This window comes from Lycium barbarum, chromosome 3 (assembly GCF_019175385.1).
Source record: "Lycium barbarum isolate Lr01 chromosome 3, ASM1917538v2, whole genome shotgun sequence".
Taxonomy (NCBI): Eukaryota; Viridiplantae; Streptophyta; class Magnoliopsida; order Solanales; family Solanaceae; genus Lycium; species Lycium barbarum.
Window position 1 is genome coordinate 50,430,494 of NC_083339.1, and position 72,089 is coordinate 50,502,582.

At 38.6% G+C, this 72,089-nt stretch overlaps 2 protein-coding genes across 2 annotated transcripts; both read right to left on the reverse strand.

Moving 5' to 3' along the window:
• Window positions 1-29,968: 29,968 nt before the first annotated feature.
• On the reverse strand, window positions 29,969-33,576 carry LOC132630809 (uncharacterized). Its single transcript, XM_060346407.1, has 8 exons — window positions 32,934-33,576; window positions 32,738-32,872; window positions 32,607-32,641; window positions 32,324-32,527; window positions 32,130-32,222; window positions 31,921-32,025; window positions 31,427-31,765; window positions 29,969-30,010 (listed from the first exon to the last, which is right to left on the reverse strand). Exons 1-8 carry the CDS (start codon window positions 33,574-33,576, stop codon window positions 29,969-29,971), a joined length of 1,596 nt encoding a protein of 531 aa, XP_060202390.1.
• A 4,074-nt stretch (window positions 33,577-37,650) lies between these two features.
• Window positions 37,651-38,790, reverse strand: LOC132630811 (uncharacterized). The gene has a single exon (XM_060346409.1). The coding sequence runs from the start codon at window positions 38,788-38,790 to the stop codon at window positions 37,651-37,653; it is 1,140 nt and encodes a 379-aa protein (XP_060202392.1).
• Between the last annotated feature and the right edge of the window lie 33,299 nt (window positions 38,791-72,089).

The following is a 72,089-nucleotide window of genomic DNA, read 5'->3' on the forward strand; positions in this document are numbered from 1 at the left end:
TCCTCCTTTTCAACAAATGGCTGATTTCTTTCGTCACATGGCTAGAAGAATGCCCGAACCTAATGAAATGAACTTTTAGAAAATGAGAAAAATGGGTGGAGTTGAGTTTGAAGGCACTGTTGATCCTACGGATGCCGAGCAGTGGTTGGAGCGCATGGAAAGAGTATTTCAGCAATTAGAGTGTTCAGACGCTGTCAAATTTAAGTATGTTGTCTCACTATTACGAAAAGATGCTTATGACTGGTGGGTAGTGTACCGAATGCCAAGGAAACACCTCCTGTTCTTGCTTGGAATGATTTTGTGAAAGAATTTCATATGAAGTATGTCCCACCTGCTTATAATGATGCAAAGAAAAAAGAGTTCTTGAATCTAGAGCAAGGGAGTATGTCTATTGCTGAATATCAACAAAAGTTTCTCAGGCTTTCTTGTTATGATGGTGGTATTATTAATAACGAAAACGATAAGTGCAGGTGATTCGAAGACGGTTTGAATAATTCCATCAGAAAATCTGTGGCGGTCCTATAACATGAAAACTTTTGTAAATTAGTTTCAGCTGCTCTTACTTGGGAAAGGATCGACAAGGAACAAGCTAGTAGAAACGAAAACAAGTTCAGAAAAGCTGATGCAGATTTAGGAGGTCCATCTAAAAGAGGAGGGTTTGACAATTCCAAAGCCGGTGGTGTTCACAAGTCAGCCCGGCATAAGCAAAATAGATCAAATTTCTCTACTGCTAGCACTCTAAGCAATGGCCAAGGCAAGACTCGTATACCCACTTATGCACAATGTGGAAATAATCACTCTGGTACTTGTTGAAGAGCTTCTAGTGCTTGTTTTAATTGTGGGAGCCTAGATCATAAAGTGAAGGATTGTCCTAATCCTAACCTTACTTCTTCTCCGCGTACGGAAGGCTCAGTTCAGAAACCTATTACCACTCCTTCTCAAGGGAATAGAGGTGTAAGATCTAGAAACACACAAGCAACAGGTGTAGGTGCAACCAATCAAGCTAGTGGGTCAAGAGCTATAGTACGAGTTTATGCTATGAGACAGAGGGATGACCAAGATGGAGCAGACGTGGTTGTTGGTAAATTTCACTTATTTGTCTTATGTGTTGGTACATTATTTGATCCTGGTTCTACTCATTCCTATGTTAGCTCATCTTTGGTTTTTCCTAAAAATGTGAAATCTGTGAGACTTGATTATGGTGTGCTTGTCCAAAGTCCTTTGGATCAACAAGTTGTTTGTAATCAAATCTATCAAGGTTGTCCCTTGGTGATTCAAAATCTAGTCTTCCTTGCAGATTTGATTGAAATGCCTTTCCAAGACTATGATGTTATCATCGGTATGGATTGGCTTCATAGAAACCATGCAGTAGTGGATTGTAGGTCAAAGCGTATGACCTTTAGAGCTCCTTCATTTTCACACATCATTGTTCAAGGTGAAAGATTATTGACATCTAATATTATCTTCGCGGTTGTGGCAAGAAAGATGGTTAGTCAGGGTTGTGAAGCTTATCTTGCTCATATATTTGATACACACCTGCAAAGTCCAAGCCTTAAGGATATACCAGTTGTGTGTGAATTTCCTGATGTTTTCCCTGAAAATATTCCTGGATTACCCTCGGAAAGGGAAGTTGAATTTCCTATATAGGTTATTCCTGGAACTACTCCTATTTCTATAACTCCTTATCGAATGGCTCGAGCAGAATTGAAGAAGTTGAAAATTCAATTGCAAGAACTTCTTGAGAAAGGTTTTATTCGTCCAAGTGTTTCTCCCTGGGGAGCACCTGTTTTATTTGTGAAAAATAAAGATGGAACTCTTAGGCTTTGTATTGATTACCGCCAATTGAACAAGGTAACAATTAAGAATAGATATCCACTGCCTATGATTGATGACTTATTTGACCAGCCAAAGGGTGCTAGGTTGTTCTCAAAAATTGACTTGAGGCTTGGGTATTACCAACTGCGAGTAAGTGAACAAGATGTCCCTGAAACTGCTTTAGGACTCGATATGGTCATTATTCATTTTTGTTGATGCCATTCGGGTTGACGAATGCTCCTGCAACATTCATAGATCTGATGAATTGCGTGTTTAAGCCTTATCTTGATCAATATGTGGTGGTCTTTATAGATGATATTTTAATATATTCCAAGAATAGGGAAGATCATGAAAAGCATCTCCGGATTGTTTTTCAAATTTTGGAAGAGAAAAGGCTTTATGCTAAGCTTTCCAAATGTGAATTTTGGCTTAGTGAAGTGGCTTTTCTGGGACATGTTGTGTCAGCTGGAGGTGTGAAGGTGGATCCTAGCAAGATTCAAGCTATTGTTTAATGGAAACCGCCTAAAAGTCCAAATGAAGTAAGAAGTTTTTGGGCTTAGCGGGATACTATAGAAGGTTTGTCAAAGGCTTCTCCATTATAGCCTCTCCTTTGACTAAACTCTTGAGGAAGGATGTCAAGTTCTTATGGGATGACAAATGCCAAGAGATCTTTGAAAAGATCAAATCCTTATTGACACAAGCTCCTATACTTACTCTACCAACTGAAGGGAAAGAGTATGTGATATATAGTGATGCTTCTCATCATGGTTTGGGTTGTGTCCTGATGCAGGAAGGGAAAGTGGTTGCGTATGCCTCTCGAAAATTGAAACCATATGAATTGAACTATCCTACTCATGACCTTGAGCTCGCTGCCATAGTTTTTGCTTTAAAAATTTTGAGGCATTACTTATATGGCGAAAAGTGTCACATATTTACTGATCACAAGAGTTTGAAGTACTTGGGTACACAGAAAGAGTTGAATTTGAGACAACGTAGATGGCTTGAACTCATTAAAGATTATGATTGTATCATTGACGATCATCCGGGTAAAGCCAATGTGGTTGCAGATGCTCTAAGTCGCAAAGACTTTGCTAGTTTGTCTCTAAGTCCTTTGGCTGTAATTCTTGAATTGAGAGCCATGAATGCTTGTCCTGCATTTAATTCTGATGGCTCTATTGTTGCTAGTTTGTAAGTCAAGCCAGTTCTACTTGAACAGGTGAAAGAAGCACAGAAGTTAGATGCAAAGCTTGTGAAATTGATCAAAGAAGTTCAAACTAGAGGAAAGCTTGATTTTAAGTTAAGGGAGGATGGTGTTCTATTTTATCGAAATAGGTTATGCGTTCCTAAAGATGACAACTTGAGGAAAGAAATTTTGAATGAAGCACATACTTCACCATATGCAATGCATCCTGGAGCTACTAAAATGTACCAAACTATCGAAGAACACTACTGGTGGAATGGTATGAAGAAGGACATTGCATAATTTATTTCTAAATGCTTAGTTTGTCAACAAATAAAGGTCGAGCATCAAGTCCCAACTAGTTTGTTACAACCCTTATCGATACCTGAGTGGAAATGGGAAAGAATAACTATGGACTTTGTTTCTGGGCTTCCACACACTCAAAGAAATCATGATGCAATTTGGATTATAGTTGATAGGCTAACCAAAAGTGCTTATTTCTTTTCTATCAGAATGGACTACCCACTTGAACGTTTAGTAGAATTGTACGTTAATGAGATTGTGCGGCTGCATGGAGTTCTTATTTCTATTGTATCTGACCGAGACCCAAGGTTTACATCCATATTCCAGACTAGCTTGCAAGAAGCTTTGGGCACTAGGTTGAACTTTAGTACTTCTTTCCATCCTCAAACAGATGGCTAGTCCGAGAGGGTGATTCAAATCTTGGAAGATGTGCTTCGAGCTTGCATTATGGAATTTGATGGTAGTTAGGACAGACACCTAGCCTTGATAGAATTTTCTTAGAATAATAGCTACCAATCAAGTATTGGCATGCCTCCCTACGAAGCATTATATGGGAGAAAGTGTAGAACTCCTCTTTGTTGGAGTGAAGTTGGTGAAAGAAAATTGGTTGGTCCTGCGATTGTGCAACAAAATAAAGATAAGGTAAAAATCATCAAGGACCGTTTATAAATTGCCTCGGATAGATAAAAGTCTTATGCTAATCTTAAGAGGCGTGAAATTGAACATCTAGTGGGAGATAAGGTAGTTTTAAAGGTTTCTCCATGGAAGAAGATTATGAGATTTGGCCAAAAAGGAAAACTTAGTCCTCGATTTATTGGACCATATGAAGTACTTGAGAGAGTTGATCCAGTTGCATATAAACTAGCTCTTCCACCGGAGTTAGATAAGATCCACAATGTCTTCCATGTTTCTATGCTTAGAAGTATCACTCAGATCCATCTCATGTTCTTCCTGTTGAATCCATTGATGTCAGCCCTGACTTGACATATGAAGAGGAACCTATCCAAATCTTGGCGCATGAGACAAAAGATCTTAGAAACAAGAAAATTCCTTTAGTAAAAGTCCTTTGGAGAAATCATTCTGGCAAAGAAGCTACCTGGGAGCGAGAAGATGATATGCGAATTCAATATCCACAACTGTTTTGAGCCTAGGATAAGGTAAATTTCGGGACGAAATTTCTTAAGAGAGGATATTTGTAACACCCCGAATATTTTTTAAGCTAACTCTTGAATTTTTGATTGACTGTATCTTGATAGTAAGGGTATATTTTACTTCGCACTTTCTGAATGTGAACTTGACGATATTTGAAACTTGTTTGAAGTGTTATGGTGTAGTTATATAAACTACTCCTACTATGATTATCTTAGTAAATTATTAAATGGATTAGATATTTATAAAAGTTGGTAGCCCCTTTTTAGTTTATTTTATTATTTTTCATCCTTATCCCAAGTAAGACATATGCCCCTTTTGGCTCTTATCCTTTCCACCACCCCCCAATTTCGTTTTTCTCCAAGGAAATAAAACACCAAAACCTCTCTTCTCTCATAATATTCATCAACTAAATCATTCATCAACACTTGCTTTGGTTGAGCCCCAAACAACTCCACACAATTGAGGTAAGTTACAAACCCGTTTTTGGACTGGACTGCTTTTAGTGTTTCCAGCATAACTCCTTGTAATATTGTTAGTTTTAAGTGCTTCAAGATGCTCTCAAAAGATATTTCCTATCCCTACAACTTTCGTTCAGGCGCCAAAACCCAGTTTTGCTTGTATTTACTCGAAAAGGGGTGATAAAATACAGGGCAGGTGCTGCCCAGATTTCTGTTTTGCAAACCCTACATGTACTACTGTTAGTATTTTGAGCATATCTTGTAGTACAAAACTGTTATAGGAGTAATTTAAATTTCTCTGAAACCCCAAGACATATATCTACAACTTTAATTAAGGCCACAAAGTCTATTTTTTCCGTTTACCCCTTTGAAGCTGAGCGACAATACAAGACAGTAGTATTGTCCAGAATTCTTGTTTTTATAGTTTAGGGTGATCACTGATTTCATGTTTTAGTTTTGATGTGCTAAAACCATTGAACTTAAGTAGATATTTTATTGTGTATTTAAGGTATATATGCTCTTGTACAAGCTAAGAGGAATTGTTTGACGAAGTGGACTTTGGTTGGTCTATGGCGTAGATGATTTGAACTCCTCGAGTTGTGGTAGAACTTGTTGTGTGGTAAAACGCCAAGGTTTACGTATAAACTTGAACTTGGAATATCTTTATTTTCTGGAAGTTTTGAAGTATCTTGATGGGTTGTCTCCATACTCTTCATCTTATATCATTGTATGGTTATTATCTCAAGTATTGCAAAACTTTCGCTAAATTGTCCGCTTGTACGAATTGCTTGATCATTTTTCATTCTTGTTGGGACTTTGTCCTTCTTGTTACGGTGACTTTGTCACCGATATCGGCATGCCTCTTGATTCAGATCTTGCCCGTCTTGACTTTGGATTTACATTTTGTCTTGATGATGGATTTTCGTCCATTTTCGAGTACGAGTGGAAGGCCACTTTCAACATGGCTCTTGATTCTCTTGATTATTGGGTGACGACCCTTCTTCATTTGGGGCTTCGGTCCATCTTGATATTGATTGTGCTTGGTGTGATGGCATGCCGTACATATTGGGCGAAATTGGTTATTTGACAAACTCTCTTGAATTGAATTATAAGCTTTCTTGACACTTGAGCCTTCAAATATTGATATGGATAGTTTGAAACTCTTCAAGATTTGGTATTTGATACTTTCGATATACTTGGTTACTTGATTTATTTTTATGTCATTGAGCTACCTACGACGGATAAGGGAATTGGAGAATCTAATGGCTCCAAGCCCAACGTTTATACACCACTAAGCTTTATACTTAGCGATAGTTGTTTTCTATCGTAGGTAATGTACGGGAAGAGATTTGAAGATGGCCATTTGGAGTAGTCTTTTTGGGAGCCTTAGTGAAGTATCAGATTTGCATATGCATCTAGGTCTTATAAAATTTTAGGGACTTGTACATGATCCATATGTAACACTTATGTATGAAATTTTGGAAGCTCGTTGGACACAAGACCATATGCTTGTAGCTTGAAATTGGTGACTTGTTTTGCTATTTTAGGGTGTGATTTCAACCCAAGTCATGCCATGTACTGGGTTTACAGTTTTCCTTGTAATTATGTACAAAGGAAGATACTAGTTTCTATGATGATCGCAAGTTTGAGTTCCGAGTATCTTATGGACCTGCAGTGGTGTTGATTTGAAAATATAATTTCAAAACAAAGTTTCTTAAAAGTTTACTATTTGAGAAGGACATTACCATTTTAAATTGATACTCTGATATTGTATTTCATCTGAGAAATTTTTCAGAGCGTATAATGGAAAAAATAAATGTTGCACTTTCAACCCTTTTATACATGGGCCTATTTCCACAATTAAATATTTTGTGAATATCTTTTGGCATAAATTTCTTCTAAATATTGTAAGTATTAATTTAGCCTTTGTTTCGTAAGTGGTATCCTCCCAAAGGGGATGCTACAATTATTCCTTGAACTTGACCCAGATTCCTAACGTTGGACCTGAGCTGCTACTAGTTGTGTGAGCATGTTGATAGCACTCCTAACATCCCCATCCGAATCACTAGGAGGTGTAACTGTAGGAACGGTTGCGGCTGCTGTCTGAGTCGAAACAGTCTCTTCGCAAGCTGCTTCCGCAGTAGCCCCCTGGCAGGTGGTTGTGGCCTTTCTGGGGTATTTTCTTTTCACATGCGTTTTCTGAAAATACGTACACACACGAATTAGAAAGGCATCCTGAAAGCACTGCTCTGACTGCGCGATCTAGAGTATGAAGGAAGTGAGACAATCCTAAATATCTTGGTGGTCAACTGTTTGTATGTATGGGGCCCTCACACATATAAAAGTGACCCCACTAGACACGATTCTATAGACTCCCTAAAGACACTTGAACCTAGGCTCTGATACCAAGCTTTGTCACGCCTCGAATCATGGCCTGGGCGTAACACGACACTCGGTGCTTGGTTGCATGTGAATGAGCGAACCACATGGCTTGCTGAACCAACATGGGCATCACAAGGCATACATAAACTGAATACTAAAACATGAAGTCTTATTTATAAAGCGGAAGTACGTCTGAAATAACCATAATAATAGTATTGAGCCAAAACAGTTACAAACTGAGAAATATCTGACATGACATAACTGTTGTGATAGTATATGAAACCTCTGACATGACAACTGAGTACTGAATTGATTACCAGGAAAAAGCCCCTGGTATACCCTAAACTGAACTAACTAGACATGACATGAAATAAATAAGACTAACTTAGCCCCGAATGAAAAGGGGCTCACCAAAATGGGTTGATATGAGTGATCTTAGCGAGCAGCTGCGTCGTCCTGCAAGACTATATCTGTATCATGAAATGCAGGCCCCCAAGGCAAGATACAGAGACGTCAGTACTTTGAATGTACTGCTATGTAAACACATGAGAGAATAACTAGGCACATAATACATAGACATGAAATTGAAACTTAAACTGAATATTAAAACTGAACAAGAACATCAGTACTGTAAACATGAAATAATTTGTAACTAAGAGCCCGTTTGGATTGGCTTATAAGTTGCTTATAAGCTGTTTTCAGCTTTTTTGAGTGTTTGGCTGGCCAGCTTAAAGTTATTTTGTGCTTAAAATAAGCTCAAAAAAATAATTGAGCCCATTTGACTTAGCTTATCTACAGCAGCTTATAAGCTGAAAACAGCTTATAAGCCAAAATAAAATAAAATTAGCCTACCCCAACTTATTTTTTTAGCTTATAAGCTGTTTGCAGCTTATAGGCATAAGCCCATCCAAACAGGCTCTAAGATGAAAACATGATTGTAATTGTAATACCGACATGAACCACCACGGGGAGAAATGTCGAGTCTGATCTCGGCCCGATCAGCTAAGCCATCTCGTATCTTGCCAGGGTGCGAGACATACATGATATGAATGGATCCAAAATCCCTCAATGGGGAAAACATGAAGGAAACGTCCTAACTGGGCTGAGCGATCCTTATCCTACGTTAGCATACGTAGTTTCAGGCTATCTGAGCCTTCTCGGTATTAATACAACTCCCGAAAATGAAAGCTAACTGAAAGCATGATTTCTGATCCTTAACATGAATATGGATACATGAAGACATGACAATAAATACATTTATACAAGCTCTTCATGGAAATAAGCATAGTATCTCATATCTTGTGCTAAAGAACCCGTAGGATGCAAATTATGGGTTTCTCATAGATTACGGACTGAGTCTCCATCACCAAAATAGTACATTAAGACTAATCAGACGAAATTGTACTGACAATATAATATATCATGGTTCAAGCGTCTAGGGTTTATCATGAATATACCTAGACCCTAAACCTAGTGTGTGTAAACATGGAATACTGAAGCATGGGGAAGAGCAAGGATGTTCCCACATGTGGATAGTGTCTACATAACTTAATTGCTCCAAGAGTTGAATTAAAGACTTGAACTTTGAAGAAGATTTCCAAAATCGTGAATCTTGAATCTTGAGATGGGTTTTCTTGAAAATCCTAGGTTAGGAGCAATGATTTCTTGTTTAGATTACAAGGAAATATATTAGAATTTACTTGGAATGATTAGAGTAGGCTAACCTTGGTGTTCTTGATGATGGGAGAGGGTAGGAGGTCGTTCTAAGGCTTAAAGGAATGAAACTTGTGAAATCAAACTGAAACTTTTGTCTTTTAATTATCTCAGTCGCGGCACCGTTACAGACCGTGTTACGGTCCGTAACATAGGTTACGGTCCGTAACACCTGACGGTAATATGGCCCAAAATTCTAGTGAGGGTCTAGTTTTTGTGGTTGGGTTATGGTGACACGTCACGAGCCGTAACACGAGTTACAGTCCGTAACGATGAACCGTCCTTTGGTCCAAAAGTTACGAGATGGTGATCTTCCAAGCCTACCCGTTACGGTATGAATGACTGACCGTAACACATGTTACGGACCATCCCTTGGAGCGTAACACTAGGTTTCCTAAACTAAAACATATTTTCAATTCCAATGCTCTCCTTCTTGGGTTTCTAACCTCCTGAATCATGAATATGGTTTAGTACGGATTTTACGAGGTGTTACATTTGGGTATATACCCTAACTTCTAATCCCATAAATTAGCCACAAATTTGGAAGAATCATGCAACCATAGGTTCTAGTCATCAATTACATGCTTAAATAAGCTAACTCAATCAATGAATCAAGATTTAGGAGCCTAGAAAGAAAAACGCATTGAACCCTCTTTTAATCATCAAACCTTTAAGGAACTATCATGATAATAGACCCTAAGGTGATCAAGGAAAATGGAATAGCAAATAAAAATAGAAGAACTTACCACCAAGGAATTCTCCTAAGAATCACCATGAAAAGTTCTCAATAACTCCAAAGTCGAAATAATAAAGAATGAGGGACTTAGGGCTTTTAATACTCATTTAATGAAATACTCTGCCTGATACCGCTTCCGCGACAACGGGGCGTTGCTGTGGTCCTGCCTTGAAGGCCACTCAGACCATCATGACAGTCAGCCAACAATTGTACTTAGCCATTTCTGCGGCCTGGCAACCACTATAGCGGTGCCACTGCTGCAGTTTTGGTGCCGCCATAGCGGACACCAGACACCAGAATTCCCAAAATCACAATCTCAACCCGAAATCCCAACTATCACCCGAGGCCATCTGCTCACATACCACATATGCAGGCACATATAAAAACACACTACAAATGCACCCGTGGCCTCAAAATTCCCAACGGAGGTCTCGTTGACCAAGTCAACCCCCGATACCTTAAATTCAACTTCCCAACACTAGTCCCAAAATGCGCCCCTTTGCATTGGGAACCAAACCAAATATTCACACAAGTTCTAGAAGACCATTCGGACCTCTCGAAATTGACGGGTTCTCGAAAAAGGTCCGTTTACCTAAAAGTCAACTTTGAGTCAATTCTTTTTGCTTTTTAAGCCCACATTCCCTAAAAAGTCGCCCGAATCATAGCTAAATATCTCAGAAAATGTGTCAATGTTCCTCTCGGGTCAAAAGTGAGCTAACAAGCTTAGGGAAAGGTCAAAAAGTACCAAAAAGACTATAACGACCAAGCGGGTCGTTACAGCAGTCATACATAAAAATATGCTACAGACTCATTTGTGGTCTCAGAATTCCCAACGGAGGTCTATTAGAACGGGTCAACACCCAATGGCCAAAGACCAACTTTCCAATCAATAACCTAAAACACTCTCGAGTGCCTCGAGAACAGAACTGAACATCCCACCAAGTGACAATCGACCATCCGGAGCTCTTAGAATGGACAAATTTTTGAAAAAGGTCCGTTTACCCAAAAGTCAACTATCGATCAAATGTTTTTTACTTTAAGGCTCTATTTCGTAAAAGTCATCATAAATCTCACCTGACCACCTCGAGAATCGTGCCACCCATTCCTGCTGGTCAAAATCATAATAATAGGGCTAGGGGAAAGGTCAGCAAGAGTAAATGGGTCAAAAGCACTATAACAACCAAACGGGTTGTTACATCAGATACCAATTAAACAATCGCTTGTCCTCGAGTGACAAAGAAAGAAATGTGGGAAAACGTACCTGAGTTAGCAAACAACTGGGATATCTGGAACGCATAACGGACTCGATCTCCTAGGTGGCTGTTGTATCCCATATTTTTGAACGTTAGATTGTTTGCTGAGATGGGACCCACACATCGAGATTTTTTTGGGACATCTGAAAACTCATATGAATCACATATGAAAAGTTAAACACAACTCAAGAAGGACCCTTGGGCCAAATCAAAGTGGAAGTCCTCCAAACGAATATTTTAAGAAAACGTTTTTGGGTGATCTGACTTCAAGGGGAAAAGACGGTATTATAAGTTTGGAATTTGGAAAAGTCCCAAGAACTAGAAGTTGTAGATAATTGAATTAGCTTTCCAACCATAGGTCGTGGGTACCCAGGTGACGTCGGTACTAGGAGATATGAACGTTTTAAGGTCGAAAGGTCAGTGGGCTAGGCCCAACTCGGGACCAAACCGAGTTGGCCCAAACAAATCAAAAAAATAATAAGGCCCAAATTTGTGAGGCCAGACCGGCCATGGTTATGGCCCAAGCCCATATTAAATAAAATTTTGTCAATAAATAAGATGACTAAGTCATCTTATTCCACATAATGTTCTAGAAATTTCAAGAAAAGCAAGAACAAGAGAGAGAGGAGAAAAACTTAAGGCCATTTCGGCCAAGAGCAATTTTCACAAGTAAAATTTGCAAAAATTCTCCAAAAATCATTTTCTACCAAGTAAAGGGTGATTAACAAGGTGGAGTTGTTGTTGGAGCAAGAAAAATTCAAAATCATACAAGTTGTCAAGTTGTAGTCAAGTGAGAAGTTGAAGAAGAAAGGTGAGTTTTGATCTTGTTTTATGTGTTATATATGGTTTATATGTGTTGTAGTATGCTAAAATGGATGAAATTCATGAAGGAGAGAAATATAGTATATGGCCGTGTATATATATATGTGTGTGGGAGTCATGCTTCAATTATTTTAATTAGTGTTTAGTTGTTATTGTTGTGAATGATATGTGGAAAATGGAAGTTGAATGAGTTTGGAGAGATTGTAGTGGTGTATACATGTTGGAGCCGTGTGAGTGTGCATGGTATATGTGGCCGTGTATACTTGATGTATAGTCGTGTATATTGGTGAGTTGTGAAAGAATAATGAGCGAGTTGTAATTAATATCTTAATCGTTGTGTTGTAGATGTTATATCGCAAATAAAGACTTGACAAGTTTGGTGAAGTATTGGCAATTGGAAGTTTGTGTAAATTGAAAATAATGTTTTTGTATGGAAGACATGTAATGGTATTACTATGATGTTGTTGGAATATATGTATTATAAGGTTATTGTTGTTTCATTGGAATTGGAGAGTATTGAAGGAGGTAGAATGTTAATTGAAGTGTTGGAATGCACCTTGAATGGAATATGTGAATTTTTAGTGTGATTGTTGAATTATGTTAATAGTTTGGCCGGGTTTGAATTCCCGGATTGTGATTGATGAGAATTTGGCTATGTTGAATGTTGAGGATGGTATATTTACAGAGGAAGTGCTGCCGAAATTTCGGTAGCCAAGTGGTTCCTTAAGATTCTAACTCTAAGTACCCTAATGAAAGTTTGGGTAAATGTGACCAATTTGCAGATTTTGACGAGATTGCAACGTGAATTCGGAATAGCAAAAGAAGCGGAAAGAGGTATGTAAGGCTTCACCCTTCTTTCTATGGCATGTCTTAGTTGAAATAAGTTGGGTACGAGCCTCGGGGACAACTCGGTTCCCCGGAATCCGCACCTAAAGTTTTCCACTTTTTGTTCAATAGAATTGAACTAGAAAGTGTGTCAATTGTTGGAAAAACCTCTTACACCCTTAGAACTTGTTTAAATGGGACCCGATTACCCTAAGACCCTCACAAGTAACGCTATGACACGTAACATACGTAAATCGTATACGCTACCTCATCCGGCCCGAGGTGGGCCCGCTACTCTCGGATTTTTCCTTACAGTCTTGCTTGACTTACTTGAAGTGAATCCAAAGGGAACCTTTGATCCCGATTTCAATACCAAATGATAAATACTATGACTCCTCTAACGAGGGCACTTCCATGACGATAATGATAACAATGACGTTAGATAAGAGAATATGCCTATGATACGTACTACCGGAACGACTCTATGACTAAGATGACTAAGCTAAGTATCTTATGTAAACATGAAAATGATAAACTAATTTTTGAATCTTATTTATATTTCCTAGCTATGACTTTATTTTCTAAAAGATTTCAAAGTCTATGAACCGTCATCTATGATGCCCCGATTTCATTCTACGTTTACTTTAATATTATTCCCCGTTGGTAGTCTCACCTTAAAATACTCGTTCCTTCAAGGTGAGACAAAGCGATCACGAGTATTCTATAATATAATTGGAGGTCACCGACCTTACGTCACTCCGATGACTACATGATTCTTCTTTGGGCTTTCCTGCGTGCCTATGAGACATATGTATATAGGATACGTAAATGCATATAAGACATGTAAATGTATGTAAGATATGTGTATATATTTTTTTAAAACATGCACATGACGAAAGAGCTAGAGCGCTATAGACGCTGATGTACCTACACGACACACGTATATGTATATGATAAAAGAGCTAAAGCGCTATAGACGCTGATATATGTACATGATATATGCATGTGTATACGGGGAAAATGGAGGTAAGGGCAGAGCGTTATGAATGCATATCCACCTGATCAGTTGGCATTACATGATATGATATCGTCCCGGACGCGGGATGCCCGGACGCGGGATGTGTATATTTATGGTTAAATGGATCGGCTGCCGACGCCTCGGCAATATGAGATGTCCTATTTTATATGTATATGTATATGAACAAGGAAATATTCTTACAGGAAAGCTAAGTACGCATAGCACCTGCCAAGGGTATATATATATACAGGTTATGTTTCTATCCCAGGACATGTGTTGTAACTCTCTTATGTCATTATACATGATTCATATTTTCTGTATATTACTATTCATGCCTTACATACTCGGTACACTATTCGTACTGACGTCCCTTCTTGTGGACGTTGCGTTTCATGCCGCGCAGGTCAGCAGACAGGCGGATTTGATCCTTAGAAGCTCTACCAGCAGTGTTGACAGTGCTCCAGTTATTCCGGAGCCTCACTTCCTTGGTACTATTTTGTGTATATATATTCGGGCATGGCAGTACTCAGCCCTTTCTATGTATAAGTGTACTACGTCTAGAGGCTCGTAGACAGATATGTACAGTCAGTTAAGTATAGTTAGGTATATGGTGTTTTGGCATGCTAATGTTGATGTATAAGTGATAACGAAGTTTATTAGTCTATGTTCAGAATGACGCCGCTAATGTTAATGTTAAAAAAAAATGGCTCTGTTTACATGGCTTGCTAAGAGGTAAAGGTAAAACGATAGACAAGGGGTGCTCGGTACAAGTATCGGGTACTCGTCACGGCCCCTAGACGGGTCGTGACAGTGGCCTCCTCAACTGCATGATGCTTTCATTGAACCTTAACAGAAGCTTTCTCCTTAGACCTCAACTTTCTAACCTGTCTATCTAAAATCGCGATAGGCTCCTCCTAGTAGGACAGATTCTCATCAAGCAACACAGAATTGCAACGAATGATATAAGACCCGTTTGGATGATACCTCTTCAGCACAGAAACATGGAATACCAGATGAACACCTAACAAGCCTGGTGGCAAGGCTAACTCATAAGCAATATCACCAATACGATGGAGAATCTCAAATGGACCAACGTATCTCGGGCTCAACTTGCCCTTCTTTCCAAATCGCATAACACTCTTCATGCGTGAAGTCTTCAGAAGAACCTGTTCACTCTCCATAAACTCTAGATCTCGGACCTTTCTGTCCACAAACATCTTTTGCCGACTCTAAGCTGCTAGAAGCTTTTACTAAATAAGCTTCACTTTGTCTGAAGACTCCCTCAGCAAATCTATACCCCAAGGTTGAACCTCAAAAGCATCAAACCACCCAATAAGATAACACCTCCTATCATATAAATCCATGAATGGCGCCATATCAACACTCGAGTGGTAAGAACTAGTCTCAATGACCACCAAAATCAATAACATATGCTCTCAGCATATCCTCAAGCACTAGAATAGTCCACTCCAACTGAACATCAGTCTTGGGATGAATTGCAGTTCTAAGGTCTAACTATACCCAACTCTACCTGCAACGTCCTCCAGAAACTAAAGGTAAACTGAGTACCTCGGTTGAAACTGATGGAAATCGAAACCCTATGCAATCGTACTATCTCTTGGATATAAATCCTTGGCAACTTCTCTGCCTTGCAAGTAATCTAAACTTGTATGAAATTAGCAGACTTAGTCAACCGATCAACAATAACTGAAACTGAATCGAACTTTCCTAGGGTCTTCGGAAGACCCATAACAAAATCCATGAAAATCCTCTCCCACTTCCCGTCGGGAATGGGCATCCTCTGAAGCACACCCCATGTCTCTGGTGCTCATACTTGACTTGCTGGAAATTCCCAAACTGAGCAACGAAATCTGCAATCACGACCCAAATTCACTAAGTCATACGGGCACCTACCTTTCCCACCTCGGTAGGTGGACTCTTAACTCAACATTCACAATTTATGGAAAATAGTGGAAGGAAGAAAAATAACGATGTCTCACAAATATAATATAAATAAGTGCAGAAGTAAAAGAAATCCACCTATTATTTGATCTGGTCTGGTCATACAAGAGCATCTAACTAAATACTCCAAGTCTGGATAATAATAATACATTAATAGTCTCAAAATCATGTCTTAGAACGAAAAGTGAGACATAATAATAGAAAAAGTCTTCGGGCAGCGAACGTCCTCATGCACACCCTGAAGAGACTCGAATCAACAATACTCAAATATCATTCACGAGGGGTAGAAATAGATCTATCCAGGTACTCTGCATTCATAAAAGAATGCAGCAAGTGCAGGTCAGTACAAACAACTAATACCGGTAGGTATCATAGTCCATCCTCAGTTAGCTAACATATATATAGAAAGTAAATGAAAGATAGGCATGCTCACAACCAAGTGCGAGTATAATTTAGTCCCATCAATACCTATCAAGTCCTCAAGTATCAACAATTCACATAAGTATTCAAACCATCAGCTACTGGCAAGGTTCCATAACCGATCAAGTCTATAGTGAAGTACCTAAACTCGAGTGTCCCAGTTTCAACATATCTAATCAAGCCTATTGTTAAGCATATAATCTCAAGTGTTCCAGGTACTCGTCATAACCGGTTAAATATTAAATCACGTATCCGATCAAGTACCCACAACACAATAACAATCCAATCACAATGATGATAACAAATGCAATGATATGGATGACGTTAATGCAATGGCCATTTATCAATACCATGTACATACATGCCCTAAACGGAATAAATCCATATATCAGCGGTCATGACCCATGGGGGACCCGCGAAGTTCATGAACTAAGTCGCTCCATAACACACAACCTAGAGACGACCTTCCCAGCCTTCACGCCTGCCGACCACCCCGTATCACACAGTATGGAATGGTCGAGCAATTAATATAAAACCTCCCAAGTATTTTCAAAAATAACATAGGCCACATCGTCAAACCCGATCAAATGTGCCTTATATATATGTACAAAATGAGTGTTTAATGTATGATTCAAGTATGTAGATCACAACAACAGGATATCTAATCAACACTCATTCAGCTCCAGTAAATGACTTCGGATCACGGACTCTCAACTCTCTTTCACGCTCTCCGATAAAGACCTCGGAGGCTACACTCTCTCACTTATCAACATCAGTAGCATAACCATGCAGTATCAATGTGTCATGGAAATGAGTATGAATACAATGCAATGTAATATCAACAACTAATTCAATCCCAAACAGTACCACACAGGGCACACAAGTAATATCAATAATAAGGCTACACATTAAACCACAATAGAATCCCTAGTCTCAATCAAGTATAGTACCACAATATTATAGTCATGATATATCACTAGTAACAAATACCCAATGTCTCAACGTGGCAACGAGCCAGTAAGTAAACAAATCAAGGTAAATCAATAACACAACGAGGTGGCTAGCCCCCAAATCATACAACAAGGCCCAACCTAAGTCAATATCCAACCCAACTTCATGCCCGAAGTTTTACATGTTTTCTCCAACACATACTAACAATACATATGTTTCGCTAACCGAAGTCTAGCCAGAAGGTATGCCATAACCTACCTGGAACGCCGAACAACAAACTAGAAGTGTCAATCGTGCGCCTTGCCCTTTTGTTGCGCCTCAAGGTAATGAAAGTCTAGCCATATCCGAATATGGAATTAGAATCAAGATAAAACATCATTCAAACCTTACTTCTATTCAAGTCCCAAATCCTAACCCATAAAATGGGGTTTATGAACTAGAAAGGAGAAATTAGATATTATAAGCTTAAACATGAAATTCATACTCTAGGTGATCAATTCCCGTCAATTAGAAGCTATATTAACTCATGAAATACTCAAACTCGAATTCTAGGTGATACCCCCAATTTTGGGTATGACCCGAACTTTAAATCTCAGAAATTGCCACTAATAATGAAGGAATCATGTTTATATAGTTAAAATTCCATGCTTAATCAAGATTAATCCACCAACAAATTAAGGTTTTATGATTAACAATTTATTCTAGAAAGCTAGCAAAACACTCTCTTATTCTCCAAAATCTATGGGGTTACTAGCATGGATTCTTACTTAGGAAAGGTAATGGAACATATTGAGATTAGAGAACTTACCCTCAAGATAAATCTAACCAAACCCTCCTCAAATCTTCTCCAAGCTGCTAAGGAAATATAATATAAGGAATTGGAGGAAATAAGGGTTTCCAAAGGCATTGAAATCAGAAAACTGCCCGTCGACCGCTTTTGCGGTCAATTGGTCGCTACTGCCATGGCGCTCACCAGCTACTAGAAAATTTTGGTGTCTTCCAAAATCGAAATTGACACCCGAAACCACCCCAAGACCTTCCGAACACAAACCAAACATGCAGATAAACATAAAAATATGCTACGAACGCACTTGTGACCTCGGAATTTGCAGCAGAGGTCTCGTTGTCAAAGTCAACTCCCCAATGGTCTAAAATCAACTTTCCAACACAAGTCCCAAAACACACCGGAGTGCATTGGGAGCCGAACCGAGCCCACCAATCAGTCACAAATGATCACCCAGACCTCTCAAAATTGATGGATTTTTTAAAAAGGTCCGATTACCCAAAATTCAACTGTGAGTCAAACAGTTTTCACTTAAAAGCCAAATTTTCCAAAATCTACATCAAAGCCTAGGGAATCGTGCCACCTGTCCCCTTGGGTAAAAATAGTACTAATAAGGCTCAAGTACATGTCAACACGGGCAAAATGATCGAAAATGCAATAACGACCGAACGGGTCGTTACATCAGATACCAATTAAACAATCGCTCGTCCTCTAGCAAAGAAAGAGAGTATGAAGACTTACGACCATCAAGGAATTATTATCAAAATCAACATGAAGCCTTCATGGCACGAAGCATACCACAATCGCAGCTCGCCCACCTTATCAATCAAGGACCCTATTTTTCATGTAACCATACTCAACATGCTCTCACAACTGATTCCTGAGTAACATAGTCACTTTTACTGAAACTCTCTGATTCGACATAGCCATGCCTTTGAAGCGATCAATAGGTGTTACACCTCGAAAACATTTCATGTCGTCACATGGTAGATAGACTAAACATAGGGTAAGAAGTATATGATGTTCCTACGAGTAAGAAGTAGTAATTAAGGGTTCTAATTGAGATTCCAAAGACGTTTGAGGCAAGAGAAGAAAGTTCATTGAAGAATGTCAAGCTTAAGTCGTGTTTTGGAAAAGGGTTTGCAAAGTACCGAGCTAATGTTGATTTAATAATGTCTTGAGGAAAAGTTATAACGCTCCTTAGATTGTTGATGAAGTGTTAAACAAGTGATAAGAAGGTTCCATAAGAATCAGAGATCAAGCGGAACGACAAGAGTAACTTCGGAAAACTGGGAGTTATACGGACAACTTATGCGGCCCGTATAATATATACGGTCCGTATAAGGGACCGTATAACCTGTCCAGAGAAGGTTTCTCCACTGGAAGCATTATGCGGTCACATATACGGACCGTATATGTGTCCATATAATACCGTCGGGATAGATTTTTTTAATTTTATATATAGAGACCCCCAAGTCCTCATTTTTCATTTCATCCTTTCTCCACACCTCAAGAAAGCTCTAGCATATTCTCCATACCATTTTAACATATACCTAAGAGAAATCAAGAGTTGATGGAATCAAGAACATGAATGCTCATTAGGGTTACACAAGTCAAGAACTTCTCTAGTGGTGAAGTTGGGGTTTTCTCAAGTGAAGTATTTTCATCCAAAGACCATTCCCACATTATCAAAGGTAAGCTTTATGTTAATTTCATGTTATTAGGAGTATTGAGAGGTTAAAAGACTTAGATTATGGAAGGGAGGAGGAAGTGGAGTGTAAATATGAAAATAGTAATATTCTTGAATAGTGACTTGATTTGGACTATAGTTCTTGACATGTTATGAATATAATCTTGTTGTAAATGATATTGAGAGTGTTGAAGAAGCATTGTGTGTTGACGAATACGATGTAGTGTGGTAATTGTAGTTATGGATGATTTGAAATGGAATTGGGAGAATTGAATAATGTATGGTTGATGAAGATTGTTAGTTATGATATTATGAATGTTGTTATTGATGTTTGGGAGTTGTTATATCACATGGAGGAAGTTGTAGAAACAAAGGGAATGCTGCCCAATTTTTGTTAGCTTTAGCTTAAGCTTAAGTATGTTTCCGATCATCTAATTCTAGTACGAATTCTCTTGAATGTAGAATCGTGAACATTGGAGGAAAGCGCTTAAATTGATAAAGTTAGAGCGATATCAAGGTATGTAAGGCTAGTCCCTTCTTTTCTAAGGCATGATTCCTATGACATGACTTCCTTTGTCTTTCCATGACCTTCTTACATTCTGGAAACTATGAGTCAATGTTCATAAAGAGCTTCTCATGAGATAAATATAAGAGATATGTTACGAACATGATAATGACGAGGATGAGTATAAGTCTAGAGATTCTAAAGCTCATGATATGATATTCCTATGAAACTAATGATCCTTATATGATTCTTTGATGTTATCCATTGTTGCTACACTCACCTTAAAATGCTAGTTCCTTCAAGGTGAGGCATGATGATTATGATTACTCCATAATGGAATCGGGGGTTCTCGACCTTACGTCACCCCGATAGAGTTATAATTTGTACTTGAGTTCTAATGCATGCTTATGATAAGTATATGATAATGAGGTTACACCATACCTATATAGCCGGGCAGACACCGCTAAGGCCGGCGGCATATAAACCATGTCTAGAGGGCATGGGCAGACACCACTAGTGGGCGGCATGAGATGTTTACCCCGGACGCGGGAGGCCTGGACGCGGGCTAACGATGATCACACCGTACCTATAAGGTCGGGCAGCTTATTTGTGTACGTACTTGATATGATGTTATTTATGATGTAAGTCAACATGCATTATTCTGTCCTAAGTGACATCCAGCTACAGGTTGTTTCCTTACTTGATGTCTCCTTATATCTTCAATATGTTATTAGTGTTCATTCCTTACATACTCAGTATAATATTCGTACTGACTTTCTTTCTTTTGGATGCTATGTTCATGCCCACAGGTAGACAGGGAGGTGGCCCAGATTCCTAGGAGCTACTCAGCAGATTTACAGGAGCACTCCATTATTCTGAAGGTGCCATTTTTAAGATATCATTTTGTGTATATATATTTGGGCACGACGGGGTCCTATCCCGTCCTTATGTCTGGAACTCTAGTAGAAGCTCGTAGATACGTATGTGTAGGTAGTAGATGTCCCATGATGACTACATTGTATATTCTTGTATATCATTTTCACAGTCGTGAGGGCCTATGTATATTTGTATATTGCTTTGAAGAGTATATGTGTTCAGGTGGAGTATGATGATTAACATAATGAGTGGTGCTCAGTAGTCAGCTCCGGGTACCCATCATGGCCCCCTAGTCGGGTCGTGACAATAGGTCTCACATACATCCCTCGAAATAGCACAAACCTTTAATCATAAACACAATCATATCCCACTCTGAACCACTAGAATATTCTAATTCCGCGAAGCTTTTCTTCACTCTTCTAAGTCGTTCATCAAACCAAGATTTTTTAGAAACACATAAATACCCACCACAAGCCCAAAACCAGGACTTACTCTTACCAGAAATGAACCCTTGCTCCATCTGAGAATTCTAAGCAATCCTATCAAAACTGATCTTACTCACATCCAACATGGTTAGTTCCAAGTCTTTTTAACCCTCAAATCACAATACAGTAACATATCACTGAATACCTTACCAAACCAAGTCTATAGGAAACCATCGGATCTTTCTAAAAACATATAACAACCATTTCACCTCCTCAATCATTACCAAGCCCATTGTAACCATACTACTCGAATAACTGTTCTCAGTAACAAAATCATCGAATTCACTTGCAAGCCCTGATAAAACTCGGTAAACCTTTCATACGTCACATTTGAGTCGTAACTCAACGAATCCTTACAGGTGATTTACTGGAAACTCATAGATCCTCTTGGGAAGATAACATAGTCCAACAAGCTTAACTCGAACAATTTCGACCCTGAATGAATGCACCACTCTTGTATACCACCAATAGTCACTTGAACTGACTCCAAATTTTCGACACGATCACAGTCCTATGTGGCGGCCAATTCTAATCTATTACTCACTCATAACAAATCCTATTTGTCACCCTCGACTCCACAAATTGAGTCCTACCTAAGCTGCCACTTCGTACCGAAGAACTATACTTGATGATTTAAGTCTCCATGTTTCTCAACCTTTACCGAATATGCAAATCCAATACCACCCCAAACCTCTCGAAGCAAAACCTGAAGCCTCATATAATAATTATATAACTATCAAACCTCTCATTGTATCACCTCGAGTAGAGTCTCACCTCGAAAATATAACTCTAGTCCTCCCATGATAGGGATTTCACAATCGTTTCTCTTAAAGCATGCTAACTTATCCATTGTACAATGTTACGACACTTGTCCAATGGTGTACCACCAAGCCTCAACATGTCGGTTCACTGAACTATGCTTATCACGAGTTGACGATCACGAAGCTCAAAAAATTTTCCTCATAACACTTAATCTATTTACGTTGACTTACTTCCTTAAGCTAACGCAACAATCACACCTCATCTGAATATGCAAGAAAATGATGCCACAATTTAAATAGACTCAAGTAATCCCCAGACATACCTTTTTCTTATCGATTCAGAATCAGCTATGCCTTTTCTTGATTCTTCAATTCCTCAATTTCTATGAATTCACACACACCGACCCTGTCTGACCATTGCTCGAACCCACTCAGTAGTCTATCACATAACCATAAGTCTCGTACACTAGCTGAATCATACCTAAAGGTAATAGTAGGCCACTCACTCTATTCATTAGAGTTTTCCCTTACTGAAAACTCTCTAAATCCAGCGTATCACATAATCCCAAGTCCGACGTATCACATGGCCAGTCTTACTATTATCCCTATGTATCTCACTGAAGCGTCCTTGCCCGAATTGTCTTAGTCAATTTTTGAAATATCATCCCAAACTTAACTCAGTCAACCCATCATTGATCTACCATTTCAAGTATCCATCTTTACTAATCTCTTACTCAAATCCTTAACCTTACTAGTCCTCGAAGAATAACCTCTAACCACTCGCACGACAATCCCTTTTGATTCAATCACACAAGACGAGTAATAACACCACTAGCAGTGAGCTCTAGTCAATTTTACACAATGAATACAGGGTTCCCAACATTAGTCCTCCAATTACCTTTATTAGTTTTTGACATAACCGAATCTACCAACTCATCTATAAACCCTCAAGCCTGCTCTATACTGTACAATCTCCACCAAGCTTTCACATTACTAAATCTTGCTTAAACGATTTCCTTTCTGCCCTTAGCCTTGAAGACACCAATCAACCTCATCGGTCACACCCCTTACCGTACGTCATGATATAACATCCCCACAATCCAAACATGACTCAAGTACCCATAATATCTCACCTCAAGTCTTACGAACCTTAATCCCCTGAACCTGATAGCAAGATGTCTCATTTTAATCCTTTCCCATAATATACTTAGATTCAATCCATTCCCACTTTCTTTTAATAAATTCTTGATATCTCGGTACATTTCGAACTTTGGCTCCTTCACGCCAATACATTTTCCTCTTTTGAATTTGGAAATATTGCAATTCATCTCAGTACTGAATCTGTTCTTCCCCCCTTTTAAAGATGTTCTCATATACCAGTAACATTCGAATGTTAACCGTCTTTGGTAGTCATTTGGCTGACTTTAGTGGTCCTTCAACTCCTCTATTCTATATAATGTCGGAGTTCCTTTCATCGCAAGATTTAACTTATTTAATTTTTTATTCTTTTGCTAACTGAATTCTTGTTCTAAGTCAAATATTTACACATATCGGATACAATTCAGATGCTTTCTTTATTGATCACCTCTTCCTTTCATAACTAACAATCCCCTAGGCTAATGAATCGATGATGACATTGGAACTCGTTAGACTCTTTATGGAGTGTCTGACTATACAACGCTCCTCCAGCCCTAATATCCCTTCATACTATCTTTTTACTAATATCCTTGAGATTCTTCTTGCTATTAGTCACCAATTCCAGTTTATATCTATACTAATCGTTATTATACTTCAATCCTGTTTATCAAGATTCATTTCCGGGATCTTCACATTTGTCGTGTATCACATGTTTCCATAATTTATCCTTCCTGCTTACTTACTTTAAAAATTTATCCGAATGGCTCTTCGCCTCTACCGCCACCTTAACCCTTTTCTCGGAAACTTTACTCGACCCTTACTAGCAACATACTTCCCTTGCTTACACTTCTCTTCTTCCCATGGCATTATAATCTTCTTACTCTTATGTACACATATTCTTCTTCCCCTGGTACTGTTGCATCATGATTATCCAACTTTAACAATCGGAGAAAACAATATCAATCTGCCCTATAGCACTTGCTACCTTAACTTCAATACCCAGCTCAATCAACACCTTTAGCATATCGTAAGATCGATCGTAAGGGCATACATAATATTTAATGTGGCCACACATGAGTTATTGTTTACATCGCTTATTAGTACCTCAGCTACGAAATATCCCAATGCTATTTAAAGTTGTCCTGAATCTGTGGCGTTAATACATCTCCCCTCTTTTTGCCTAGCTAGCATGACTCATACCTCACGATCATTTAAAGTTCTAATCATTAGTCGCATATGCTCCTAATATCCCTCAGCCTATTCGAGTTTCTTGTCACGGCCCAATTTAGGCTCGTGCGGGCACCTACCTTCCCATCTTGGTAGGCGAACCCTCCCATTTATACAATATTTCAATCACATAACATTCCTTTCAAAAGCATTTGGAAATTAAGAAAAATAGTGGAATTTCATTTATAAATACTAACTCGAATTTTACATAATTTGACAATACATATTTACAGACTCGACACAATTTTCCCATGACCTGGTCTAGATACAAGAGCGACTAAGTAAACTTCAGAATGACATCATAGTCTAAGACTCAACCTCCAATCCCGGAATGAAATGGGAGGAGGCCTTCCAGACAAGCACCGCATAACTTCCGCATATACTTCAATCAATCACCTGAAATAATCTACACCCAAAAGGGTGTAGCAAGTGCAATATCAGTATAACCACACGTACTGAGTAAGTATCATAGGCCGACAACAGTTAGTTGTACATATTGGTAAAAAATTTCACGAATAATGATGATAATCACTAAATCAAATCACATATTCCAATGCAGTAGATCACAACTTCAATATAACTTAAGTCACAACTAATCTTCAGAAAATTATAAGTTGGACCAAACACCTATACAGATTCGCAACATCTTTACGTCCACCTTGCTTGACACAATACACTACGAGTTTTAGACTAATTTAACTGGCACAAGTCAACAGTATAAGTCACAGGAATCGAGTCCAAATGTTCATTATTGCCCATGTACAGCATCTAAAATCCCATATGATAAGTTTGAGTATATCCGATACAACCAATCATACGCTATAGTCATCACAATACGATCATCGTAACCGAATCATAATCAAATCAATCACAATAGAATCATCCCAATATAATCGTCTCATACATCTCGACCAATCATAATGCAATGCTATGTGATAATAGTATGAATGTGATGCCATGCCATGACAATGAGGTCTACACATGTACTCCGGATGGAAATATCAACGTCTCGGTAGCATAACCTAGCGTGACTAGCGAAGTCTAAGTGCCATCCGTCCCGGATCTTTGCCCAATAAACAGACGGGTGCCTGGCACCACCCTGGGGGACCCGCAGAGTCCATACACTAACAACGATTTCGGGATAACATCAGAATCGACCAGGCAACAACAATGCCGGCATAGATAATTGGTCATCGGCCTCTTACAATCACTCAAGTAAAGAATCACTCAATCAACGATACCGGATAATTACCGGCTATCGACCATGCATCATGAATATGAGGGAATGTATACAATGTACATCTCAACGATTCTGGAATTGAACCTCGGGCATCGTCCTTCTCACAATCACTCAAGTAAAAGAGTTTATCAAATATCAGTTTCATACAATCAACGATTCCAGAATGGATCTTCGGACATCGGCCTTTTACAATCACTCAAGTAAGGAATTTATCAAATATCAATCAACTCAATCAACGATACCGAATATTCACCGGGTATCGGCCATGCATCATAAATGTGTGAGAATGCGTGCCATGCATACATCAAGTATCAACAACCAAGTTCAATATCATGAATACCATGAGGGGGTATGCCAACAATGTATCATAACACAATACCAACTATGGTATGCCAACAATAAATTAGTCATGACAGTAACACAGATTCAGATATCTATCGCTACTCATAGTGTCAAATCCTCAACTAGAATAATAAGCACACATAACGGGTGGCTAGCTCAGCACACATCAAGTCAATCATTTTAATGTATGGCATTACCACTTCCCTAATCAGTATTTTATTCAGGGCAAGAATCTCCCCCTGTTCTCGGGTTACTCGTTACCATTTAACTTGGACATCGTTCACTACCATTGTACAATTTATATTCTCAACTAGCTTTTACAGTTATTACAAATAACTTCCTCGAAGGGCATAATTAAATTATGCCCGCTACTCCCAAGTTACATAAATCCACCGGTAATCAACAAAGCCACATCAATACCTAAGGGGTCTACATGCCACGAGCCTGAACAAACAAGTCACACATAACAATACCATCCTAAGGTTTCATCCCATATCTCCAAATTCCTACACATGCATTCTCTGTTTCTTCTACACAACAATACGAAAAACTAACCGGAGTCTATCGAGAGGAAATTCGTAACCTACCTCATGGCCGAGCAGGTGCCATGAACATCCAACGATGCCTTAATTAATCACCACCGCGTAATCCATATGAAAAGCTCAGAGACAACCATGAGGCCCAAGAGTAGAATTCACCTTTAGGGTCCTTTTTAAGGACTTCGAAATTGCTAAGGTAGATATCGAATTTCATCCTACCTAAAATTTCACTATCACAATGCTAGTTGGTCAATCAACCCTTATTTAGGACATTCATGACCATATCCAAGTCACTAGTTTGGTCAAATTACCATTTTAGGCTCTTTTCAAGAAACCTATTTCCAAGATCGAAAATCGAGACCCCTAACTGTTTTAATGGGGTAGGTGAAGGATTAGGTTAGGGGATCATGTGAGAATGATGAGGATAGGAAAATATTCCAAGGACTTTATATCAAAAAGGACAAGGGTTAATCATTGTGGAACTTAAGAGATTTGAGATTCCCATTTGTGACTCTAGACAAGGATCCTTAATGAGAATCAATGTTGGGAGAATGGATGGAAGAGGTTAGGGGGATAACCTTTCCCAAGGAAGTATCATTTTTGGCTCCAAAATTACTCCAAAGGCGACTAGACTCTCTAGGGGTTTGAGAAATGAAGTCAATTTCCAAAATGTCACTTACATAGGCCGCTACAGCATTACTGTCGGGGCATCCAATATGTAGCTATGGCAGTTGAGCAGTAACATGCGGTTACCGCTACAGCAGTTGGTATATCGTCACAGCGTCACTGTTGTAGCGTCCACGCGACCACTATAGTGGTCTGGCTCTATTTGTTTACTCACACTTCTATTGCATACATGATGCGCACGTCGATCTTGGTTTGGCCTGAAAGGTTTCCAAGATGCGAAAAGATGGAGACATCGTTAAGTCCCACAGTTGACGCCTTCCTTGGAATTTCACAGTAACGATGAAACGGGTCATTACATTTCTCATATTTTTTGTATATCTGAATCTGTAGGACTTCTTGGCATATTTTCTAAGTCCTGATTATAAGCCTCTGGCAATATAGACTTAATGAATGATCTTCACTCGAACACCTACTCTTCTTTCCTTTTTATTCATAAGCCGGCATCGCTCTTATTTTTTCTGTCGTCAAGTGACCTTCACCACATCTGTCTGAAAATCAAGGTAAACCTTCTTATAAGGATCACATCCACCCTTTTTATTGTTGCATGATATTTTATCACATATCTCTAGAAACCAATTTGAAGTTCTAATGGAAAATCCACATAAGGCCCTGTAATGCATTTCCCCCAAGGTTGGGAAAAGTCCTTTATTTTCCTGGTTGAATAAATACTATCGTAACCTTTGAAATTTCCAATATCTAGAAATTTTCATAACCACAAGTCAACACACGCAACTGCTTTTCATTCCTAGTCCCGGGGTTCGTAGTGGTATCAGAAATGTCTTAGTCACAATTACCCATAAATATTTCAGCTATCAGTTTTTTAAAAATCCCTATTCATCAACCATTAGATGATATCCCATAAAAATCACACATAACATAAGGAGTTTCAATAAGAAGAACCATATACCTGTAACCAGCATGTCTTGGTCCTGGTCTTGGAAACAGTGAAGTGAAATATCCCTCTCATCATCCTCCCAACTTCTACTTCTCTGACAATCCTTATCTCTCCCATCATAATCCGAAGGATACGAATACTCTGGCAGCTCCTAGTTGACTGATGGCAAAGACAGAGGGCTAGATACCTCCGTAACACTTACGCCCGTGGCTGCTCTGACAAAATGCTCAATCATAGGAGAAACAAGAGGGACCAAATCTGGTGCAGCCTTAGGAGCCTCCTACTCTATTAGTGTCTTATACGAAACCTCAGACAAGTCTGTGTCATAGCTATCCTCTGACAGATCCTCCTCCATAGAAGTCACAAGCTTGGGGGGAGTCGTATCAATCATCTCCTCAGAAGGATCTGAATCAATGGAGAAACTAAGACTTTTCCTAATCTATCCTGGTTCCCATAGTCTAGAGTCCACCCTGGAGGTCTTCCTTGCACCCCTACTATCAGAACCCGTCCTCTTCATCTGTATCAATCTGCCCTTATCTACCAGGAAAGGTGTTACATCCCGTGTTCTCATGCGTTGGAAAGTGTGCGAGTTAAATGATATTAGTAATGGACACGAGGTTATCCCCCAAGCTTATAGGTGGATAATGTGATGGTACACATGTATCGTAAGGATTTGAAGTTAAACCAAACGAAGAAAATAAATTTTGTCGAGTTTCAACATTTATTTGAGTGAAATACGGTCTAAGCTATAATACCCCGTATTTTTGGACTAGTAAATTGAACCGTCCAACATGAGTAAATTTACTCGAGCCCTGAGAATTTTATCATATCCAAGCATGAAATTCAAGAACTCAGTGTATACAAGGAATGAAGTTCCAAAATGGTTTAGGACTTAAAAGTGGTTCATGTTTAGGTGAATTGAGAGTAAGAAATTAATTATTTTGATAATTGGTTATAGTAGGAGACTAAATAATTTATTAAGTGATAACTGGGATAAGTATTTGGGTGGACGTCCATGTGGCATCATATGGGATAAGAATCAAACACTACAACAAATTTGGTCTTCAAGCACCCCGAAAAAGTGTGGCCTAAACTGTCAAAAAGTGTGGCCTTTTATCAAAGGCCACACGTTTTGACTTTTGGCAACGCTTTTGAGAGGGTGGCCATAACAACCGTATCCTTTGACATATGGCCACGCTTTTCAGACGTGGCCTTACTAGCGACGCTTAAAAGTGTGGCCTATTCCATGGCAAAGACCACACTTGTTATACCTCCGTATGGCAACACTTTCCATTCTACAGAAACACTTTGAAAGTGTGGCCTTTGTTATTTTATAGGCCACACTTTCTAAACGTGGCTTCTAACAGAACACCTATAAAACGTAGCCTTTGCCTATATACATAACAAACGTACAATTCCTATATTCACACTTTTAAAGCGTGGTAATTTTGGCTGGGTTATAAAATACTTTTTTAATAGTTTTGCTAACAAAAAGTTTTTGATTAAAAGATCACATTTTGAATATATCATGTAACCGATATTAGTCAAAAAATATGCATTACTAGTACTATCACATATTTTGATGATATCAAGAATTAAATTAGATAATAAATAACAAACCGTAATTCAAATCCATATAATACTTGCAATGGACTTCAACTTAGTCATGTAATACACATGATAATAAAATTTATGTATCAAAATGCTCATTAGCAAAACACTTTACAAAACTGAATGTATTCATATAGTATCATGAATGATAGACATCCTAATAGTTATCCAAAATTCTTCATCCATTCACATCAATAGATCAAATTGACTTTCTACCACCAATTGCATCACACACCTTCTCCTACACATAAAAAGAAATTAATAATTAGATGGAAATCAAATTTTGATCATTTGTGAAAGCAAGGTAAAAGTATGTTCCTATTTCACGGAAATTAACATCCCATCAAAATAAATGAGGATAACCAAGTAGAGGAATCTTAAGCAGCATATCCACCAAATCGGTGCTTTCCAAGGAGAATAACGATTTGAAAATAAAGCATCATACACAAGGAACACCAAGAAAAGAAATCAAGATAGACAACTACCAATTAAAACTCTTGCAAGAACTGAAGACTCAAATAAATTCCTCAAAATTGCTTTTAAAATGTGTTGGGCTGTCTACTGGAACAAGCCAACCAACAACTTCTTCAACATCAAAAGTCATTGGAGCCATAAAAATAATTCAAGTGGAGGAGGAGCAATGATAAGAAACTCACAAGGAAAGATGATAATGACCTACTTTGTCCGGTTTGAACCTAGCAAGAGCAACATTGCGGAATCTTAAGAACTCTTGTTTGGGGTCCAATGGTGTATTAATCACAACATTATAAATCTGGAGCTACAAACCGACTCTATTCTTCTCATGTCATGGATTAAGGATGCATTTAAAATCCCTTGGCAGGTTGATAAAATCATTCGAGATATCAAAAGATCCCTAGAGGCTACTTTTTGGTCTATCCAACACTATTTTCATGAGGCCAACAAGGTGACAGATTTGCTCATAGCTATGACTCATAATAATTACACGGACAGAGTCGACACCAACTTTGAAGAACTTCCAAGACAAGTGAAAGGGCTTGTCAATATGGATAAATGGAGATTTCCTAATTTTAGGATTAAGAACAAAAAGATCAAGGACATTAAATATTCTAATGTGGTTCCTCATGTATAGTCTAATCTTACACTTTTGGAAGCTTAACTATGATCAAAAGAGTCATACTCTCATCATCTGTTTAGTGACCTTTGGTCTTAATTTTTGTAAATTTTCTAACACTAAGCCTTGTTTAGCAAGAATTGAAGCAAAGGGAATGTCCTTTACTTTACAAACTGTATATGAGGTTAGGCGCTTCATACCTCGAGCGCATGTATTCTCTTTTTGGTTATTAATATACAAGGTAGGGGTCCGGCCTAACACCCACCTTGAAGGTGCCTTTAAATTTAAAAAAAAAAGACTTTCAACGACACTAAAACATAACGTGTACCTCTTGAAACTATAGCCTACTCAATACCACCTGTATCTTTATATGTATTTTTTAGATTGAAACGCTTATGTGCAGGGAAAAAAAAGACATAATGCAAAGAGCAGAACACGACAATGACCAAAAGAATAGTAACTTTAGGTTCAGTTTGCTTCCTAAATATACAGTGAATAAATCCCACTACTAGGAATTGGTCCCATAAAAAATTTAAGTTTAATGAGAATGTGGAGTATAAATACCTTTTCAAGAATTAGTCCATGAGTTGATCCAAAAGAATATGGAAGAATTTGGCCTCTAACAGCCTGTCCACTAGTAGCATCAACTGGAGAAGGTTGGTTAGATCCAACAACCCTGGGTATATCTTGAACATTCAGTCCAGGGTTGTTTTGTACTAATAGATTAAAGCTATGTCGCAATTGCCTCAATTCTGGTATTTCTTCTCTCATTTCCTTGATTTCTTCTTTCAAAGTAGAGACTTCATTGTTATGCTTTTGTTGGAGCTTGTTGATTTCCTCATCTTTTATTAGAGAACCTTTTGTCACTGATCTACCATAGCATCGTACTTGACCAGGCTGCTCCTTTCAAAACACTGCCTGAAATGTTTCATCTGTTGTTTCCCCAGAGTGTTGACGGTTCTAAAGTTCAGACTGTCAAAAAGAAATATTCGTTAGAACAAAATTTATATATATAAAATCAAATTCCATGATTAGAAATTAACTGCAACTTGACTTACTATTGCACTTTGGGAATCTTCATGAACTTGCTTTCCCTTTTTTGTACGAGTTGCAATAAACATTTCAGATTGTGATGGATCCTCCTTGTTCTCTTTAGAGTCACGCTACAAATTATATTAGAATCAATAAAAAAAAACATCAACATACAGTAAAAAAGTATGAGTAGAAATGGAAGTCATTTTTTCACAAACTTCCAAATAAATATTACCAATGCCACGCGTACTCTTGCAAAACTAATAGATCCCATCCGATGCCTCCACTTTTGTTTTTTTCTATTTTCAGAATTTTTTTGGCTGATGGCCTAAAATTCCACCAATAGAAGTATATTAGTTACTAATCAAAAAGAAAAAAAGATATAATTTAATAATATGTTCAAGAGTAGAATGCATTGTTTAATCTCACTTGGACATCTTCATCCATCCAATATTCAATTAATTGGCGAAATTGAACTTCTGGTATCTCAGGGGGAGGCTTTTCTACCACATCTTCAATACTACGATTCACATCAAAATGTCTCTCCTTAGTAGTTTTCTTGTGTCGTCTCCAAGCTTCACGAAGACCATCCATCACCCACTTATTTCCTTCTGCTGGAATGATGAACTTGGTCTATGCAAATGACATATATGTTATCTTCATTTGGTAAGAAACCCAATAAAATACACAATTGAAAATTGATTGTTCTTACTTTAACATAATCCACCATTCGTTGTTTCGTATCATCTGGAACAGCATGCCAATTAGTGAATAGTAATGTGATAAATCTAGGATTCCTGGCAACTGTTCCTATGAAGTTGCTTAACTGAGACACTCTTTAACCGGTTGGTCCCACGGCTTGTCCTTTGTCAAATGTCACCTCCTCTCTCTCCTGAAGATTTCTTGCATGAATCAGCATACATTTTGTTTGCCCTCGAACTTTCTTCTTATCTGATGTTCCTGGATTGATGTAACAATCTATATATAAATAAATAAAAATATAATGAATACAAACAAAATTACAAGGTTTAAGACATACCACCGTCCATAGCTTCGTCTCTAACACACTCATCATCGCCAACTTCTTCTTGTGCATCAAAATTATCAAGTTCAATATTATGCTCATCAACAAGAGGGGACGGCATAGATCTGGCCTCATTAACTGGCTGAATATCAGGTAGTTTCTCTCCACCCACATGTGTTCCTTTTTGTTGTAGGAAAAGATCAAGACTTGTCGTCGGTAAGACCGACTTTCTCTTCACCTTTTTGACATTTTGTAGCTCATGAATGCCAAGTTGTTTTTCTCCTTCTCCTTGTCTTTTTTCAATCATATTTGAAGTGTTAATAACTTCCTTTGAAGACAGTTGGACTGTGGATTTGTGCATAGGTAATTTACCATTTCCTTGCTGCTGAATGGACTCCTTAGATTGAATCAACCTTTGTCTACTTTGTCCTTCTCTTGCATTTGATATTGTAGACATAGGAATCTTCCTTTTATGACTTAATGGTGCTTGCTGTTTCACAGCTCTATTCTCCCGATCATTAGCAAGTTTTTCTCTCTTAATCTGATATTGCTTGGCTAGTTCAGCACTCGATCGAAATTGGAAATCGTAACCTATCTTCTTCATAGGACTTTGAGCATTGTTTGGATTCAAAACCTTTTTCTTTTCTCCTGGATTCATTTTTCATAAAGAGAAAAAAAATACTTTAGTCCAACAATAAAAGGAATACATAACATTGTACAAATATATAAAAATGCTATGCAAAAATGCTGTGTGAAAATAATTATAACGTAGAATGCTAAAAATAATGTTTTTTGTAGAGGAAGGTGTGAAATATGGGTGATGAAGGCAGTTGGAGAATTTCTAGAAATCTGCTTATGATGGAATTTGCTAGTGTTAATAGTCAGATGGAGACAGCCTTGGTGCAAGGAAGTAGGATGGTGCTACTGGCATGCATGGAAATAATTCAAGATTACATGGACAATTCAAGGAAGAAGTGCAAATCTGGAGGTTGTTGGCTGGTCTTATAAGGATTTTGACCAAGGGTGTCCAGAGTTAGTGGATATTGGTTATAAAAGGAAATGCAATGCTGAATTTACAGAGGAAGTTTATTGGTGATGAACTGAAAAGGAAGCATTATCATCATGTTCAAGTCCATCTGGAGGAGAACATGGTGATAAATTTTTTCACTAACATTGTTTGCTCTTTTGCAAGTACATTTATTGCTTGGAAGTATAAGAACACCAGGAAATTAACTCAAACTAAATATACTAGAAATGCACCTGCAGTTACATGTGTCATTGATCCTAAATAGTATTGAAATGATTTGGCTCATTATTGGTGGTTCATCATTGAAGTTTGCCTTTCCATTGATCCTACTTCTGTAGGAAATGATATCGTTTTATCAGGTTTTAAGCGGACAAGGCAATTTGATGAAAGAAACAGTATTCGGCAAATGGAAAGGTGCACTGGTACTGGTTTTTTAAATTAGGAAAAAAGCTGCACTAAGCCTAGTATCAGTCATGACATGGGTACTAGCATGATGAGCAACAATGGGATTTGTTTTTTGAGAAAATTTATAAAATCAGCCCTAGGCACAAGCCTAGTGGATTTTTTTTATTTTTTTTTTAAAAAACCTTTGCTGAAATGCAGTGCAAAAAAATACACTGCAGAATTGCTGGAAAAATTGTGCAGAAATGCTGAAATGCAGTGCAAAAATGCTAAAAACTACTGTACTAAAATGTTGAAACTTAGTACAGAAATGCTAAAAAACCTGTGCAGAAAATGCAGTGCAGAAATACTAAAATGTAGTGCAGAAATACAAATACGCAGTGCAGAAAAAATTCACTGCTGAAGCACAACACTAAAAAAATACTGAAACGCAGTTTAGAAAATCATGCAGAAATGCTGAAACGCAGTGCAGAAATGCTGAAAAACTGTGCAGAAATGTTGAAAAAGCTGTGCAGAAAATGCAAAAAATGCAGTGCCAAAATACTGAAACTGCAATACAGTGTAGAAATACAAATATGTAATGCATAAAAAAATCACTACTGAAGCACAACATTACAGAAATGCTGAAACACAGTTTAGAAAATAGTAAACTGCAGTGTAGAAATAAAGAAACGCAATGCAGCAAAAAATACAGTGCAGAAATATAAAAACGCAATGCAGAAATACAGAAAATGCAGTGCAGAAATACTAAAATGCAGTGTAGAAAAAAATCTCTGCAGAACACAATTGCAGAAATGCTGAAAATGTAGAAACATAGTTTAGAAATCCAGAAACACTATGCCGCTCAATATTACTAGTATTTGTATCCAAACATTTCCACAATAACTGCTTAATATTAGAGCCTGATGAATTAGACAAGAAAGCATCGACAAAGTAAATGTCATCAATTTGACATCTAAAGCAGGAAACTCTCTAGTTATTAATCAAGTAAATGACTGAACTATTTTTCTAGCTGAACATTGTGCAAATATTCAACTTTTGAATTAGAATTAAACTCAAGATGTATCTTCAAACATCAAACTCATCTCCAGATCCAATTTTAGTTTGTTGCGCAAGAAATCCTTCTAGAGGCACATCAATAATGGTTCAGGTACATCACTCCTTACTAAAACAACTTCACCATTATCATTTGGTATAGACGGGGCCATCAAATGTTCAGACGGCTCATCTCCATAACAGTGAGGAGCATCAGATTCAAGTTGATCACTTATGCTAAACAAGTCTCTCGGGACGGTCTTCATAACGTAGTGTTTATCTTGATCCTATGGATCTTGCACATAGAAGAATTGGTGTGCTTGGGATGCTAGCACAAAGGGCTCTTCTTGATAGCATCTCTTGTTGAAGTAGACATAAGTAAGACCGTAAGTATCTTCTGCAGCCTCATACCAGTCACACTTAAACAACATAACCTTAAAATGACCATAATAATATAACTCAACTATATCAATTATTCTGCCATAATAAGTCACATTTGCATCAACTGGATTTTTATCCTTTGAGCTTGCAAAATTGTAGTTAGTGCAACTAATGTAATACCACTATTTTGTGTTTTTGTCCTTACATCACGCTGCCTCACATGGAATCTATATCCATTAATGAGATACCCAGAGTATCTTTTAGCAATTGAATTTGGTCCTCTAGACAATTGTTTTATCAAATCAGGCACATCGTCATGCAAAACATGACTTTCAAACCATTGAGCAAAGTTTTGACTATGAGTCTTGGCCTTGCTCCATTTAGATCTTCGCTCGTGACTATTAACTTCAAGCTCGCGCTCTCTACACAACAAGTATTGTTATTTGTTAGCAAAAAGAAACATTAAATAATTTAAACATTTATTGATATAAAAGACAATTTTATAATTATAAGTGAGTTAAATACCTGACATAATCTTGAATTTCTTCACAAATATGTATCTATGTGCTTGATTTAGTGACTTGTCATCTAGCTCATGTGGATCACCCATTTTCCCTCCTAAAGGACAACCTTTGTTAGGGAACAAACTACATTTTGTGCATCAGTTGAACCACATTCATCATTGTTTCGGGATCTTCTATTATATCTGGTATGTACACTACCATGTAAGTATCTTGAGCATAAATTTAGACACTTTTCAACTAGATATGCTTCAGCAATGGATCCTTCTACATGGTTTTTGTTACGAACATACGACTTGAACCTACACATAAATCGTTCAGAAGGATACATCCATCGGCCCTGGACTGGACCTCCTAATCTTAGCTCGTTTGGCAAATGGATAGCCAAATGAACCATTATATCAAAAAAACAAGGAGGAAAAATTCGCTCCAATTGGCTCACTGTTTCTCTAATCTCTGCTTCCAAACAATCTAGATCCTCTGGCGTGATAACCTTTTGACATAAACGACGAAAAAAGGAGCTTAGACGAATCAAAGGAATAGCAACATGATCAGGAAGTATGCTTTTAATTGGTATTGGCAACAAGTAATGTAGCATGAAATGGGCATCATGGGTCTTATAATTAGATATTTTTCTTTCGGCTGGTTGCACACATCGGGAAATGTTGGAAGCACTACCATCAGGTAGCTTTGAATTCTTTAAAACACCACAAAAAGTAGATCTTTCTCCCTTATTCATAAAGTAGCATGCTTGTGCAAGCTTTATTTTCTTGCCATCCTTTGTATCTTTTGGTTGAAGGTTTTTCCTAATGCCCATCTCTTTGAGGTCATAACGAGCATTTTCATGATCCTTCGTCTTGCCAGATATATCCAAAAGTGTTCCTATTATGTTATCAAATATGTTCTTCTCAATATGCATTACATCAAGGTTGTGGCGAAGCGAGTTGTGCTGCCAATAAGGTAATTAAAAAAAAATTGACCTTTTTTTCCATGGACCTACATTTGATTTCTTTTGCTTCTTCCCAAACACATTTTCAACATTCTGTAACATATTAAACACATCGGTTCCCTTTAACAATTGTGGAGGAGGCTTAAATTATGTTTTTCCATTGAAAAACCTTTTGTTAGATCTCCATGGATGATCCATGAGTAGAAAAACACGATGGTCCATGTAACACATTTTCCGGCTATGTTTCAGATAGCAAGAATTAGTGCCATAATTACAACAAGGACAAGCCAATTTTCCTTTTGTACACCATCCGGATAACATAGCATATGCAGGAAAGTCATTAATTGTCCACATAAGAGCTGCTCGCATTTGAAAGGTTTTATTTCTCGAAGCATCATATGTGTCTACCCCTAACTCTCACAATACCTTCAACTCTTCTATTAATGGCTGCAAATAAATGTCAATGTCATTTCCAGGAGATCGCGGACCAGATATAAGCAAAGAAAGCATGCAATATTCTTGTTTCATGGACATCCAAAGAGGAAAATTATACACCATTAAGACAACTGGCCATGTACTATGAGATATGCTCATGGTCCGAAATGGATTGAATCCGTCACTTGCCAAGCCAAGTCTCAGATTGCGAGAATCTTTTGCAAAATCTGGATGAAGGCTATCAAAGTCTTTCCATGCTTGGCCATCAGCAGGGTGCCTTAACTTTCCATCTTTGGACCGCTCCTCGTCATGCCACCTCAATTTATCCGCTGTGTTTGAGCACATAAATAGACTTTTGAGTCTAGGAATTAATGGAAAGTGTCTCAAAGTTTTAGCAGCAACACGATGAGATCTTTTGGAAGACTGAAGCTCGCTATCTACTTCAGGATATTCAATATATTGTGAAGCTCCACAAATAGGACAATCTTCATCACCTTTATGTTCATTCCTAAACAACATGCAGTCATTGGGACATGCATCAATTTTTTTATAATCAAGACCTAGATCCTTTACCATAGACTTGGCTTTATTATAGGATAAAGGAATGTTCAACTCAAGCATCGCCTCTTTCAACAACTCCAAGAGGGAAGTAAAGGATGCATTACTCCATCCATGTAGACACTTTAACAAATATAGTCGAATTGTGAATGATAATTTAGAGAATCCTTTACAACCAGGATATAATTCTTGGATTGCCTCATCAACTAACTTATAGAATTTTTTGGCATCTTCATTTTGGCCTTCATAAACTCCTTTAGCTTGTGTAACATCTCTAATTTGATCATTGAACAACCCATCGATGTCATCATATAAGTTAACTTCATCATCAACTTCCATTGGAAAGTCCCATTCCCTATGATTAATCCATCTTGAGTAACCTTTAACAAAACCGTAGCATATTAGATGATTATATACTACACATCTTTGACACCAAGGGATGTTACAACACTTTGTACATGGACATTGAATTTCTTCACCTTGAGGATCTCCATCAGAATAAGCGAAGTCCAAAAAACGTTGAACACCATCACTATACTCTTCGCTATACTTTGGTAAATCCATCCAAGCTTTGGATGGATCTTTTGAAAACCTAAAAATCAAAGGCGATATTAAATTTTAAAATATAGATCCATTTAAAAATTTATACTTAACTAATAGATCCTAAAATTATGAGTAATTTTTCAAAATAGGTGTTGTATAGTAATAGAATAATTAAAAAAAAAAAGAGAGAATAAGAAACTCTTACCTAGTCACGTGACCTATCTTAGGGCAAACCCAACTTCAAGTTCACCACGAGTAATCTAGCAAGGGCTTTTAAAATTTATCAAAAAAAAATACATATTAAAACTATCAAGTAATCTATTTATGAAGATAAGTATTAGTAGAACACGTTAAAATTGAACACACGTTCATCCATCATATAAAGATTGAAGTATTTTCTATTGTCTCAGACAATGATATTAAGAAGTACGCATTAAAGTGAGTTCGAATCCAGCGGCCACAAAGGATACTGTTCATATCATTGACTTCTCAAAATTTATCTAAACTTGAATCTTATTTTCTAGTACTTGCTTTCCAGATTTTAAATTATGTTATGAACAATTTTCTGGAATTGCTTTTTCTACTTTCGAGAAAAGATTAAAGACAAGGAGTTAACTAAAGTTATGGGATTGTAGAAAAGACTGTTCGGAACTAAAATTTAAACTACAGTTTTAAAAGTTTGTCTTAGAAAAGCCATTTACTTTTTAAAAGAACAAATGGTATATAGTTATTGTTAAGATGCTCTTTTTTTCCTCTTCTCTTGTACAACACTGATTGCATCCCAATCACAAAGCATGTGATCCGAAAAACCCCTGACAGAAAATGTCAACAAACCATTAAGACCCCAAAAATAATCCCAAAATTCATTTCTGCTCAAATATAGATAGCATAAAAAAAGATACAAACAAAATTACACCTTCTTTTGTCCCTGAAAATAAGGACCAAAACTATAAACTTTCAACCAAACTTCAGATATAGCGCCTATAAATCAACCAAATCGTAATAGAATATGCAACAAAAAACTACCTTTCTCTAGTCTAAAAGGACATAAAAATGAATTGATGAGAACTTTCTGAATTATTTTATTTCAGAAGGGCAAAAGAAGTAAAGAGTTTTAGATTTGATCCAACACACAAAAATAAGAAGAATTTTGATATAAATTAACTATATGAACAGAGAAATTTATGAAGAGGTAATTTTGTCTATCTAGATCTGTCTGCGTTCAATATTTTTCTCTATTGTCCTGCAAACATTACAACATCTAACTAGAAAACGCCGAGTCATAAAATCAAAATACAAACCTAAAAAGAATTCACGAAAGCAGAGTGTACCTTGGGTCTTAAAAAAATAGAAAAAGTTAAGCAGAGTGAGATTAATAATGCGATTAATCAGGCTTATTTGCAATTCTTAAAGCTCCAGCTATTACTAAAACTAATTACTCATTACAACTTTTCTAATAATTTCAACAAAATCCAGCAAAACACCATGCAATAAGACTATTCAATAAAATAACTCAACTTCATTTCCCGCTCGCACACCAAAACCAATACAAACAGAATAAGGTTTTAACAACTTCAGCCAACATTATCTTATTACTACCCCTAATAATCGATACAAATCGTAAATGGAAATGCTGAAATCTTTTTAAAAAGTCTTACCAAACAACACTATAATCACTAAGAATATCACAGATTTGAGGTAAGTCTAATAATTACTTAAATGACTGCACACATAATAAGCATACTTAGCACATACCTTAAATAAATCTCAAAGAAACAAAGAAAGGAAACGAAAAACAAACGAGTGCGGCCATTTGGTGTGATACAGTTCTGCAACCCTAAGAAAAGATCACCAGCTTTTCTACAAAGAAGAGACCTTTTTAATATCTAAGACTTGTGAAGTTCTCAAGAAACTCAAGGTAAAAAAAAAAAAGAGTAATATTTGTAGTGTAACTTTAAGCATTTTCCTCATCAAAAGACTCTTTCACATTACAAAATGCAAGAATCTCAATTAAGCAACTAATATCCAAATGACACAACAGTTTCTTCTTTCAATGAATGACTTGGGAAAAAACTTTCATCACTACAGAAACCCAAAAACATGAATCATGAAAAGGGGAAAGGAGCACAAGAACTTATACAATTAAGAAACAAAAGAACCCAAAACTGCTAAGTAGAACTAGAACAATGCAATTGCAAACTCAATCTAAGAAGTAAGTTGTGAACTTTAAAATAAATGCAAGTATACCTGTGGATTCAACACCGTTTGGGAGAAATTTTGGAATAGTAGAAAACCCTACTGAAGAAGCTCATGGAAACCCTTTGCGAAATAGAATTTTAGGGGGGGAACCTTTGCTGGTGTTAATAGTCAGATGGTATATTTTGCCTTTTAGAAATTGGGGGGGAAATTTAGATGTATGGAGGGAACTAATTATTTTGGCTCAAAATTTCATTAAAACTATTAGGCACGGTTGTAAAGTGTTGTTCTTAGAATTACAAAAATAGCATGCTTAAAAGGGTAGTCATATATATGAATAGGCGTTGCCAATTATTTTAAGATTAGGCAACACTTACCAAGCGTAGTCTATAATCCTAAAGACCACACCTTAAAAGTGTTGCTAAAATATTATGTGGCCAAAAGCTCTGAACTAAGGCCACGCCTTGAAAGCGTTTCTAAAAAGATTTTTTGCAACACTTTACAAGCGTTGTCCAGAATTGTGTGGCCTTAGGCCTAAAATGTTGTAGTGAAAGTGACTACTATTTTGATTGTATCTATATAATTGCATGGGAGACTTAGGTGTCTTGACCTAAAGTAAAGCATAAGGGGGTGGGCCCCACACTTGTAAGCAAACATTATACAACATATCTTTTAGTAGATATTATTCCTATAGTAAGGAAAACTATACTCCATTTCGAGAACTTTCAACAATATTTTCTTACGGACAGAAAAAAAAAGACCAATTTCTAGGCGGATCAAGGAGAGAATAGCGACATAGAGGTTATGTCGACATCGGTTACGTGATTCTAACGTTTATTTCCCCTCGAATCATAGCAAATTGGAGATTTCTTCATGATGAAGTAAGGTGGAAGAAGATTTCTTGGCACATAAGGTAAGAACTCTCCTTTCCTAGATATATTTAAATTTCATCTAGGTCATAACTAAATTGTGGGATGAGAAATACGAAAATTATACAGTAAATTGTATTTGATGTTGTTGTTGGCTCATGGCATGTTTGTTGGACTGTTTTGTGGGTTATGTAAACGTAGTTATGGATGGAAATTAAGTTATATGACATGATCATGATAATGGGTATATGAAGTGTGCTAAAAGTGATTAATATTTAAGTAACATGATAATAAGGAATTAATTACCAATTTTATTTTAGTGGTAGATAAAACGATTAATGGCCCATTAGTCATGTCCATGTGGGATTACAAGTAAGGTAATATTTGATGTTTATTAGGTGTAGTAGCACTTGATGACTAATAATGTATAGGGTATGTGGACTGGACACGTGTACGATAAGTTTCCATGGTAAGAATTAAAATGTGATCATCTTTTAGTAGCTAAATTGTGGGATGAGAACTATGAAAATTATGCCACAAATCGTATAAGCTGATGTGGTTATTGTCGTGTAGGTTGTTGATGGTTGATTGAGTTGTTTATAGGCTGGAATTTAAAGATTTGATATGATTATTTCTGTTATCGTTGTTGTTGGTATTGTTGTGATAATCAGAATTTAATTGGAAGTTTGGGTTAGGCGAGTTATATAGGGGAAATGCTGCCCGATTCCCGTTAAGTTCTTAACTAATCAAACTACTAATCAAGAAGTATGAACTAAGAAGTGATTCCCATAAGTAATTGGTTGTAGATTTATAAGTTTGGGAAGTCGTAGTTTATTAACAATAGTGTTACTCTCATATTAACTAGGCTAAAGGAGCGACAAAGTAAGCTTGGTTACAGTTGATCTACGATAGGTATGTAAAGCTATCCCTTCTTTCTTTTGGCATATCTATGTGAGACAAACAAACGATGAATGTATAAATCCCAAATTAACTCTTATTCTTAGAGACACTAGGATGGCTGATGTTCTTGATTTCCAGAACCTATTTCGTGATGTCTTGATACGTGTCTATAATTCCTACAGTTCTATTTGATATAATCCATCGTGACATTCGAGGGGTACTTGACATGACTGTTGTATTTAATACTCAAGTGTTGGTTCATTCTACTTATTCTATTGAGTCTCAGATGATGATTTAGTTTGCATATGGTTGCTCACTACTCTGCTCGTGCATGCCGTAATATATCTTTCACCGAGTCCCGGGCCGGGTATTTTTTCGTGCATAGTTTCACTGTATTGTTCACCGAGTCCCTCACTAGAGGGCCGGGTACGGTATATATATATATATATATATATATATATATATGATATGATGATGTGATGATGGCATCGAGACCCCTGATGGGCCGGGCATGGTATACATGTATACGACTTTATTCACCGAGTCCATAATGGGTCGGATATGGTATATGATATAGCTATGCATGATTTTTATTTCATAAGGCTCAAGTACAGTGATTTCTTGATTGTCGTACTTGTCTCTATAATCTCTATTTCGGTCATGATCCTCTTTATTGTATTTCATGCTTTATATACTCATTACAAATCTCGTACTGACCCCCTTTCTTCGGGGGGCTGCGTTTCATGCCCGCAAGTACAGACAGTCGGTTTGGTGATTCTCCAGCCTAGGACTTCTGCTCAGCTGTTTCGACAGCTCCATTGTTCCGGAGCCTAGATTATTTTGGTACAGATCTTTGGTGTAGACTTATACATATCCAGGGGTACGGCGGGGCCCTGTCCCGTCATATTTTACTATGATAATGTTAGAGGTCTGTAGACATATGTGGGTTGTATGTAGGTTGTGGTCAGCTATGTCGATACGGTTTGTTTGGAGTATTTCCATATATAGTGGCAGCCTTGTCGGCTGGCATATTATGTCGTGCTTTGGTTAGCTGTGACTCCTCAGCAGATAGGTTATTATGATATATGGCGTTATGAATCTTTCGGTTGCTATTGCAAGTTTCCATACTGTCCTTAGTTTCAGTTTGATTATAATTAGCAGGTATGTATACGAGTGTCCAGTTCGGGCACTAGTCATGGCCATGGGGTTGGGTCGTGACAAAAGGAGGGTCAGGAACGATCCTTCCTAGACACTGGTTCTATTGCACGATCTAAGATGGAAAGAAAGGTCAATGGTTCCTAAATGCCCCGCAGCGTCCTGTTTATAAGTGTGGCGTACTTCACACCTACAAATAAGAGTCTACTGGACATGGTCTATAGACAAACCTAGGACAAAACTACTCTGATACCACTTCAGTCACGACCCAAGCTGATGAGTCATGGCGAGTGCCCGACCTCTACTGACCAAGCACCCTTAAACTCGTACCTGAATCTCATTGAGCGACAAGGTGTCCCATAAATAGCTTATAATTGAGCTCTACTAACGCCTGTAAGATTAACACAATAGACTCTACATCAAGAACACATAGCCAACATACATATATACATACGTGCTGAGGAGAACTCATAGCCAATATACATATATACATACCCGTTTGGTTGTTATAGTGTTTTGACCCATTTAACCTTGTTGACCTTTCCCCAAGTCTTGTTATTATGATCTATGACATAATGAAGTCATTGAGTTGGTTTCCGTAAGGTTCGAGTGTAAATTGAGTCATTGATGTAGAATCTAGTTAAGTTAGCAAGTTAGAGTTGACTACAGTTAACGTCGAGTTAGGATGACCCCGTGTCAATGTTTTGGAAGTTCCAACATGTTAATATGATGATTGAACTTTTCCACAAGTTTTGGTGAGGTTTCGAAAAGTTTCGGATGGGTTTTGGTTTTGTCGCACTCGTATTCGATGTTTTTACAATAGGTCTGTGGATAGAAACGGATCTAGATTGATCAAACGACCTTTGTTTTGAGTGAGGTTTGAAACATTAGATCCGTATCGAAATTACGAAGCCATAGAAAAAAGGATCGCCGTGTTTCGCCTCACGATGAGGGAGTTATGCCCTTTTTAGTGCGGATTGTTCCAGCAGGTCCGCTATAGCGACCATAAGGCCGCGATAGCGGGACTGCGGCAGCAACCAACTGGCCACTATAGCGGCCGACGGGGGACAGAATACCCTATTTTAATACGCCAAATCCTACCCATTATTCCCAAGACCCAAAAGTCAGTTTTTAAAAGAGAAAAAGGCAAAATTCATTTCATTCTTTGGTGAAAGCATCTTGGAGGGTAAGTCCCCATCTTTATTTGTTCCTTTTCCTTTCTTCTTTAATTTCCATGATTCTTTTAAGGTCCATCACTGGTGGGTGAAAATCCTAGAACCTTAGAATTAGTAAACCCTTAAATAATTGGTGGGTTGTTGATTTTGTTGTTGGTTAATCATCTAGGAGTATAGATTAGCACTTTCTAGGATGGGAATTTGATTTCTTATGGTTGAAATTGCATGTTGAGACTTAGGGTTCTAATAAAAATGGAAATTTTGTCCTAAAATCTGTTTGAAAGGGTAAATTTATTAGAAACCCAAGGATTGAAGGTTAATGAGTGTAGAGATAGAAGTTATGATAAACTCACCATTAAAGGATGGTTTCATCCATTGAAGAGGGTAGAAGTAAGTGGGTCTTCTTCCCCAAATTATCATTCTTATTTAAATACATGGTTTGTTGCTTACTTAGCATTATATTGTTAGACTTTGACCGTTATGAGGCGCTTTGGAAATAGAAGGCTCGTGTGAATTAGTTCATGGCTCCTTTTCTGCATTCCAGGTAGGTTATGACTTACTTTAGTTAGACTTTGATTAGCGAAACGCATGTATTGTGTAGAATTGACGTGAGAAAACATGATTAGGTCGTCGAACATGGTGTTTTGGTTGGATATTAGCTAGGTTGGTATGACTTCTAATTTTGTAGGCTCATCGCTATTACGTTATGTACTGAAACATGAGGTGTAGTTGTATTCATACTGTGGTGATTCGGGATGAATTTCTATTAGATTGATTTTTATTGATGGTGGCTTGTTGCCCTATTATTGCGATTAGACTTATTACCTAAATTGTCGTGTTATACTCAGTTCACTCTTATTGTGACGCATATTATCGGAGAAAGGAAGGATAATGAGTTTAGGCTTGAATTGTGATATAAACTTATCACAATGCGTAGATGAAAACTTGATGTATGATTTGCTGTTGATGATAATATATAGAAAAGTGGAGCATCTTGGTGATACAAGACTTAGTTGCGAGGCGTACTGTCTATGTGAGGAAGTAAAGAGGGACATCGACTCTTATTTTGATTGAGACGGTTTGTATGATTCATTTCATGGTTGAGCTGATCCAATTCTTTATATGACTTGTGGCTTTGTGACTTGTACCTTCACTGTTGCTTTATTGGTTTATATTGATTTACCATGTTTACAATCATTGATGCAATCATACACTCACACATGATGGAAATGGTTCGGAAACGATTCATAAAGACTTGTGGCATGATTCCTCGTGTTTGACATTGATATTGCTAATTGTTCATAGTCCATACATACTAATAAACTGGAATATATTGAGACATAAATTATGATATGAAATTAGTGATGAAGTTAATATAATCTGCTTGTTGAACTTGTGATACTATTTGATACATGGTACTTGATGAATTGATCATTGAGAGTGATATGACAGTATTACTATACATATGAAATGGCACATTTTACCGGGGGTGAGGATATGGCCTAGTTATGGGCTCGTGGTCTGAGTTTAGTTTCGAAAATGAAAGGTACATTGATATGGGCCGTGTCCGAGGTTCGTTCCGGAGCGGAGGTTTATGCTCGGGTCCGAGGAGTGAATCCGAAATAAGTGGTACACGGACACCATGGGTCCCCTGCAGGACATGACTACTGAGCAATGACATCAGTTAGCATGTGTGTACAGTTCGAGTGATTGGCCAATGCATGGCATTGCATTGTATTACACATCATCATATTTTGCATTGCACATCATTACATTTTATTCTGCATTATTATATGCTCGTTTGTTTCTGATTTTGGTATGGATGTTGAATGCCTATTGTAATATAATGATAACCATTGACTGAGTTAAATTATGGATTAGTGACTCTACCTAGGGAAGGAACTTGGACTTGTGATAATCAGGTGAGATTATTGAAACTTGACTTACTTGTGGTTTAGAAGCTTCATCTTAGCCTATGACTCTATTATGGAATATTCTGTGGCTTGGATTTGAGTATTAAGTGCCTATCTGTTTATCTTGTTGATTTTATACTTATATGCGTGAACTAATCTTAGTTGGCCTATGATGCTTACCGGTACATAGTGTTTGTACTAATACTACCTTGTTGCACCCTTTTTTAGTGCAAATGGTGTTCCAGAGGTTTCATCCAGATTACATCTCTAGCTTGAAGCTAGTTTGCTCGATCAAATCCGAGGGTGAGCTTATATACATTCCATGCCACCTGAAGATATCTCTTTCCAGATGTCTATTTTTATTCCTGACATTCTTTGTTATCATATTTGAGATATACTTCATTCTTTAGACATTGTTAGTTAGAGTCCTTGTACAATGACTTTTAGATTTTGGGGGTGAAATTGTTAGACTTCCGCACTTATATTATCTATTTAGTATGACTTGTTTTATTTATTCATTCATTCACTTATCTATTGACTGTTAATAAATTATTAAAGAAGTTGAAATTGGCTAATGATTAATGGGTTAACGGGTAAGGGTTCGCCTACTAGTGATAATAAGGTTGGTGCCTGCACGATCTGTAATTAGGGTCGAGACAGTTGGTATCAGAGCCTAGGTTCGTGAATCTCGTTGTACAAAGACGTGTCTAGTAGAGTCTTGCGGATCGGTAGGAAGAGCTCCGTACCTATCTGTGAGAGGCTATGGGACACTTAGGAAACATCAAATTCTTTCATTCTTTCGTGCTACTTCATTCAAATTGGTATCTAGATGATTCCAATTTATATTTGCACTTCCTTGTCTTATTCTTCCACGAATGGTGGAAACCCCTCCGCTAAACTCTTATGCGAGCGATTTGTGATTATTGATCGGTTGTATTGAGTTCATTGGGGGGTGATGCAGGAATTTAGACTTCCATTGGGGATTCCAAGGCCACGAGTGAGTCCTATAGTGTTTTTACATTCATATGCATGTTTTGTTTGTGTGTGCGAGGCCTCGGATGAAATGTTGGGCGATAGAGGAAAAACTGGGCAAAAGTCGAGCTTACTGTCCAAATGAGACCACTGCGGTGGGGCTTGTACCACTACGACGTAACCGCTATCGTGGTGAGCCCCTTGCCGCTAGCGGTCAGTAATGGTTTATTTTTTTCCCATTGCGGGCCATGTTCCGCTATGGCGATGTCACTATAGCGGAACATGGGCCGCTATAGCGGTGGTCTATTTTCTTTTAGTCCGCTATAGCGGGCATTTGGCAGCTATGGCGAGACCGCTGCAGCGGTGGTTTGACTGCCGCAGTGGTCGACAGAAAATAGTGAGCCGTGTTTTTAACTTGAATTTGTTTCTTCTGAGGGTGAATTCCCTTGCCTTATCTTATGATTATCTATCATCTTAGGCTTGAATTAATTTTGCAAATGTATGGGGACTAGTTAGAGAAGATGCGTTTCTACCTTAGCATTGAGAATTGAATAATAGGCTTTAAATATCAGTTTAATTGGTGACTCTTGCCAATAGTGAGATGGGATTTCATGAAGTAGTAAACCATAAGCTAGAATCTCTAATCTAGACTAAGATTGATTAAGGATAAAAAGGGGGACCGTTCGAAACAAGAGCTAATAATTTGAGAGCTACGTTGAGGTTGCACAATGTGAAGTTGACTCGAGGGTATGTTCCAGTATGTCATAGGCTATAGGGGACATTGGTTGGATAACAGAAATGAAGATTTTAGTGGTGATTGTGACACTTATGGCTGGTGAGAGATTATATTATTTATTGCATTGTATTGTTGTATTTACCTATGTGGTTATTGGGCCTACTTATATGTTTGTTGGTGGGTGTTCTCGAGTTGTACGATATCTTGCTAAGGTAAGGCTTATTTCCAAAATCTCTGAGCTAAGTTCCGTCATATTAAAGTAATGGGGATCTTAGTTAAATTAGTTGTGAAGCAGGTGTCTGAGTTCCGGTTTGTTGAGATAAATATGAGGAATAGTTAATAAATTGATAGTAGGTGAGATTTGTCTAAGAGTTGATATATTGTTGTGACTTCTTGATAAATAGTAAATTTGTCATAATGTAAGAAATATAGGGATGTTAAACTGTTCTGATAGGACGAGATGTTCGGAAGAGCGTCCTAACGAGTTAGTCTCGAGGAAAAAGAGTAAATGAGTTGGTGGAATAGATAAGGTTGTTGGGTTTCACGTGGTCCTTTTGTAGTATTAAGTAAGTGATAGAAACAGAGAGGTTCGGGTAAGTCCGTGATAAACTGTTACTTGGCTTGAATGATTTATAGGTAAAAGGTTGACATAGTTAGTATTAAACAAAGTGTGTTGCGATATGAAATCTTGGCTTACTCATCTAAGAAATATTTGTTGAAAGCATTGGTGATCATAAGGGTCTAGAGAAGTTATAATCATTAGAGGTATGAATTGGGATTAGTATGATCAACTTCGATATATTAGATGATGCATATGTTTTGTAGCAATTCCTGTCGTATGTTCGAGTACAGAAATATAGAAGCTGGGTCTTTTAGCTAAGCTATAAGAAGCTTTGACTAATAAGATGAGCGGATAGTGATTAGTGCGCACTTCGTGCCGTTGAGTTTTCCGAGTGGTTATAATACGTGTCCTTGGGTTATCGTCAACCTTCGTACTCTCCTTTTACGTTTGAGGACGAACGATGGGTAAATTGGTATCTGATGTAACGACCCATTTGGTCGTTATAGTGTCTTGACCCATTTAACCTTGTTGACCCTTCCCCAAGTCCTATTATTATGATTTATGACTTAATGAAGTCATTGGGTTGGTTTCCGCAAGGTTTGAGTGTAAATTGAGTCATTGATGGATAAGCTAATTAAGTTAGCAAGTTAGAGTTGACCACGGTCAACGTCGGGTTAGGATGACCTCCTGTCAATACTTTGAAAGTTACAACATGTTAATATGATGATTTTTAACTTGTCCACAAGTTTTGGTGATGTTCCGAAAAGTTTCGGATGGGTTTGGGTTTTATCGCGCTCGTATTCGAGGTGTTCGCCATAGGTCTGGTGATAGAAATGGCTCCAAATTGATCAAACGACCTTTGTTTTGAGTGATGTTTAAGACATTAGATTCGTACCAAAATTACGAAGCCATAGAAAAAATAATCGTCGTGTTTCGCCTCCGGATGAGGGAGTTATGCCCTTTTTAGTGCGGACTGTTCCAGCAGGTCTGCTGTAGCGACCATAAGGCCGCTATAGTAGGACTGCTGCAGCGACCAACTGGCTGCTACAGCGGCCAACGGGGGGCAGAATGCCCTATTTTAATACCCCAACTCCTACCCATTAGTCCAAAGACCCCAAAGTCAGTTTTCAAGAGAGAAAGAGGCAAAATTCATTCCATTCTTTGGTGAAAGCATCTTGGAGGGTAAGTCCCCATCTTTATTTATTCCTTTTCCCTTCTTCTTCAAATTCCATGATTATTTTAAGGTCCATCAATGGTGGGTGAAAATCCTAGAACCCTAGAATTAGTAAACCCTTAAATAATTGGTGGGTTGTTGAATAATCATCCAGGAGTATAGATTATCACTTTCTAGGAAGGGAATTTGATTTCTCATGGTTAAAATTGCTTGTTGAGACTTAGAGTTCTAATAAAAATGGAAATTTTGTCCTAAAATCTGTTTGAAAGGGTAAATTGATTAGAAACTCATGGATTGAAGGTTAATGAGTGTAAAGATAAAAGTGATGATAAATTGACCATTAAAGGATGGTTTCATCCATTGAAGAGGGTAGAAGTAAGTGGGTCTTCTTCCCCAAATTGTCGTTCTTGTATAAATACATGGTTTGTTTCTTACTTAGCATCATATTGTTAGACTTCGATCGTTATTGTCATGACCCATCTAGGGGCCATGACGGGTACCCGGGGCTAGCCACCGAGCACCATTCGTTCTGCTACTCATCTTACTCATTTAATGCTCTTTTATCGATTTATACTTAGGACATAAGCAAATCATCTTTTCATTTTGAGAACACAAAAATACTTTTATATGCATAAGCCTCTCGGCCATCAAAATAATATATACATGTACATGAAAGCATCTCGTGAGACCATCTAACCCACACTGCGCATCTACGAGCCTCTACTGGAATACTGAACGCAAGGACGGAAGAAGACCCCGTCATGCCCAAAATACATATACATGACTATATACACAAAAGAATAATCATAAGCACCTCCGGGACAATGGAGTGCTTCTCAAATCAGCTGACAGCTAATACGAATCTGGGTCGAGCTCTCCTCCCTGTCTACCTGTCGGCATGAACACAGCGTCCAAAGAAAACTGACGTCAGTACGAACATTGTACAGAGTATGAGAGACATAAACAATGAAATAAGACAATGGTAATGGGAATAATATCAATATGGAACATCTGAATCTGACTGTCAAGTATAAAGAAAATAAGGCATGCATGCTATCTTACTCATACTCATCATCTTATCATACATGCAAAATGTATAAGCTGCCCGTCCATATCGGATCGGTGTGATAATCAATAACATTAGCCTGCGTCCAGGCATCCCGCGTCCGGGGTATCATCTCATGCCGCCCACTTGTGGTGTCTGCCCATGGTATCTGGCCATGGTGTATACATATAGCTGCCCGCCTTAGCGGTGACTGCCCGACCAACTAGGCGCGGTGTTATATCATCATCATCATAGTGTACTCATCATGGTATGCTTATCTTGTCATAGTACATGCAGAAGGCTAAAGATCAACTATACTCTATCAGGGTGACGTAAGGTCGTGATCCCCCGATTGCATTATGGAACAACCATGGACATTCTGCCTCACCTTGAAGGAATTAGCGTATAAGGTGAGTGTAAGCGATGAATAACATCATTAGACATTTTGTACTTTAACTCATTACCTTGTGTAGCTAATTATAGACATAGGCTCGTGGATAAGAAAGTAGTTACACTACAGGATTCATGCCATTAGAAAGAAGGGACTAGCCTCACATACCTTTCTCGTTTAAGCAATCTAGCATTCGTTTATTCTCCTTCAATGTAACGCCTCTACCTTCAAAAGAGGATTCATACTAACGTTAGTTAATCAACTATAAGAACGCATTACTATTTCTAGAGCCAATTGGGCAGCACTTCCTTTGTTTACACTACTTTTCCCATATTTCATATCAACTTCCAACACCCACAACAACAATTACAATATAGCAATCAACAATCATCATTCATATACAATGACCATGATCCACCATTTCTCTTCATTTTTCCCACAATTATGGTTGTGGGTTTGCTATCATATTTTCTCATGTATCACACTTATCTCATGGTATACATGTCATTTATAACCTATTCATACTCACAACACACTAACATTTATGATTCAATACAACTACCATTCACTCATGGCACTATTCACCCATTTATGACCCATTTGCTATGCTTTTCTACAATTCGGGTATCTTAACCTTCCAATACCTTAAACAACATGAAATGGTCATGAAACTTACCTTAGATGATGGTTTAACAAGCTTTGAATGGATTTACTCCTCTAGCACCAAAACCCTACTTGAATCCTTTTAGGTTTTATTGAGAAGGATGAATTTTAATGTGATTCTCACACTTGATTTCATGGGTGCCATGTAATTGATCACCAATCTCCCTTGAGTTCTTGTAATTGAAGAGTAGAGAGTATTCTAGGAGTTTCTAGAGAGAAATATCGTCAATATGAAATGATTTGAATGAGCTTGGGTCTCTTTTTAATGACTTAAAATCTATTCCGGAATGAACAGTGACTGAGGTGTACGGTGGTCGTAAACCCACTTTACGGGCCGTATTCTGGTTTACGGTCCGTCCTTCGTGACCGTATTTAAGCATATCAAAACCAGAAAGGCATGCTGGAGATCATGGCAATTTACGACTCAGGTTACGGGCCGTATTTTGATTTACGGTCCGTATTCCAAGTCATTTTTAACCATTTGAAGCATTTGACAGAAAGTTGAAATTTTTGAAAGGTTGGAGGACGATAGCAGTTTACGGTCCATAAATCACTTTACGGGCCGTATTCCATTTTACGACAAACTGGGTCAAAGTGCAAACCTGTAACTTTTCACTGTACGTTTACGGGGAAATTTCCGAGGTGTAACACTCTCCCTCCCTTTTGGAACATTCGTCCTCGAATGTTAAACACTCGGGATTCTACGAAAATTTCGCCAGAGTTTCCCCTGTAATCTGGCACTATCAACCTGTCACAACCACCCATACTATCATCGCCTCACAGGGCTACATCACAACATCGACATATCTATGGCCACACACGGCCAAAAGCATGAAAATAAACATACATACCTTATATCGCTGGCGTTTCATCTTGAATCTCTCCTGGGGGTCAAATAAATGCGGATACTTAGACTTCATACTCTCTTCCGCGTCCCAAGTTATTTCTTCCTTGTTATTGTTTCGCCACATGACTTTTACTGAAACCACCTCTTTGTTTCAGAGTTTTTGCACTTGACTGTCGAGGATAGCAATAGGCACTTCTTCAGAGGTTAGCTTTTCTGTTACTTGCACATCATCTATCGGAACAATATTTGTGGGATCTCCAATACACTTGCGGAGCATCGAAACGTGGAAAAATGGATGGACTGATTCAAGCTCCGAAGGTAGATCCAATTCATAGGCTACTTGGCCCACCTTGCGGATGATTTCATAGGGCCCAATGTACCTAGGACTTAACTTCCCTCTCTTGCCGAATCTCATCACCCCTTTCATTGGAGATACTTTCAGGAATACCCGATCACCAACTCGAAATTCCAAGTCTCGTCGGCGATTGTCCGCATAGGACTTTTGGCGACTTTGGGCTGTTAATAATCGATCTCGAATCATCTTAACCTTTTCCACCGCTTATTGAATCAATTCAGGGCCTACTAATTGCGTTTCTCCTATTTCGAACCATCCAACTGGAGATCTACATTTCCTTCCGTATAAAGCTTCATATGGAGCCATTTGAATACTGGAATGATAGTTGTTGTTATATGCAAATTCAATTAGCGGAAAATGATCGTCCCAACTTCCACCAAAATTCAGCACACATGCTCATAACATATCTTCCAAGGTTTAAATGGTACGCTCGGCTTGCCCATCTGTCTGCGGATGAAACACCGTGCTAAGCTTCACTTGAGTGCCTAGATCTTCTTGAAAGGATTTCCAAAACTTGGCTGTAAATTGTGCTCCTCTGTCTGTGATGATGGATAATGGAACACCATGAAGTCACACAATCTCCTTGAGATACAACCTTGCATAATCTTCCGCTGAGTATGTAGTCCTAACTGGGAGAAAATGGGCTGCCTTTGTCAATCTGCCCACGATCACCTATATGGAATCATACTTGCCACGGGAACGAGGTAATCCCACTATAAAATCCATATTTATCACTTCCCATTTCCAAGTAGGGATTTCTATTGCCTGTAACAAGCCCCTTGGCTTCTGATGTTCAGCTTTTACCTGTTGGCAATTTCGACATTGTGCTACGAATTCTGCTATGTCTCTTTTCATGCCATCCCACCAGTACATCATCTTGAGATCATTATACATTTTGGTTGCACCTGGATGAATAGAATATCGAGAGCAATGTGCTTCTTCTAAAATTCGTCGGCGCATTTCCGCCACATTCGACACACATAACCTGCCTCGGTACCTAAGAATTCCATCCATGGAAACTTCAAACGAAGACTTTTCTTTCCCATGTGATGTGTCTCTATAACGACATAACTGCGGATCTTCGCACTGCCGTTCTTTCACTTCCATATCCAAGGACGAAATTGTGGAATCATTTATACTCATCCCGGCATCGCCCGAATCAATTACACGCCCTCCAAGATTACCCAATCGATGAAGTTCTTGAACCATCTCTTTCCTTTCCGAAGGGACTTCACATAAACTGCCCATTGATCGGCGGCTAAGTGCGTCGGCCACTACATTCGCCTTCCCGGGGTGGTATAAAATGTTAACATCATAATCTTTTAATAATTCTAACCACTGCCTCTGTCGCAGGTTCATCTCTTTTTTCTTGAAGATGTACTGAAGACTCTTGTGATCTGTATAGATATCAACGTGCACACCGTACAAATAATGTCTGCACATTTTTAAGGCATGAATGACCGCAGCTACTTCAAGATCATGAGTTGGATAATTCTTCTCATGTTTCCGCAATTGTCTCGAAGCATATGCAATAACCTTACCATGCTGCATCAATACGCATCCCAATCCGACACTGGAAGTGTCACAATACACAACATAGCCATCTAGCCCTTCTGGAAGTGTTAGAACCGGGGCTAAGGTCAACCTGTTTTTCAACTCTTGGAAACTGCGCTCACAGGCATCATCCCATTGAAACTTTGCTGACTTCTGGGTTAGCTTCGTCAATGGGGCTGAAATAGACAAAAATCCCTCTACGAACCTTCGATAATAACCTGCCAAACCCAGAAAACTACGGACTTCTGTGGGCATTGTAGGCCTTGGCCAAGTCTTCACCGCTTCAATTTTCTGAGTGTCGACTCGAATGCCATCATTGGAAATAACATAGCCCAGAAATGTTACAGAATTCAGCCAGAACTCACACTTTGAACATTTTGCATACAATTCTCAGGCTCGAAGAATACCAAGAACAATTCTCAGATGATCCGCATGTTCCGATTCCGTGCGAGAATACACCAGAATATCATCAATAAATACTACCACAAATAGATCCAAGAGAGTCAGAATACGTTTTTCATCAAATTCATAAACCAGCCAGAGCATTAGTCAACCCGAACGACATCACTTGAAATTCATAGTGGCCATATCTCATTCTGAAGGCTGTTTTGGGAATATCTGCTTCTCTAACCCTCACTTGATGATAACCCGACCTCAAGTCTATTTTAGAAAACCACTTGGCACCTTGCAATTGGTCGAATAAGTCATCAATCCTTGGAAGAGGATAATTGTTCTTTATCGTCACTTTGTTCAATTGCTTGTAATCGATGCACATCCGTAGAGATCCGTCTTTCTTTCTTACAAACAAAACTGGAGCTCCCCGCAGTGATGAGCTGGGTCTAATAAATCCCTTTTCGAGCAAATCTTTTAGCTGCGCCTTTCACTCTTTTAATTTTGCCGGGGCCATTCGATAAGGAGGAATAGAAATAGGCTTGGTGTCCGGCAACACATCAATGGCGAAGTCAATCTCCCTTTCTTGAGGAATTCCTGGAAGTTCGTCTGGAAACACATCTGTGAATTCATTCACTACCGGAACTGATTGAAAAGTTGGTGGCTTTGCTTCGGTGTCATGAACCCGAACTAAGTGATAAATATAGCCCTTGGCTATCATCTTCCTTGCCTTAAGGTAGGAAATAAACCTACCTTTCGGTGATGCTGCATTACCCTTCCATTCAAGCACGGGCTCTCCCGGAAATTGGAATCGAACTACTTTTGTTCGGCAATCGACATTAGCATAGCATGATGCCAACCAATCCATACCCATAATTACATCGAAGTCTACCATTTCCAGCTCAATCAAATCAGCTTTTGTCTGGCGATCACATATCACAACTACACAATTTTTATACACTTGCCTTGCTATCACGGGATCACCAACCGGAGTAGACACCTCAAAAGGTCTGATCGGCTCAGGTTTCACCCCAATACAACCAGCAACATATGGAGTAATATAGGAAAGAGTAGAACCCAGATCTATCAGTGTATATACATCACGGGAGAATATAGACAATGTACCTATAACGACGTCCGGGGAGGACTCAAGGTCCTATCATCCCACTAAATCATATACACGGGGCTGAGTGGCACCTGAAGTAGATGATGCCCCTCTGCCTCTACCTCGGCCTGCTGACATCTGGGGAGCCTGCCCTACCGGGCGTGCTGAGGAAGAGCCGGCTGCTGAACCTATAGGCTGAACTCCAACTCTACCACTCGTTGACGGGCAATCTCTCATCATGTGCCCAACTTGGCCGCAAGTATAGCAAGCGTCCGAACCCTAGCGACACTGTCCGGAATGCAATCTACCGCATTGGCTGCATCGCGGTACTGGAGGTTTCTTCTGACTATAGTCTTCCCTGAACTGGAAATCTGAGGCCCTCGAACTCTGGCCCTGTCCTGAACGGAAAGAGCGATCAAATCTCCTACATGTAGATCGGGGAGGTGAACTAGTCACCGACTGGACTGAGTACCCAGAATATGTCTGCCTTGATCCCCCTCTATAATCACTGTCAGCTCCCATAGATCTGGCCCTCTTGCCTTGCCTTCTATCGACATCATGGTCGCCTCTTTGTTGTTGTTGTCGCCCCTCCAAATTCTGAGCATGGGCCTGTATTCGGGAAATATCCGTCCCGTCTTGCAAGGACACCGTCAAGCAATCTCTGAATAAATGTGGCCCTAGGAAACTCACAAATCTATGTACCCGATCTCCCATGTCGGCCACGATAGCCGGAGCATATCTAGCCAAGGAATTAAATTGCATGCCATACTCCCGGGCACTCATATTTCCTTACCTCAGATTTAGAAACCTGTCCGCCCTAGCTCGGCGGACCTCGGGTGGCAAAGAGTGACGAATAAATGCATCCACAAATTCTTGCCAAACCGGAAGGGGCGCATTCTCTCCTCGTGACATTACCCAGTTGTTATACCATAAAACAGCCATATCCCGGAGTCTATAAGATGCCAACTCCACGGATTCAGTTTCGGAGGCATGGACAATCTTTAATGTCCTCAACACCTCATCTATGAAACCTTGCGGGTCTTCATCCGGCTTTGACCCGAAAAACTCCGGAGGATTTAGGCTCATAAAATCATGGGCTTTGGTACTTGCTGCCCGGTCACTGGAACCCCCACTTTGTCGTTGTGCCTGTGCGGCAACCAATTGTGTCAATAACTGGATGGCCTCGGTCATTTGTTGACCCGAAGCAACCGGTGGAGAAATTGGAGCTGGAGCTCCTCCTTGCCCTTCCACATTAGGCAGGGTAGAAGAGGTATTAGATAAGGCCTCATTATGTGATTAGCCTTCTTCGATATTCGTCGGAGGCTCTCTTTCTACCCGCCTCTTTGTCGTAGTCTTTCCCTTATGGGCGACTGTAGCCTTCCCTTTTGGCGACATTCTGAAATCAGAACATACTATTAGGGAGGATAAAATCTTACATGCGGCTCTACCGCACGATCTCACGAGAAGAAAGATGGTCATTTTTCCTAAATGCCCTGTAGCCTCTTGTTTATTGATGTAGCGCGCAACACACCATAAACAAAACTCTACTAGACACGGCTCGTAGACACTTCCTAGGACTGAACCGCTCTGATACCACTTTTGTCACGACCCATCTAGGGGCCGTGCCGGGTACCTGGGGCCAGTCACCGAGCACCATTCGTTCTGCTACTCTTCTTACTCATTTAATGCTCTTTTATCGATTTATACTTAGGACATAAGAATATCATCTTTTCATTTTGAGAACACACAAATACTTTTATATGCATAAGCCTTTTGGCCATCAAAATAATATATACATGTACATGAAAGCATCTCGTGAGACCATCTAACCCACACTGCACATCTAAGAGCCTCTACTGGAGTACTGAACGCAAGGACGGGACAAGACCCCGTCATGCCCAAAATACATATACATGACTATATATACAAAAGAATAATCATAAGCACCTCCGGGACAATGGAGTGCTTCTCAAATCAGTTGACAGCTACTACGAATCTGGGTCGAATTCTCCTCCCTATCTACCTGTGGGCATGAACACAGCGTCCAAAGAAAACGGACGTCAGTACGAACATTATACTGAGTATGAGAGGCATAAACAATGAAATAAGACAATGGTAATGGGAATGATATCAATATGGAACATCTGAATCTGACTATCAAGTATAAACAAAATAAGTAATGCATGCTATCTTACTCATACTCATCATCTTATTATATATGCAAAATGTATAAGCTGCCCGTCCATATCGGTTCGGTGTGATAATCAATAACATTAGCCTGCGTCCAGGCTTCCCACGTACGGGGTATCATCTCATGCCGCCCACTAGTGGTGTCTGCCCATGCCATCTGGCCATGGTGTATACATATAGCTGCCCGCCTTAGCGGTGACTGCCCGGCCAACTAGGCGCTGTGTTATATCATCAACATCATAGTGTGCTCATCATGGTATGCTTATCTTATCATAGTACATGTATAAGGCTCAAGATCAACTATACTCTATCGGGGTGACGTAAGGTCGTGATCCCCCGATTACATTATGGAACAACCATGGACATTCTGCCTCACCTTGAAGGAATTAGCGTATAAGGTGAGTGTAAGCGATGAATAACATCATTAGACTTTTTGTACTTTAACTCATTACCTTGTGTAGCTAATTATAGACATAGGCTCGTGGATAAGAAAGTAGTTACACTATAGGATTCATGCCATTAGAAAGAAGGGACTAGCCTCACATATATTTCTCGTTTAAGCAATCTAGCGTTCGTTTATTCTCCTTCAATGTCACGCCTCTACCTTTAAAAGAGGATTCGTACTAACGTTAGTTAATCAACTATAAGAAGGCATTACTATTTCTAGAGACAATTGGCCAGCACTTCCTTTGTTTACACTACTTTTCCCATATTTCATATCAACTTCCAATACCCACAACAAAAATTACAATATAGCAATCAACAATCATCATTCATATACAATGATCATGATCCACCATTTCTCTTCATCTTTCCCACAATTATGGTTGTGGGTTTGCTATCATATTTTCTCATGTATCACACTTATCTCATGGTCTACATGTCATTTATATCGTATTCATACTCACAACACACTAACATTTATGATTCAATACAACTACCATTCACTCATGGCACTATTCACCCATTTATGACCCATTTGCTATGCTTTTCTACAATTCGGGTATCTTAACCTTTCAATACCTTAAACAACATTAAATGGTCATGAAACTTACCTTAGATGATGGTTGAACAAGCTTTGAATGGATTTACTCCTCTAGCACCAAAATCCTACTTCACTCCTTTTAGGTTTTCTTGAGAAGGATGAATTTTAATGTGATTCTCACACTTGATTTCGTGGGTCCCCTGTAATTGATCACCAATCTCCCTTGAGTTCTTGTAATTGAATAGTAGAGAGTATTCTAGGAGTTTCCAGAGAGAAATATCGTCAATATGAAATGATTTGAATGAGGTTGGGTCTCTTTTTAATGACTTAAAATCTATTCCGGAATGAACAGTGACTGAGGTGTACGGTGGTCGTAAACCCACTTTACGGGTCGTATTCTGGTTTACGGTCCGTCCTTCGTGACCGTATTTAAGCATATCAAAACCAGAAAGGCATGCTGGAGATCATGGCAATTTACGACTCAGTTTACGGGCCGTATTTCGATTTACGGTCCGTATTCCAAGTCGTTTTTAACCATTTGAAGCATTTGACAGAAAGTTGAAATTTTTGAAAGGTTGGAGGACGATAGCAGTTTACGGTTCGTAAATCACTTTACTGGCCGTATTCCATTTTACGACCAACTGGGTCAAAGTGCAAACCTGCAACTTTTCACTGTACGTTCACGGGGAAATTTCCGAGGTGTAACATTTATGAGGCGCTTCGAAAATAGAAGGCTCGTGTGGAGTAGTTCGTGGCTTCTGTTCTGCATTCCAGATAGGTTATGACTTACTTTAGTTAGACTTCGATTAGCGAAACATATGTATTGTGTAGAATTGATGGGAGAAAGCATTATTAGGCCTTCGCACATGGTGTTTTGGTTGGATAGTAGCTAGGTTGGTATGACTTCTGATTTTGTAGGCTTGTCGCCATTGTGTTATGTACTGAAATATGAGGTGTAGTTGTATTCATACTGTGGTGATTCGGGATGGATTTCTATTAGATTTCTTTTTATGGTGGCTTGTTGCCCTATTATTGTGATTAGACTTATTGCCTAATTTATCGTGTTGTACTCAGTATCTCTCTTATTGTGACACATATTATCGGAAAAATGAAGGATAATGAGTTTAGGCCTGAATTGTGATATAAACTTATCACAATGCGTAGATGAAAACTTGATGTATGATTTACTGTTGATGATAATATATAGAAAAATGGAGCTTCTTGGTGATACAAGACTTAGTTGTGAGGCGTACTTGCTATGTGAGGAAGTAAAGAGGGACATAAACTCTTATGTTGGTTGAGATGGTTTGTATGATTCATTTTATGGTTGAGTTAATCCAAGTCTTGATATGACTTGTGGCTTGGTAACTTGTACCTTCGCTATTGCTTTATTAGCTTGTATTGATTTACCATGTTTACACTCATTTATGCATTCATACACTCATACATGATGGAAATGTTTCGGAAACGATTCATGAAGACTTATGGCATGATGCGTTGTGTTTGACATTGTTATTGCTAATTGTTCATAGTCCATACATACTAATGAACTGGAATACGTTGAGACATACATTGTGATGTGAAATTAGTGAAGAAGTTAATATAATCTTCTTGTTGAACTTGTGATACTATTTGATATATGGTACTTGATGAATTGATCATTGAGAGTGATGTGACAGTGTTACTATACATATGAAAAGGCACATTTGACTGGGGGTAAGGATGTGGCCTGGTTATGGGCTCGTGGCCCGAGGTTAGTTTCGAAAATGAGAGGTACGTTGATATGGGCCGCGTCCGAGGTTCCTTCCGGAGCAGAGGTTTATGCTCAGGTGCGTGGAGTGAATCCGGAACGAGTGGTACATGGACACCATGTGTCCCCTATAGATCATGACTACCGAGCAATGACATCAATTAGCATATGTGTACAATTCAAGTGATTGGCCAGTGCATGGCATTGCATTGTATTGCACATCATCATATTTTGCATTGCACATCATTACATTTTATTCTGCATTATAATATGCTCGTTCGTTTTTTATTTTGGTATGGATGTTGAATGCCTATTATAAGATAATGATGACCATTGACTACGTTAAATTGTGGATTAGTGACTCTACCTAGGGAAGGAACTTAGACTTGTGATTATGAGGTAAGAATATTCAAACTTGACAGACTTATGTGTTAGAAACTTCATCTTAGGTTGTGACTCTATCATGAGATATTTTCTGACTTGGATTTTAGTGTTAAGTGCCTATCTGTATATCTTGTTGATTTTATACTTACAAGCGTTAAAAAATCTTAGTCAGCCTATGTTGCTTACCGGTGCATAGTGTTTGTACTGATACTACCTTGTTGCGCCTTTTTTTTAGTGTAGATTGTATTCCAGAGGTTTCATCCATATTACATCTCTAGCTTGAAGCTAGTTTGCTCGATCAGATCCGAGGGTGTTTTTATCCATTCCATGCCACTTGAAGATATCTCTTTCCAGATGTCTATTTTTATTCCAGACATTATTTGTTATTATATCTGAGATATGCTTCATTCTTTAGACATTGTAAATTAGAATCCTTGTACGATGACTTTCAGATTTTGGGGTTGAAATAGTTAGACTTCCACACTTATATTATCTATTAAGTATGACTTGTTTTATTTATTCATTCATTCACTTATCTATTGACTGTTAATAATAAATCATACCCGTATATACATAACTGTCAAAATAGCATACCAAATGGGACTGCAGCTCCGAGCTAAGTGAAGCGCACTGTCTGCAGCTGAGTGGAAGACTTATTGAGCTAGATCGCCTGTCTGGCTACTTGAACCTGCGGGCATGAATGCAGCGCCCGCAGCAAAATGGACTTCCGTATGAAACAATGTACTGAGTATGTTGGCAATGATAATTGAAACTGAACTGAAACAATACAATCTGGAGGCCAAGGAATGCCCTGAATATCTCATCTGAACTGTCTCATATGAAATGCAATATAATATTATTATATATCTCACTGACCAAGTGGCTAGGCAACTGTAAAATCTCACTGACCCGTCGGCCAGGTAATCTGTCTCACTGACCCGTCGGACAGGCAATCTGTCTCACTGACCCGTAGGCCAGGCATACCTGTCTCATTGACCCGTAGGCCAGGCATATCTGTCTCACTGACCAAGTGGTCAGGCTAAATAAAATGTCTCACTGACCAAGTGTCCAGGCTAAAGAAAATATATGTATATCACGCATGTGCTGACATATACCGATACTGTAATTTTCTTTCTGTCTCTCAATGAACTCAAGGACATGGGGAGGGGATATGGCCCCTCAGGAAGAATAACATAACACTCGAAAACTACGCAACAATATGACAAGCTCTACTTTGACAAATCTCTAGTCACAAGGTTCATTATGCTCTTACCATACATGGAATCATGCCAAGAAAAGAAGGAACAGCCTTAAGATACCTGGAAGCTTACTTCTCGGCTTTCTAACCTACTTCCTATCTTGCAATCTACATAAGATCATTCGTAGTCTCATAATCTACATAAAAAAACTATTCATACTATTGTTAGGCTCATTGTCATATGCTTGTCTTAAGCTTTCAAACTAAATTCCCTTAGAATCTGCTGAAATTCGAGCAACATCTCCTCTGTTTATATCCCTAGCCCGAAATCACAATACCAACAAAACAACAATAGTAACAACACTAGTATAAACAATATCATCATCAATACTAATATACTCAATAAAAAAATCCCACACGATGTTTACCCAATTTCTCAACCAATCAATCGACTTTACGAAGCTTTATCAAGTAAATCTCCATAATACAATTCGTAATATCCATAGTAAAGAATATCCTTACCTTAATCAAGATAGGAAGATCTTGAAATCTTGTTTATCTTCAATAGATTCCTTAGTCCTGTCAAGATTTGATGTTTAAAGTAAATAGCTTCTAGAGGTCGTGGATTTTCCTCAGCGTGTTTGCGCACTGCGCTGGTGCGTTCGCGCACTGTAGTTGGACGTGCCTCTACACGTTCACGCACTGCACTGGCGCGTTCCCGCAGAGTAATCCCTTCACAGCCGGCCTAACTTGTAACGACCATAACTCTCTACTCCGATGTCATATCGACGAGCGGTTTGTTGTGTTGGAAACTAGACTTCATGAACTTCATTTTAGGATTTTACTTTACTTCCAAACTTTTCGTATGCTAAAAGATGTTATTTCCCAAAATTGGCTCATTCTTGTCGTTCAAAGTAGCGTTCATCTTCTTCCAAAGTCATGCTAACTCAACTTCTTCCACTCATTTCCTTATAGGACCTTCCGGAATTCCTTATATGCATCCTTCATTCATAAAATATACTCAATAATGCTTCACTCCATATAGTCCAAAGTTGTTTTACTTAGCCATAGTTCAACATACTTATGCTCAAACTTGATAAGTGCTTCTCCAAAAGTAGAGGGTGTAACATGATGACGGCTCGTTGTGATTAGACTTATTACCTAAATTGTTGTGTTGTACTCAATTCTCTCTTATTGTGACACATATCATCGGAGAAAGGAAGGATACTGAGTTTAGACCTAAATTGTGATTTAAATATTTATGATAGTACGTAGTCGAACACTTCATGTATGATTTACTGTTGATTATAATATATAGAAAAATGGAGCATCTTGGTGATACAAGACTTAGTTGTGAAGCATACTTGCTACATGTGGAAGTAAAGAGGGACATAGACTCTTATGTTAGTTGAGACGGATTATATGATTCATTTCATGGTTGAGTTGATCTAAAACTTGATATGACTTGTGGCTTTGTGACTTGTACCTTCATCGTTAGTCTATTTGCGTTGATTTACCATGTTTACACTCATTTATGCATTCATACGCTCATATGATTAATGAAGGACTTGTGGCATGATGCCTTGTGTTTGACATTGTTATTGCTATTGTTCATAGTCCATACAAACTAATGAATTGGAATACGTGGAGACATATATTTTGATGTAAAATTAGTGAAGAAGTTGATATAATCTTCTTGTTGAACTTGTGATACTATTTTATTCTAGTTGCGAGCTCGTGGTCCGAGGTTCGTTCTAGAAATGAGTGGCACATGATGTGGATCCGCGTCTGAGGTTCTTTTCGGAGCGGAGGCTTTATTGCTCGGGTCCGATGAGTATCCGGAACCAGTGGTACATGGACACCATGAGTCCCCTGCAGGTCATGACTTCTGGGCAATGACACCAGTGAGCATGTGTGTACAATGTGTATTTGGCTAGTGCATTACATGCACTTCATCATATTTTGCATTTCACATCATTATATTTTATTTTGCATTATGAAATGCTCGTTGGTTCTGATTTTGGTATGGATGTTGAATGCCTATTATGATATTAATATGATCATTGACTGAGTTAAATTGTGGAATAGTGACTCTACCTAGGATCGGAACTTGGACTTGTCATTATCCAGTGAGATTATTGAGACTTGACAGACTTGGGGTTTAGAAGCTTTATATTAGGTTGTTATTCGGTTATGGGATATTCTGTGACTTGGATTTGAGTATTAAGTGTCTATATGTTTATCTTGTTGATTTTATACTTATATGCGTGAACTAATCTTAGTCGACCTATGATGCTTACCGGTACACAGTGTTTGTACTGATACTACCTTACTGCACCCTTTTTGTTACACCCTGTATCTTCAAAGAGCACTTATCAACTTTGGACTATATGGAGTGAAGCATTATTGAGTATATTTTATGAGTGAAGGATGCATATAAGGAATTCCGGAAGGTCCTATAAGGAAATGAGTGGAAGAAGTTGAGTTAGCATGACTTTGGAAGAAGATGAGCGCTACTTTGTACGACAAGAATGAGCCAATTTTGGGAAAGAATATCTTCTATCATACGAAGAGTTTTGAAGTAAAGTAAAAGCCTAAAATGAAGTTCATCAAGTCTAGTTTCCAACGCAACAAACCACTCGTCGATAGGACATTGGAGTAGAGAATTATGGACGTTAGAAGTTCAGCTGACAGAGCAGAATCGCATGCTACAGTATTGCCACAGTAAACTGCTACAGTGCTGCTACAGTGCTGCTACAGCAAAGCCGACCCGGATTTGACCCGAATTTGACCCTTATAAAAAGGGTAAGAACCCTCTTTTTCACGAGATTTTAGCCCAGATTTTGCCCAGAAAATTCTAGAAATTCAAGAGAGAGAGAGAGGGAAACAAAAAGTAAGCAATTTTCAAGTGACGGAGTATTAATCGAAGCTCGGATAAACGCATAGATGTGATTCTAGTATGGTTTTGCGGTGGATTCAAGGTGGATAGTAAAGATATCGCTGTTTTAACAAAAATAAGGTATGAATCTCTCCTTATTAATATTACTTTTGGTTTATTTACGAAGATAGAGTGATGAAATGGTTGTATAATAAAGTTGTTGGTTGGGAAATTGGACAAACATCGTGTGGGATGTTTTATGGAATATTTTGGTATTGATGATGATGTTGTTGATGTTGGTGCTGTTGTAGTTGTTGTTTTGTTGGTATTGTGATTTCGAGCTAGGCATATGAACAGGGGAGGTGCTGCCCGAATTTCGGCAGATTATAAATGGATTTATTTGAAGGACTAAGACAAGCGTATAACGATGAGTCTAACGATTGTGTAAATCCTGTTAAATGTAGACTTGCGAGCTTGGACAAATAGGCGTAGATAATAGGAGGTGGGACAGGTATGTTAAGGCTCGTCCTTTTCTTTCAAAGGCATGATTCCTATGTTATGATTTCATAAATGTTTCCATATCTTCCTTGTCATCAAAAGTTAAAAGTCTAAGATTCCAAGGCATGATTCCCTTCCTGATAACCCATAAATGTTTTCCAAAATGTCCATATCTTTCCAAAACAAAGGTTTATGATTTTATAAGCTTTTATGACTATAACGACGGACATGTTTTTGTAATGACAACGATGATGTCAAAGATGAGAAGATGTCTATGATGATTATGATGAAAATTGTTTCATGATTTGGAAGTCTCAAGTTGTGGATTTAATATGAATATGAGAATATTGAGCGATTTCTTGATCCTCAATTTTATTCCTTGGTAATAACTCTATTTTCTAAAGACTTCAAAGTGTACGAATTGGCGCCTTATGAGATTTATGACCTTATTCTATGTTTTCTCTTGATGTTATTCTTCATTGATAGTCTCACCTTAAAATAATTGTTCCTTCAAGATGAGATAGAGCGATGATGATTATTCCATAATATAATCGGAGTTTGCCGACCTTACGACACTCCGATAGAAACATAACTTTCCTTGGGCTCTCCTGCATGCTGCTTACATGATGTATGTATATGATATATGTATATGATACATGAACATGATATATGTACATGATGCATGAACATGATACATGTATATGAATATGGGAAAGAGGGCTAGAGCGCTATAGACGCGTATCCACCTGATCAGTTGGTATTATATGACATGATATCATCCCGGACGCGGGATGCCCGGAAGTGGGACATATGTGGCTAAATGGATCGGAGTCGACGCCTCGGGAACATGATATGTTCTATTTTCTGTATATATGAACAAGAAATGTTTTTCAAAGAAAGCTAAGCATGCATGGCATCCGCCCTAAGAGGCACTCATATGGACAAGTTATTCTTTTATCTTACGATATGCCCTATATTTCCATTCTATTATTATTCATACTTTACATCCCTTACTATGTTACTATTCATGCCTTATATACTCGGTACATTACTCGTACCGACGTCCCTTCTTGTGGACGCTGCGTTCATGCCCGCAGGATCAGGTAGCCAGTCGGACGATCCATCGTAGTAGGACCTCTCCTCAGCAGCAGACAGTACGCTCCATTGATCCAGAGCTACAGTCCTTTTGGTATGTCATTCGGTTACGTACATATATGGTATGGCAGGGCCTTGTCCTGTCATTTTTACAGTTTGTACTCTATAGAGGTCTGTAGACAGCGATATGTAGTCGTGTTGTTATGCAGCCCCGTCAGCACTTATTTTGTTGTACAGTATATGTGTATGGCGGCCAAATCGGCTCACGCTGTTATTCTCAGTGTTTATGTTTATATGTATGCATTGGCCGTGAGTTTCCGGTACGGTGTCTTTTATGTTTATTGTTCGGGAGACAGTATAGCACAGTTACAGATTGTATATGGGCCCAGGATAGTCAGTGAGAAGTAAATGCAAGCACGGGAATGCTTGGCCAGTAGTGGTCGGGCATTTGTTACGGCCCATCGATTTGGGTCGTGACAAAACTGGTATCAGAGCAGTTCGTCCTAGGGATTGTCTACAGACCGTGTCCGGTAGAGTCCTGTTTATGGGCGTGAAGCCGGCCACACTTATAAACAGAAGGTTGCAGGGCATTTAGGAATCATTGACCTCTTCTATCTTAGATCGTGGGATTGAGCCAGAGTCTAGGAAAGATTGCTTCTGACCTCTTTTCCTGTAGGTAGGCGTAGACTGACGAGAGATGAAGAGATCAACTTCAGATAGTGGGGGGTGCTAAGAAGGCCCCTAGAGTATCTCCAGGACCCCAGGCTCCAGGACCGAGTAGAAGGAGCCTCAGTTATTCTATTGAGACTGATCCCTCGGAGGACCCAGCGACGATCCCCCAGAGTGCTTGACTCCCAAGGAGGAGGACACCCAAGAGGACATCTATGATACAGATCCGTCTGAGTATTCGTCTGGGACACCGGAGGAGGAGATTCCCGAGGCCGTGCCAGCTGCTCCTATGGCAGAGCACTACGTCAGACAAGCCTCCCCAGTAAGTGTTACAGATTACTCTAGCCCTCTATCCTGGCTGTCGGTAAACCAGGAGTTGACCGGTTATTTATATCCCTCAGACTCGGATGAGAGAGATGACGAAGGCCAAGTGAGTAGATGGTGCCGAAGGTGGGAAAATCTTGATGAAGAACACACTTCACCTTATAGTCCACCAGATCAGACCAGAGACCGATCGGCTATAGGGGTATGAGTCCTTATTGGAATTTACTATGTATGTGCATTTGCTGTAGATTATTATTCAATAGCTGCGAGCGAAAATCCAAGGGCCGATAACCAAGTATTAACAAGTAACGGCGACCAAGGTGTTTTCGCCACCATTGGGAATCTGGAAATCTAGGACGGAAAGTAGTCATATATACAGATGAAAGGTGAATATTGAGAATTAAAAAGGCCAAAATAGTAATTGTGTAGTCGGAAGAGTGAGAGACCCTTTCTAATTCGGAGGGAGATGTGTTACGAGAATGTTTTTGAATCTGTTAAGACTTCAACTTGTTCTAGATTTTGTGGTGAAGGTCATGCGGTGAGGTAGATGCGATCATCAGAGTTTCGAGGTTAAGTGTCACGACCCAACCCCGTGGGCCGCGACCAGTGCCCTAGCTGGGCACCTATACGTACCCGATACCCAAATTAGCATATTAACAAAATAATATAATAATAATATTAGTGGACGCTACAGAATGTAGCATAAAAAGCAGACTTGGCACACATAGGCCGATAAGGCCATCATAGAACAAAGTATCCCAAACATATGTACAGAACCCACACAGATATATCCACAGACCTCTACAGAACATATCATAATCATAAGACGGGACAGGGCCCCGTCATACCCAGAACAATGTACATATCCAGATAGCAGTGACAGACTGTACCAAAAGATGGGCTCTGAAGAAGAGAGCGCCCCAAAATAGCAGAACTGGGATCCTAAACGTGTGGATCAGCGAACCTGCCGTCTGTACCTGCGCGGCATGAAAACGCAGCCCCCCCGAAGAAAGGGGGTCAGTACGAAATATGTACTGAATATGTAAAGCGGAATCACAGAAGTCAAATCATAATGATTTCAGAAAATGAGTACAAAATCCAGAGTGTCAAATGCATATTTCCAAAAACAGACAGAATGTGTACAGAAACATATGTCATATCATATCCGGTCCCTGCCACGGGACTCAGCACACAGAACGTGGCCACCCTCCCGACGCTGGTGCCACAATACAGAGGAATCAGAAAAAGGGGCGTGACCCCGTATCATAAAATGTCATATCAAAATGGCCATAACAGATCAGATCAGAATAGGCGGACATGGCACATCATACTCCACAGACCCATGTACGCGTATACCTGCCCCCTCACATCGGGACGCGGCGAACAATGCAGAGAATCACGCTTGACAACATATCCTGGCCCGGGCTCAGTGTGGGAAACATTGGGGCATCCACGAATGGAGTAGTGAGAGACTAATGCAATTTAAAAATACCATAATTGTTTTCAAAGACTCGAAGAGGCATATCAAAGATAAACAAATCCAATGAAGTCGGACGGAATCATAATAGATGCATTTCGGGTATCATAATAAATTACAGAAATATAACCTCCCTGAAGTCATTCCGAGTGTCAAAATAATTTATAAGATTTAATAGAATATTTAAAACAATATTCGTTATGCGATTAGTAGGGTAATCAAAACATTTCTTTCAAAAATCGCTTAAAAAGGAAGCTTTAGCACATTAAGGGCAAAACCGGGAATAGTTGGCCCGCCTCGGGACAAATAAGGCCACGGGCTCAAATTATGCCCTCTAAGCTTATGGTATCGATAACCTAAGAAGGTTCTACAAGCATTCTATGACTTTCCAAGTAATTTGGAGCAAAGTTGCATTATTTCAAGAAAAGTGTACCAAAGTAGTTCAATTCTACTGAAGGAAAAACTGAAATTTTCTCTTGCGGATTCCGAGGGCCAAGAGGTCCTTCGAGGCCCGGATCCGACCCTAACACACTAAGGGCATGCCAAGGGAAGAATTGGGGTTGCTTTACATACCTTTCAAGCTCTTTACGCCTTTCCAAACTCACTTCCCGTTTCGTCGAAAAACTGCAATTGGTCAAGTTTACCAATTGTAAGCTATGAATACCAAAGTTTCAACTTAATGCATATTTGTCTACCGAAATTTCGGCAGCACTTCCCCTATACATATAGCACCCCGAGAATTCAACTCGGCTATAAATCATCAACAACAACCTAAACGACAACATCAATATCAACAATGAACATTAAAAACACAAATATCCTTCAACTAGTCATTTTTCTCACAAGTTGACATAACCTTCATTCTAACCCAAACTTTCACTAATATCAATAATTTCACATTCATCAACAATCAAAATCATCACCATATAGTTCTAGAAACATTTCTTATCGTTTTCCTCAAGTTATACACTCGATATACATAATATACAACTTTCCGTCAAAGTCATAACTTATGCAAAACATCAAATCTTTGGCATACAACTTCATAACAAGTTTCCAACTTCCAAATTCATCAATGATCATCATAATTCACAACCAAACAACTTCATTTCCTTAATGTCGGAAAATCATACTAAAACGACATAAGTTTCTACATTCCAATTCAATACAAACTTATATCATTCCAACTTCATTTACACAACAAACATCACAACAACACAACTAACACACTAAACAAACTTAATCCATTCCATTCCATTCCAAACCACTCCATACCACACGGCCAAATGCTATTTTCATCAATTCAATGAAATTTATTCCACTTTCATTCTCAACATAAATTCCATCACAATCACAACATGAATTCAACACATTGTCACCACACAACACACACACACCCACGGCTCCAAGCCATATTCCAAACCCACTTTGCAAACTTCCATTTTTCCATACAATCAACACATTTCTATATACTACAACACAATCAAAACTTCATAACACAATAAAAAGGTAGAAATTCTTACCTTTACCTCAAGTCTTCTTCACTTGGAGATATGATCACTTTGGTGATTCTAATGCTTCCCACTCCAAAACAACTATACCAAGTTACAAAGGAACCTTGACTTAGTAGGAAATCAACAAGAAATAATTTTTTTGGACAATATTTTGGAGGGGTAATTTTTGCTGTCCAAGCCGAGAGCCTCACTTTCTCTTCTTCTATTTTGCTCTTGTTTATCTTCTTTGTTGATCTTATCATAGTCTTCAATTGCTTAAATAATTGAAGTGCTTGGTCACATGACCAAGCACATGACCCATAAAATGGGCTTGGACCTAGCCAAAGTGGCCGGCCAAGCACCCCATTTTGGGCCTC

Coding starts and splice junctions, on each gene's coding strand:
- LOC132630809 (XM_060346407.1), bottom strand. CDS start 33,576: ATGAATCCAGGAGAAAAGAAAAAGGTTTTGAATCCAAACAATGCTCAA. Junction 32,642..32,737: donor ACAAGCCGTGGGACCAACCG/GTTAAAGAGTGT, acceptor ATGCTGTTCCAG/ATGATACGAAACAACGAATG. Junction 30,011..31,426: donor ATGGACTAATTCTTGAAAAG/GTATTTATACTC, acceptor TTTTATGTGTAG/GAGAAGGTGTGTGATGCAAT.
- LOC132630811 (XM_060346409.1), bottom strand. CDS start 38,790: ATGGATTTACCAAAGTATAGCGAAGAGTATAGTGATGGTGTTCAACGT.